General features: G+C 46.9%; 6 protein-coding genes across 6 annotated transcripts; 4 read left to right on the top strand and 2 right to left on the bottom strand.

Annotated features, from left to right (window-relative positions):
• Positions 1–8,108: 8,108 nt before the first annotated feature.
• Positions 8,109–14,613, top strand: LOC128723477 (UDP-N-acetylglucosamine--dolichyl-phosphate N-acetylglucosaminephosphotransferase). Its single transcript, XM_053817223.1, has 4 exons — positions 8,109–8,302; positions 8,373–8,493; positions 8,551–8,999; positions 14,077–14,613. The coding sequence occupies exons 1-4, from the start codon at positions 8,109–8,111 to the stop codon at positions 14,570–14,572; spliced, it is 1,260 nt and encodes a 419-aa protein (XP_053673198.1). The 3' UTR covers positions 14,573–14,613.
• Positions 10,364–12,849, bottom strand: LOC128723476 (beta-1,4-mannosyl-glycoprotein 4-beta-N-acetylglucosaminyltransferase). The gene is made up of 2 exons (XM_053817222.1): positions 12,374–12,849; positions 10,364–11,720 (listed from the first exon to the last, which is right to left on the bottom strand). The coding sequence occupies exons 1-2, from the start codon at positions 12,847–12,849 to the stop codon at positions 10,436–10,438; spliced, it is 1,761 nt and encodes a 586-aa protein (XP_053673197.1). The 3' UTR covers positions 10,364–10,435.
• A 5,287-nt stretch (positions 14,614–19,900) lies between the features above and the next one.
• LOC128726167 (menin) lies at positions 19,901–22,084 on the bottom strand. The gene is made up of 2 exons (XM_053819959.1): positions 21,003–22,084; positions 19,901–20,918 (listed from the first exon to the last, which is right to left on the bottom strand). Exons 1-2 carry the CDS (start codon positions 22,082–22,084, stop codon positions 19,901–19,903), a joined length of 2,100 nt encoding a protein of 699 aa, XP_053675934.1.
• Positions 22,085–23,702: 1,618 nt separating this feature from the next.
• LOC128726502 (WD repeat domain-containing protein 83) lies at positions 23,703–24,680 on the top strand. Its single transcript, XM_053820315.1, has 2 exons — positions 23,703–23,769; positions 23,836–24,680. The coding sequence occupies exons 1-2, from the start codon at positions 23,703–23,705 to the stop codon at positions 24,672–24,674; spliced, it is 906 nt and encodes a 301-aa protein (XP_053676290.1). The 3' UTR covers positions 24,675–24,680.
• A 4,717-nt stretch (positions 24,681–29,397) lies between these two features.
• On the top strand, positions 29,398–48,052 carry LOC128725364 (protein Star). Its single transcript, XM_053819105.1, has 5 exons — positions 29,398–29,414; positions 38,624–39,087; positions 46,316–46,749; positions 46,840–47,013; positions 47,137–48,052. Exons 1-5 carry the CDS (start codon positions 29,398–29,400, stop codon positions 47,935–47,937), a joined length of 1,890 nt encoding a protein of 629 aa, XP_053675080.1. The 3' UTR covers positions 47,938–48,052.
• A 4,172-nt stretch (positions 48,053–52,224) lies between these two features.
• Positions 52,225–69,927, top strand: LOC128727660 (receptor-type tyrosine-protein phosphatase-like N). The gene is made up of 6 exons (XM_053821595.1): positions 52,225–52,874; positions 57,544–57,808; positions 66,035–66,088; positions 66,622–67,927; positions 68,034–69,326; positions 69,420–69,927. Exons 2-6 carry the CDS (start codon positions 57,661–57,663, stop codon positions 69,724–69,726), a joined length of 3,108 nt encoding a protein of 1,035 aa, XP_053677570.1. The 5' UTR covers positions 52,225–52,874; positions 57,544–57,660; the 3' UTR covers positions 69,727–69,927.
• The last annotated feature ends 265 nt before the right edge of the window (positions 69,928–70,192 follow it).

Below are 70,192 nucleotides of genomic sequence, written 5' to 3'. Positions count from 1 at the left end.
GAACAGACGGTGTTTTCCACGCTTTTGCAACGTTATACATGTGATGCAACTCCTAACACGTCACCACGTGCATAGCCGGCTTGTTTAGTCACTCGTTTATCATTGTCGTCTGGGGTATTTTTTGTAGATAAACGGCGAGAAAAAAACGATAGAAAAGAAACCTCGAAATAGTTTCGCGCTAGAATCGATTGGCATCCCCGGCAGCGAGACGCAGATTGTGAAACGATCGCGCCAACGTGCGCTCATTTGTCGCCGGGAAATCACACTCGTAATTGAATCCCGCGTGCAGCCAAGGTGTAGTTTGCTGAGGTCGTCCTTGTAATTTAATATCGACTTTTGCTCCCCTTTCTGGCCAGCGCTCACTACACCGCAATCAATTATCACTCGCCCGGTTCGATCGACGCTGGAACCGGTTCCCGTGGAGTTCTCGGCCGGTGCCGGTAACGGCTTTTTAAAATGCGCTTCCCAGCCGAGCGGGTTGGAAATTATCGATGAAATAACAACAGCAACAACAAGAAGGAAAAAGTTGAACGACAAAAAGACGCCTGCCACCGGCGGACAACATAATAATCGCGACAAAAAGGGTGTCACGTACGGCGGCCATGATTTCTGTCTCCGTGGCCACGTCCGCCTGCAGGTGTTGCACCTGCTCCGTCTTCTAATCAAGATCAAGCCTCATCCTCCACCTGGGCCTCCCATTGGGCGGTTATGTTCTTTTTTTTGCATTCCCTCATGACAACTTTAAGAACCAGCTCGACAGTTGTTCTGGCACTGTTACTTCAGGTGTCACGATAGTGTACGGATCGGTATGCAAAGCAGCCAGCGTCTGGCGATCACCACGAGCGATCGTAACGTACGAAGCTGGTGAATGGTCTGAAGCAAAGGACGTGCTGCTGGAGGCTAGCTCGGTCAAGAAGCCCACACACGCACTCTGGCGGTTGTGGAATGCACGACAGACACCATGCATTAGTGCCAGTGCGTAGGAGCTCAGCCTGTCTCGTCCCGTCGACTAGGCGGCCATTAGACTTCACGGAGGCTCTGGAGGTGTAGCTCACAGACTGCGAGCACTTTAACACCTACGCCAAACGGGGACTGCTGGTTATGACATAAATTCCCGTGAAATTGCCAATGTGAAACGAATAAAAAAATACAGCCACGCACATTAACCGTAATAAGTCAAAATGAGAAACGGGTGTTTCAAATTTGGGATCAAATGGAGTTAATAACAGAAGGTCCAGTAGTGGTATAACAGTTTGGCAGCGCAAAGATCGTGAGACTTTGTACCGCTAGCGACCAAGAATTCAACCCATAAACGGATAGGTTATGCTACAGGTCTCACCAAACGCCGCAAACGTGCTTACTGCCTGGCGTCTGACCTTATGTGGACGGCCGGAGTACACTATCCCAGCTACCCTAAACGATCGTCACTTTCCCAGCTGACAGACGTCAGCTGGTATTGTTTGGATGCTGTGCGCCATTTTGAGATGCCGCTGGTTATTAGATGCGAATAGCTCGAGCAACACCGAAGGCCACCCACTGGCGGGGCTGGTTCGCAATAATGATGATTCATTGCGGCACGTTACGCCCGTGCGAGGTCAGTTAGATCTCGCGAGTGCAAAAGTGCACACAACGCTCTCATCTGGCACAAGGTTGCTATTTTTGTTTTTTTTTTCATTCGTTCGTAGAGTTATATTGCGCCCACTTTGTGTCGAGAACACAAAGAGGCATCCACGATCGTTCCGCGAGATGTGCAAAGTTCGACGCTATCGATCGGAGTTTGCCGCAAAATCGCACCTCACGTTCTCCACAAGGTTCCTCAACTTGCCGTGAAGGTAGCAGCACGGTACACGGCTCAAGAACTCACTCCCTGTCCGGTGCTCAGGGTGACAGATTTTCTTGCTGCGGTCGAAATCTCACCCGGTTTAGCGTGGGTCGGTTACATTGTCTCGCAGGATCAAGAAGCGAGATGAGAAACCCTACGATGCACCGAAGTCTGGTGACGGGTTGGAACGGCCATTATCGTACTGACAACGGGAGAAGGATGTCAACAGGTTAATGGACGACGGCTTTTAGACGTTGCGATCAAGGTCGGCAACGAAGAGAACGTAGATCTGGTGTTGGTTGCTTTTTAACGTGGGCTTTTTTTAACCTACACCATTTATCGCGTTGACCACTGGAACTATTCGCTGGACTCGAGCAGAATGACGTGCATGGGTGTAGCTTGATAATGAGTCTAAAGACTACCACGCTAGAGGGGTTATTAAACTGAAAACATCAAGCTAATTACAACACAACCACCTTAAGCCGGTCTTAACGTCCAGCCTATGAAACCAGCTCGAGAGATCACCGTGATCGATTGCATCGGGGATTTATCGGATCCTCGCGATCGATTGGTTCTCCGATTTCCCGAGGCAGAGATCGTAGGGAGTACGTTGGAATCGCGCAAGTCACCATGACCAAAACCGAGCCAGACCGCGGTCCGTTGGCTGTGGTTCTCACACGAGTATCAAATGGAGCCGTTCGGAAGTTCTTTGGCTTCGGATTGTCGGGTTGGGTCCTTACTTTAAGCCCTTCTGCATTTCGGCTGGAATTGGCCGCCGAGAGAGCATTAATTATTGCGCCGTTCCGGGTTTAGATCCGAATGTCTGATGGAGAACAAACCGGCGTGAAGATCAACAAACAGGCTTCCCTGTGGAAACTCGCCCTTGATGCTCAACCCGCTGCTTATTCACATGGAACACAGTCATCTACAGGCATTGGGGAGAGTTCCACACGGCGATCGGCACTCCGGGAGGGGTTGCATTTTATCAGATTGCACGTTTGCGTAACCCGCAACCAACCGGACCGGGGATGACCCAGTCAGTGAAGCATGTTGCACAAGCTGTGTGTTATTTCGATGTGCTTCCGTACGTGAACATGACGCGTGGAATTACGTCAGTGATCTCCACCAAAACGCCCTGTGATGTGATGCATGCGAGGCAATTTACCATGCAGGCTTATGGATTGCTCGAAAGAAGGAAAAAAAAATAACCAACAACCAGAGTTTGGCGTGCGAATGTCCGGTGATTTGAGCCCTCCCAAAGACAAGCAGCTGTAAAATAATGCGCTCTTGATGTCGACACGCTTGGCTACTCTCTGGGGTGGAGGCTGCATTAAGGTGACACCGAGAGCACCCTGAGAAGGTGGTTTTTGGTGGGAAATTTTCGGCATCACACAAAAGGCTAACCGCACAAGGTCAAGGTAAGCGACCATCCGGAAGGCTGGCATCGAGATTAAGGCAAGCTGGTTGAGAGAAGCCGAATGGAAGCTGAGTAGAGTGGCGCACCAACCGGAGGTAATTATTTCCGCGTGCGCGAAACGCAAAGATGAGATCTTGCCTTCAAGGTCATATTTAGCCGATTTGCAACACCGGCCGTTTAATGTCACGACTTTTTGAACCTTCGCCATCACTGACAAGCAGCACGAGGCGCAGGTTCTGGTGTCCCTAATTAATCTGATTACTCTATCCGCTTGGTTCTCCGGGTTGCTACCGGTTGCGCCATACGAAAGCTCTCATTACGAGCACAAGCGAGTCCTAATTAACGGCGTCCCTTGCGCGTTCCCTAATCGAGCCGTGCGTCGTTAATATGTAGATTGTGTGCCCTTTATCGGTAGGGCTAGGGCTGGGTGGAAAAATTAAATCACCCTCGTGCATGGTGGCAGTTTCTTCGCCGGGAATCCTCTTTCGCTTTCTCGCTCTCTCTCTCTCTCACTCACATCCTGCTGCCCTAATTCGCCTGGATGTAGGTTAAAAGGGACGCCCTAACCGTGTGAGCTAAGGAGGACAATCTTATGCGCCGGTGCTCGGAGGATGGGAGAAAAATTTTATAAATAATGTTGCACCAACGGAGCCAGCGAGCCGTGTACGTGTTTTCCCTGGCTAGCGGACACTATGCGCCCTGGCGGAGGACCTAAATGGACGCGACAAGTATGGCGCGTAATGTGAATCCTATGGAAATCCCGCAACGAGAAGGGTGCCAACGCACCCGGGACAGCTGGAATGTCGCCAGGATGGCGGTGGAAGCAAAAACACCCCGGGAAGGAGTCTATTTACACACATACACAAAGCGGTGCGTAAAAATAGCACCACCCGGGAGCCGTTTGTGCTTGTGAAAGGTGAGCAAACTGGCCATTAGCTCGCTTATAAAATAAAAAAAAAACAAGAAAAATGCGCACCTCCATGGTGTCCTTTGGCAGGATATGGTTCAGAAGCCTTTGTAGGCACGTGGGTGCCAAACACCGAGCAGCTTCCGATCGATTTATGTTCCTTTTTTTTCCTCCACTAGCATGCCGGTGGAACAAAAGCCAACGTACGAGTGTGTAGTTGGGGTCCTTCCAGATATTTCTTAGATGGTTGTTTGACGGGTGCTGTTTGCTGCAACACGATTCCACCCGGTTTACGAAAGTAATTATCATACATCGTCCTTGCGTTGTGGTTCAAAGCACTCCGTTCTGCTGATGTTTGAAAACAGCCCCTTCTGCGGCAGAACACGAACCAAATATTCTTTCTATTCACCCCCTCCTCCGGGTGGTAACGAAAAAGCCTAAACCTGTTTCTATTTGAGCGCCCCACAAAAAAAGAAAATGGGAGAAAAAAATAAAAACATCCCGACGGCCTAACGCGCACACAGTGGTGTCCGGAATGCGAAATGGAAAGCATCCCTCTGGCCAACGCCAGGAATGCAGCAATTTGGGCAAGAACCTTTCCCGAAGCGCCTGAAAAATGTGCGTCCGTTTCATCTGCACCGTCCTTCCGCCTGCCCGCCCGTTCGCCACTGGTGGTGCCTTCGAATATTCTGACGCCTGAGGGGTTGGAGCTTTTGAACGATCGTAGCGCTGCCATTTTACCCTTGTGTGTGGTGGAGCTTTTTCTTTACTTTTTTGCTTTTGTTTTTACTTGTCTCTCCCACCGGTGCTCCACCACCACACCGTTCCGTCCCTCCCGCACCCATTCGCTGGTTCAATTGCGCGGGTCCTCAATTAGAAATCGAGCCCCGAAACGAGTTCTCGCCCCGTCTCTGGCGTGTGAGTACGTGTGCGTGGGGGCTGCGTGATCATGCGCCGCCTGTTTCCGCGCGATCTTTTGTTCGCGATCACACCAACACAAAGCACAAAGCAGCCTGCAGCATCAGCACCATCGTCGGTACGATCGATCTCATGGGGCTTGTGTACGATCGTGTTTGAATAGGGGTGGTTTTTTTTTGTTTTTTTTTTTTAGATTTGGTAATCTCGTTCTCTTTCCCACCGTTCCCTGTGCGCGAAGGTCGAGGTCGTGTGTGCGTTCTTCCTTCTCCGGGGCGGGTTCGAATTTGATTTTTCCTGGAGAACCGTGTTTGGATTTACGCAGGGAAACATTCAAAACACCGAGCTAATCAGGTGCAGAATTTGGTTTCGAGCTCGATCGATCGAGGTTCTTAATCTTCCCACCAGGTGGAGGCTGATATTCGATCGGTTGGGAGGGCTGCAAGCATTAATTGCTTCATTGCTGCCCGCAATTATCCATTTCGATCGATTCCCCGGCCGTATGAAGCAATCACTCCTCTCTTTCGATGCAAGCTAACGATAAACATGGCGCGACGATTAAAATAACAGCGTAGAAATATGCGTAAAGCATTCCTACCCAACGTGTCATTCGAACTGTGACGAGTTCGATCACAGGACAGGACATTCGAACTGTGACGAGTTCGATCGATCACAGCTATAATGAGGGCTTAGTTGGTGGGAGTAGGGCTGATCGGGTGGAAGGGTTTAAGCTGTCTTTTTTATTGCACCGACAAGGAAGAGATTTCATAGTGCAATTGACGCAATGGTGGCATTCTTCGAAAGACAGCAGAGTGCTAAATAATTTGCATTTTTTACTAACACGACTGGTTGTGTGGTTTGTAGCTGTGTTGAATATTCTCTCCACAAACTCGAGTAACAACGCACGCTACTGTCCTTTTTGGGGCGTGTATCAAAGGTAAACAGTTTTTTCATTGCAGTTTTTATCTAGGGCCGTTTTCAATTCCACCCTCAACACACAGTGACATGGTCTGTTGGTTAATAGTAGCACCTGCTCATCGTAAACCGACTTACATCGCCCGAGTAGCAAGCATTCATTAAAACGGGAACGTAAACGTGTGGTAAATTTTCTGAAAAGGCAACATTTTCAGCGCGACTTGGCGTTGCATTCAAGCTCGTTTATCGTACCCGGCTCGGGTGAGGTGCAGTTTAGAGATAGGGGTAGAAATTAATTTTCCTTACACCACCTTTGGGGAAGGCGTTTCTATTTTAAGGGAAGAAAACGACACAACGGACGCAGAGGCGTTCTGGTGCTGTTGACGAAAAGCTTCAGGGTTTCTGCCACGTGCGCTTGTTTTTGGTTACAGCTTGGTAATTACCTAGTAGCGACCTGGCCGCTCCGTTTATGCAATCGCTGGGCACGATGTTTTCCGTTACTTTCCACGGCACAACATGTGCAGGCAACGTGCTCTGGTGGGTGAGGAGAAACGGGCTTTTCCTAGCACCCGAGCCGGCTTATGACGCAGGCGAGAACGTGTCACACTATTTTCCCGCGGTTTCACAACCACTACACATGCGCGTGGTGGCCTTTATTTGCGTATCGTGTATGTTGTTTTACTATGCACTGCGTAGGGAAATCGTTGTCAAGTTCGAGATATAGCGAACATACCGCATTCGGGGCTGGATCTATGATTGACACTTGGATCTATGATTGATTCCTATCTCTAGCCGTGTTTGCGCCACCGGTATAGACGGAGACGGGAATCTTCTATTGCGGAAGTAAACGTTGTTGTTTATGAAACATCACCATCTATTATTTATTCAACACCCGCCAACAATCATAACTGCGACACGTAGCACTGTTGCCTTATGCATTAGCAAACTCGTCGAGCACAATGCGGTTTGGAATCTTTTGAACCATTTATATTTTTGTCCACGTGAATCAGACAGGAGCAAACAAAACTTTTCCGACAGCAAATAAACAGTAAGTTTCGTTTACTATGTGTGTTTTCCGAGCAATTTAACGGAAACAACATCAAGGCGGTTTTCTCGCGTTATACACATAATTCAACGCTAGCACATAGATTTTTCAGGTAGAAGCGCGAAATCAGTTGGAGTGTTCATACTTAATTTTATTTCATAACACACCACAAAATTTCACTCCGTTATATCTTTACATCTACAAAATTCGTCGTCACGCGTGTTAACTCATAGCAAGTTTGCTCATAACATCCACTTCAACGATCATTCTACAACAGGCACACTAGACGCACTAGAAACGCACAAAACACACGGATTGCCGTTTAGATGGCGCAAAGCTTTAAAGCTGCTATGCACACACGTGCGTTGGAAGGTAATTGCATCAAAAGTGCATTATTGCACAATGACCACAGCAATACGGGTAGTTCCGATCAACGCAGCGCGAACGTCTCGCTTTGGCGGTCTGTTCTCTATTAAAAAGTCGCTCGGAAACGCCGTAAGGCCGAAACTTTTGAACATCTGTTTGTGTATCTTTGAACAAAACCTGAATGCCTGTTTGCATATAACATTTTTGAATAAAAAATTGATCATTTTTATTACTTAACATGATAAAATGGTTCATAAGAAGGCTTCATTTGAGTATAGCTTATCTATTTTTTTATTTTTTTTTTCCAAAATTAAACAAATAAAAAAATTTTGGTTCACTATAAAAAATCGGTTGCGCCAGGCTGACGGCAAAAAACAGACTGTATATTACAGGTTATTCTCTTTTATTTTGAGCAAAATATCATCAATTTATTGGAGGAGGCTCCCAAATTATTGTTTTTCTATAAAATATACTTTTGGTTGCATACACAGCTATAATTTAATAAAGATAATACATAAACCATATTCAACTACGATTCGATACGAACTTCAACCGGTTCAGAACCGTTTCAATTGACTTGCATTATTTTGACGTTGCATCGCCGCGTCAATTGCAGTTTGTTGACGTTATTTACATCATAACAAATTGAACGTTTAGTTGTTTTGTTCCAGAATATCGTGTAAAATAAGTTTAAATACAATTTGTTCGTTGTTTGTTAAAAATGGCTTCGTTTCACTGCTTCGATTTTGACGTGTTAGGTCAAACGGTTTCTCTCCCGGTGCCTTTGCTCGTAAATGTGGTCATTTCAGTCGGGGCTTACTTTGCCGGGGTCAGTTTGATTCCGAAGATGAAGCCAATGTTCATAAATGCAAACCTGTACGGAATTGATATGAATAAAAAAGCGAAGCCAAAGATGTAGGTTTTACGATGCACATTAACAAAAAAAGTCAACTTCTTTAATGACATAATTTTCAAATTATTACAGCCCTGAAGCGTTCGGTGTCGTGACGGGGTGCATATTTTTAGTGTCCCTATTTCTCTTTATACCAGTGCCATTTTTGAGGAATTTTTCCACCACCATCCAGGGTGATTTCCCGCACGATAAGGTATGGATGCATTAACTGTCGATGGTTTCAATCTTTGTTAATTTTACCTGATGATAGTTTGTAGAATTTATCGCCGCCATGCTCTCGATTTGCTGCATGATTTTGTTGGGGTTCGCCGACGACGTATTGAATTTGCGGTGGCGCGATAAGCTTTATCTTCCGACGATCGCCTCACTGCCTCTACTGATGGTGTACTACACCAACTTCAACTCGACCACGGTAATACTGCCGAAGCTTGTGCGTCCCCTGTTCGGCCCGTCGCTCGATATAGGCATGTTGTACTACGTGTTCATGGGAATGCTGGCCGTGTTCTGCACGAACGCAATCAACATTCTAGCCGGTATCAATGGGCTCGAGGTTTGCCAGTCACTCATCATTGCAACCTCGATAGTGGTGTTCAATGTCGTGGAAATGTTGAGTGGACATCACAGTGACACCCACGAATTTTCGTTGTACATAATGCTGCCTTACATCGGTGCTACATTAGCGTTGTGGCGATTCAACAGGTGAGCCTGAAGCACCATTCCTTGTATTAGTAGAAAAATAATCACATATTCATTCATCATAATTAATTTACTTTTCTGACACTACAACTGGTTAGCAACCTTCTGCAGAAGATTTCGGAAACATTTTTTAGCAAGTTCGTCGATGGTGGAACCATCATTTTGATCGTTTTCTTGTTAAAATTTAATCAAAAAAATGTTAACACTTGCCCAATTTTTCCATATGATTCTGCTAAGAAAAGAAAACAGACAAACCAATCCATCGTAAAGTAATTTGAAATATTTGAAGTTATTTTATTAAGCAAACGTTACCTAAGTTACAAAACAAACAACTAGCATTCGTATTAGACCACTAGTTTTCCCCAGTCTATCCATGTATGTGAGTGTGGATCTCCTCAGTACAATCGATTTGCAAAATTTTGCATAAGAGAAAAACATTTGATAAGATGTCATACAAATCGTTCATTTCGGTAGATTTTTACTACACATTTCTGCTGTATTTCTAGTTCCCATGCGCTTCGTCCTTACAACCCCAGAACTACACTGATCACATTTGTTTCATTGCCTTCTTTGGAGATTCTAATAACCCCAGCTCCTATGCGGAACCGATTTGCCGTGTTTCTTACTAATATGCTGTTACTAGATTCTTCTTTGCTAATAATCGATCGGAAGAGAATAACTCTTTGTTACGAAAAGAAAATTATACCAAGACCCTGTTAATGCCAATTAAGTCACAGTATCAAAATCTGATTGCAATACGAAATTGGTGTCTAGCTACAGGTAGTTCTCTTGTGTAGAGCTTCATTCTAGCGAACGAAGAAAAAGATGGTTCTCTCGTAAACAAATGTTCGTCCTACTGCTATCCGACTTATTGCTTGCCTGTCAAAACTAGTCCATTCCGTACATTAAACGTTCCCTGTAGAAAACGTAGAGAAAGGTGGTTTCTTCTGTGTAAATATCAGTGATATCAGTATTGCGCTTAGGTGCATGCACACGCGCGTTAGTCTTCCGATGAAAGAGAAGCGGGATTGCGATGTTTCGGTTTGCTTGAAAAGCGTTCAAGTTTATGGTGTTTTCAGCTTGAAAATCCTGCCTTGTTTTGTCTCGTATACGATGGACTAATCCATCATGAATTTATGTTAAATGTTTCCTAATCCCTTATGATTATTTTAAAGCGGTGCGAATACTTTGACTAGTTGATTAGATTTTTGTCTGTTTTTTTTTGGTTGCGTACATGGAGAGTGATTATGTGATGTGTTCATTGGCCTTGACATGTAGTGGTAATGGGATGGAAGAATTCGTTTAATTATCCTTGCGGGTCCGTATCTTGCCCTCTCCTTCGCCAAGTTTCGCTTATCATCGGACGCTTGACGGACTCAGGTACGACTCCCCTTACGGTAGAAGTCAACGGTTAGTAACACCGGTTCAAAACCTACGACCTAGCTAAAGTAGTCATCCTCTGCTAGGTTGTCCTCCCAGCGGGCAAACAAATTCAATACGATGTTGTCAAACTTCCAACCATTATCGCGCACATAGTCCGGCATGTAGTACTTGTCCGTTCGCCGGCTGAGCCGATCGAGAGGTCGCTCACGATCCTCGAAATCCTTGCCGGCCGCAATTAGCTGTTGCACGTACTCTTCGTTCAGCACCTTCGTGCGCTTCGGATCCGGTAGGTACACCGGATCGGCCGCCCGACCAGCTGCCGCTCGGTATTCAAAGTATTGCACGATCGAGCCCGGCTGGTAACACCGGCGGCAGTACCATCCACCGAAATGGTTAAGATCGCCTATCAGCATTACCGGTTTCTCGATCGCAAGCAACCGATCCGGGTCGGAACCGTACACCTCTCGCAGTGTGCCCACTTGCACAGCTGCACTACCGATTACGGTGTTGTTATCCGGGTGCTGCCAGAAGAAACCGTACACGTTGTGCTTTAGGCGAAACCGCACTGGTTGTGGCCAATTATCGTACCACCGGAGGTACGCTACTGCCTTGCGGTTCAGAATCTCATCCGTACTGCTGAGCAGAACAATATCATCCGCCTTGATGGCCCCTTTCGCTGTGTATTTTTGCAGCTTCCGGAACACGTTTCGTCCGCTGCACGTGGGATCCGTAACGACAAGCACACGGTCCCGAAGGGAACGTAGAAAATCTGTTTCCTCAACGTGGTGGCCGATCGAAGCTCCGTTCGTTTCGACTGCTTCCGTCGTTCGATCACACAGCACAAAAAGATTCACCTGGTCGGCAAGCTCCATTAGCTGAATCTCTAAAACCTCCACACTGACGAAGGTGCTCTGGACGATGTAGAAGATGTTGCGTGCGACAGCCCGTGCGGAAGCCGGTTGATCCCGTGGTGGAATTTTTGAGGTGATAAATGCACGCCACACCACCTCGGGCTGCCCACAGTCCGCACCGTGCCACTGTGGATTGCAGCGACAACGACCCGTGCCGTCCTCGCCGATCATTACCATGCTTTCGTCGCCTACCGCGTACACGGTTCCCAGCGCTGGTCCGTTTCCGTTATTAAGCTCTTTGGCTTTGCTGAGGGTGCCGATATCTACCGCTGGCACTCGCCCTTCCATTCCTGTATGTATAAGTTCAGTCTCATTGTTGCCGATGCTGTCGCTTTCTAGTTGCTTCTCTTTGGTAGCCACCACCTGCGTGCCTTCGATAAAACACAATTGTCGTTTGCGATTCCCCTGCCAGTCGCTGTAGAGAATAGTCCTGTTCAAACAGAAAAGTGCGGAAATTTAAAAAAAAAATCCTCGCAATTTCTTAGCGTTAATTAAACGTGCAGACGATTAAATTGAATTTGACGGTGTTGTATGCCGAAGATATCGGTCAATACTACAGCTGCGGAAGTATCGTATTCGCATAAACCTTTGCAGTTTCATGTCACTGGGTCAGGTCTCCACCCACCGGTACAAATGCTTAAGCCAATTAGTGAACGGCCGGCGACCCCTGGCGCGATTCATAAGCATCAACCGTGCGGACAGAAAGTGTGCCAATTTGGGATGTGATTTTTATGCTTGGCAAGCAAATTGCCGTGATAGCAACATATTCATTTTGCATCGTTAAGAATCGTGCTTTTGCAATCACAATATCGTTGATTACAGTGAATTAAATTTTATTTCCAGAAGCGAACGAACTACCCAATCTTGAAGGCAGGCGTAATATCAAGAGGATGGGAAGAATTTAACAACAGTCTATTTTACAAGTTGCTTGACAGCAAAGTTTGCCATGACCTTCAACATGAATTTGCATGGCGTAGGAAAAAGTTGCCCATTGCAAAAGCCGCACCCTTTGCGCCAGAAAGTGTGTTATGAAAAGTTATCAATTTTTAGAAGTTGTTAGACTGATTTAAGAAGGATACCTACTTGAAATATTTATCAGCCCGTTCTGGTTTGGCCACCTTGCGCTGAATCCATGGCTGATACTTGGGATGCCGTGGATGTAGCAATTTATTTTTTAACAGCTGACCACTAGCTCCGTAATGCTTCCCACGAACTGGTGCGTGATACGCAATTTCACCTTCAGGCGTGATGGAATTGGCCACATTGCTAATGGCAGCTGCCTGTCGGTGGCCACGAGCTGCCTCTGCCGTTCGATTGGGGATGAACCGTACGCCGAACGGTGACCAGGCGGACAGCGATGCCGCGATCCGATGCACCTCGCCTCCTGCGACCAGCTGCTGAGGCTCAGCTGTTTCTGGTTGGCCATCGATGACTTCCTCTGTCTCGGTCGCGGTCGATACCAGCAGCGAACCGAACAGGCAGATGAGCGATATCTGCAGCAGAAACAGACCCCATAGGAGCAACCGTACGTCTAGCTTGCGTTTGGCAACCGGAGACATTCGGAGATGTCCGTTTCCGCACTACCCCCTCAGGGGTGCACCGGAATTGATCCGATGTTTCCTCGGTTCTCCTGTTCGAGCGAACGGAGGTGCAGGAGGGCTGGGCAAAAATCTTTGCTCAGTTTGCCGGCAGCTATTTTCAGCAAACAAACGGGATAACTTTCACGACAGCCGCCCACTTTGAAAATGGCTGTCTCGTCGCCCACTAGGTTCAGGATACTACCATCTAATATCAGTAAGGGCGTTTACTCGATTCGTCCTTGCGTCACTGACACTGCTTCTACTACTACTGCTGGTGCTGTTGTTGTTCACATTTTTCCTTCGGCAAGACTAAGAAGCCGATGCAATGGAGCTGCCCTTGCGTTCCTACCGTTCACTTGCACCGACTGTGAGATGCAGCTCACTTGCACTATTACACAAACGCTGCAGCGAACCCAACCCGTTTTGCATCGCGAAATATGTGGTCGAAAACAAAAAAGAAGTGAGTCACCGTGCAGCAAGCAGATGTTTTGTAGGCAGCAACATTTGACAGCAGTGTTGCCAGTAGCACCGCTTTAATCTATATCCTGCAACGATTATCCTTAACGTGAAGCCACGTGGTTTATGCACTAAATATTTAAAAAAAGGTATGTTTAATTTTAAATTACATTCATTTATTTTTGCTAAACTTACGATGTTAAATACCTTAGGCAATGTTTGTTATAATTTCTAAGGCAGAAGGGGCGATGGGATTTGATTTGGTTAGAAACTGGCTTTCACTGGGATAGAAACCCGATTTTAACGAATGTCAACTCTTAGGTTAAAGTTTTAATTCCGTCGCAGGTCCAAATTAAATGATCGTCGACCCGTAAGGAGAGGAGATGCTCTTCCGTTGAAATGTTTAAGTATACGATCATCTACCTCCAGCAGATTGTTAACTGAATTGCGAATTTGCGAATAAGGATAAGATTGCGAAAGGATAAAATACAGATTGACTTGCGTTAAAGGACGACGAGTATGATGGCCTTCCAATAAGATTTGGAGCACGTTTAGATGGATATTGCCATTGTGGCTAAGATTTCATCTCTTTTTCAATGATAAAAGAGCACACTAATCTACACTTCTCACGCGACAGTGGGTTCTGATTTTGATTTGCAATTTTGCAGCGCATAACTTATTAATTGAACATATGCCATCATATGCTACCACATTCAATTACCCATTCAAATAATCCACTTCTCTCCACAGATATCCTTCGGAGGTGTTTGTTGGTGATACGTTCAACTACCTATCCGGCATGACATTCGCCGTGGTCGGCATTTTGGGTCACTTTAGCAAAACCGTACTGCTGTTCTTCATTCCGCAGGTGCTCAATTTTCTTTACTCGGTCCCGCAGCTGTTCCGGTTTATCCCTTGCCCACGCCATCGTATGCCAAAACACGATCCAACGACAGATCTGCTGCACTTTAGCCGCACGCAGTTCCGTGTGGATGAGCTAAACGTGATAGGTCGGCTTTGCTACCACCTGCTTCGCCAGCTACGGCTTATCCGATGCGAGATGGACGCAGACGGGCAGACAGTCACATGCAACAACTTCACGATCATCAACTTTTGCATCCTTCTGACCGGACCGATTCGGGAGGATCGCCTGAATCGATTGCTGATCGCTTTCCAGCTCACTTGTGCGGTATTCGCGTTCACAATACGCTATCCACTGGCGCATTACTTTTACGATGCCAACTGATGCTTCATTTCATTATGCTTCTTATGGCAAACAAAAAATGAAACACCAAAGTTTCCTAATCGAAATTCGGAAATCAATATCAATAAGGGAAAATGTGAAAAAGCTAGGCTTACAAAATTTTGCTCGAAATATTTTCCACCAGCTGAAGGGGGAAAAATAAACGAAATTGATTTAAACTATGTTCTCGGTTTTTCTTTCATCAATAATAACGTCCCGGCTATGATTTCGAGCGAAGAGTCTGTTCTCATATAAGGTATATATGTTTATTGTGTATGTATGTTCTGCTTTTCTTCCGAAGGTACACTATTCTGATGTATTCTTTGCAAACTTTTGCTACTTTCTAACATGAGATACGACTGCCAGATAATTTTCTTCAAATACGCGGTTCAACTTAAGTAATTTGTGTACGTGTGTTTTTTCACTTACTGACTAAGGCAAGAAAGTGAGATTTTCTTGTATGTTTAGTTTACATCATTTCTTTTACATTCTTAAGATTGGTGTGTGTGTCAAAGTAGCTTTTGTAGTCCCGGTTTATTAACCATAATAATAAATGGATTTGAGATAATTTGTCTATTGCAGAGGAGTTAATATTCTATTAATTGTTGCTTCATTTGCCAACGCAGAGCCAAACCGGTGCGATATTGTTTTCCCTTTAACAGCTATGTTTTATTTAATTGTTTCAGTAAAGTGAGAAAAGGTAATTCATTCGAAGGTAATGTATTTAATGAGCTAATACAGTTTGGATTTTGTAATGAAATGGTTCCCTTGTCCGTGTTTTCATATTTCATCTCAATCCTTCTATCGTTCGTGTATGCGTTTACTTTGATTTCTTATATGTATAAGTATATGAATATTTTCTCAAAAATATATAAATGTTTTTATATAAGATTTGCATTATTGTTTATGTTATTTCTTCAAATTTCATTTTGTGACACTTGATGTTATTTGATTTTGTTGTCTATTTGTTCTTCTTCAGTTATTTGTGACAATGAAAATTGTACACTATGATGTTCTGCAATGCATTCAATGACTTCCATCTTTCACTATACCATTATATATATGCAGAAAACCCATTTCCTCAAGCAAGGACATTTTACTCAAACAGTTCCCCGCGTGGGACTAGGACTGTTGGGGGCACACGATTGTGTACTTGTGGCTGATTAATTTTAAATATGTACTGCTTTCCACACCGTCACCATCACAGTCCTTTTACAGGCGTAAAATTAGTGTAACGCATTTTCGAAAACAATGGCTAGGAAAGCAAGCAATGCTCTGTTCACTTGTTTGTGCAGTAGTAAATAATTTAATCGAACGAACTTATTTAGGCATACATAAATATAAACATGATACCGATAGAGATGTCTATTTGCCAATATCTAGGCGAGCAAATCTTTTTTTTAAACAATAATCAATACATTTAACAAACATGCTCATTTTAATAAAGGAAGCGTCATTCAAATATATTCCCTTCTTTGCCCTAGTATACCCAAATTCAACGTAATTTTCGACCAGAGCGCTACAATATGAAACAAACAAGAACAGCCTCTAATACTCTAGATTGCTATACCTTCGCAACGTATGTCTAATGACTTGTTCCTTCCCATTATAACCCGGATCCGTGGTGTAGCTTAATTGCATGTATTTTCAATTGCATTTTTCCTATGTTTGCGATGCACGTTTTCGTGCGAATATGGTGCGAAAGTTAGCGTTTGCAATGCTCATGGGGTGCCTCGTGTACCTCGTGTGCCCTTCAATGTAACAGTTACACGTGTATCAATGGGACCAGCTGTGTCTCCTCTATAGAACAGGTAAATTAACAACATTGAATTGTACTGTTTCTCATAGCAAGCCGACTTCTTATTCAACGATAATTAGGTTGCTTATATCGCAATATAACATTATTCCAGTTCAAGACATTCTTCTTTTTCTTCTTTCTCTCACTTGGAAATGTCTCTAGCATCAAAATGTATCTAAAACTAAACAACGCCAAACATATATATATATAACCTATGCGCTGAAGTAATTAAATTTATTTGTGTGCAGGTGCTATTTGGACTGCTGTTGATTATTGATATTTTTTCATAGCTCTAGCAATGGACTAAACACGTAGCGAAAATAAAAATGGCTCCCAATTATTGTATTGTTATTTTATATAGTGAAGCTTAGCTAATACTACGCTCAACACAAATGGCACAGATTAATATTGTGTTAAATTTTACTCCAAACAATGAATGCCGGATTCTGTGCGTTGTCACTGTAGCAGTAGGAATGTGAATATCTTTTACAAAATATACAAAAACAACATGAATTAAACATTAGCTTTACCACTTTGTTCTATTTCTATCATGTAGGTTTAGCGTCTGCATTGAAATATTACTTGTATATTATTGGGTGTTCGTAAAGGTAAACTATTTTCCATTGATTGGAAAGTACAACAAACCATTTAAATTGTATGAGAGAAATGCTTAGTTTATTTCACGTCATCCATAACGTGTAAGTTGGAAAAGATTTTTTCATTTATGCTTGTGGCTTTCATTGGTGGATATATAATTACGTGAATTATAGCAAAAAAATCACTATGAGGAACTGAATTTTATCGCGTTCAAGTATGGCATAAATAATAGCTCGTATTATTCTATCGATCATGCAGTGACTTCACGACATATAATAACGTGTTAACTAATTTTTCTCTAGCTATTTGAACATTAAATCGGGACTGACTAAGGATATGACAAATACAAACAAATAACCAACAATAGAAGTAGGTAAAATTAAATGGAACAATGAGAAGGACTAACAGCACGATCGAATTTTACAATGTTTCCAAAAGACTTCCTGACTCTTTAGTCAAATAACTCCTCCACGTTTTTGATATATTTTGCTATAGTAGATATTGTTTGTATATATTGTATTTTTTTTCATCCCAGTTGCTTATCGCCAGGAGTCATGTTTCTTTGTCTCTCACTATCGCATTGATCTGCATTTCCACACTACGCACAGATTGTTCATGGTCAGTCATATTTTGATAGATCCTTTGCCGATTCAATGTGTTCCAATAAATTCACCATATCAAAAACGATGTGCTTCAGTCGTTCTGGCTCCATACCCCTCCACTAGATTAGATAGATTTGCCATGAAGTCATTCAAAATTATTTTTCATATATGGATATTATTATTACATTTCCAATGCGATTTCCATTCATGTTGTGTAGATCTTTCTTGCCATTGCTTATTCTATCGACTCAAAAAACCGACGCCAAAACCGAAGAAAAGGCATTCCAAAATGACTTGACTGTCTTCGTATTGAAATTTTGTTGTACCTTCTAATTACGATTTCCTGATTAGTAAATTTTGTTTATTTTGTTTTGGTTTTCGCTACAACTCTTAATTTATTTTAGATCTGATTCGATTTATACCCGCCACTTCCAAAGGTACTGGGATTTTATTTTGTTTCAATTTTGAAAGAAGATAATTTTGCTAAAGTTTCGTTATAAATTCTCCCTATTGAGCTTGGTTCGAATTGGTAATACATTGCGCTGGAAGGGAAGTGGATGCGTGAAAGTTACCTCTAATAAGAGTTTTGTTTTTGACAATGTTTGTACTTTCAATTTTCGATTGTATGCTTGTTTGATTGCGTTCTAATTTACCAGCGTGGAAATCGAAACATTTTTCCTACCTTTTTTTACTCGCTGAAATTATTGCTTTTTATTATACTGCAGTGAAATGCACTCTACGTTACGCTAAAGCCAAAAAGGGACACCTTTTCATCATTTTGGTAAGCATCGCTGGCAGAGAAAAGAAAAACGGCTCCATTCGTGGCGTATGTCAGAATACTCTAAATGATTTCCATTTCAAGAGTAGCATGTTGGAGAAATGTTAACATCATCATTGCCCACTCGTTCATGAGCACTCATGATTTTATACTTCATAATGTAACAGAATTATACACATTCGTTTACGCGCGCTAGTCGAAGCACCTACTATTTTTAATTTCGTCTTCAAATGCAATAGATAGCTTGTTTGTTGCTAATGCACCGTACTTCATAAGTGTTTATTTAAGTGTTTTTACTTGGCTTTGCCAAAGATTACTCACATCTCTTTTTTTTTGGATCTACGGCACAGCAAACGCGCTGGACGTTGCTGTTACAGCAAACGCCAACTTGGACGCCACCTTCCTAAGGAAGTAAAGGTTCTATTTTTTTGTTTTTGTTACGTGACTGATTTTGTATAGAAATTTCAAACAACAAAGCCGAAAACAAATTAAAACAAATAACATGCGGCAAACAAGCGTACAGTTAATGATGATTCGTTGGAGAATTCAAACTCCTCGTTGTGATAATAAGTTAAGTGAGTATCTAAAACAAAAAAAAACTATTTACAAACACATTTTTTGATTTCAATCTATTGCATAGCAAGTGACGAATTGTTTGATTGTTGATGCTCTCTTACTTTCTACATGTTTGTGATGATAAATGGGCCTCATAGGCTTTCAAAATCCATTATTCAAAGAAATGAAACATTAATATCTTTAATCATCTAACAATCTAGCTTTGAATAATTGAAATAAAAATCCATATTTTCAACGGACACAACAACGGAAAGTCTTGTAAAAATGATATTCTATATGGGATACTGTGGATTTATACCATTTACACACTGTGAATGCGCTAAACGGTCAAAGATAATACGTTTTATCATACGTTGTTAGTAAAAGATCACATACAAGCAATACTTGTCATCAGGTGCAATGGGTTAGATAGTATTTAAAAAAATTGAAACAGAAAAAGGTTTGTTTTGTTTAGGCGCCACTCGAATACATTCGTTGTTGCATTAAATGCATCAGAATTGATTTTTTTTTCGAGATATTTTTGAAGTGTCGCTTCGGAAAAGTAGTCATTAGCAGCAAAAAATGCACGTAAGTGCACTAGTATCGCTACTATAGACTGATATAAAAAAAAGTTATTTTCAATATTTAACAGATAAAACATAACCGAAAAGAAGCATAAATAGAATTAAAAAAAACTGTTGCATCCCGACTAGAATCGGTCGTTTTGTGTGTTGGAATGGATGTGCGATTAAATTAATATATGAAACATTCCGGCGAAAACGTATGCGTAACGCATCGTTTGCATGCTTTCGTCAATGGAGAACATAATCCTAAAAAAATGTGCAGTACAATTATGTAGTGCAGGTTGTTGCCGCTTGGGACATTTCATAAATAAATTAGGTTGCTTTTAACATTACCATATTTCACAGTCATCTGCGTTAGAAATAGGCATCGTACTTAGTTCCGTGCGCAGTAACTAAAGCGAATTTTACCAGTTAGACTTATTCTCGTCTAGCTCGCTTCGGGCGGGTATTTCCCTCGACGCCATCGCTTGTCAGCAATGTCCCACCGGTACTGCCTATCGATCCGACGCCCAACGAGGCCTGGGATCCCCGAAGCTTCTTCCCACCTACCTGCACCTGGCTTTGTGCCGTAATTTGCAGCGAAATCGCGTTCGTGTTCAGCTTCTCCGTTAATAGTAGATCCTTCAGGCCCTTCATTTTCTGACTGTACAGCACAATGACGGGACGCTTCGGTTCCAGATCGTCCGCATTCTTTTCTTCTGCTGGAGCATGTTTTTCTGGCACATCGCGTGTCTCGTGCGGCGACTCTTCCTCACGTTTCCCATTACGTTCTGGGATCGCATCCTTTGCTTCAACCGTTGCCGTAGGAGCAGTCTCACCGTCCGACGATGGCGTGCTTTCCTCCGAGGTGAATGGTTGCCCACCGCCTTGTAGGAGAAATTCCGGATTTAACAGCTTTTCGCCGCATTTCCCCACCAACGCTTCCAGTGATTTCGGTAGCGAAGTCGCGATCGTCGATCCATTGCTGCCCTTCGCAATACTAGTGCCATTATTGCGCCCACCATTGACGAAATTAGCGTCCGCTTTCGCGATATTATTATTGTTGTGCGCATGCAATCCTTTTTCTAGCGACGAATCGTCTCCTCCGTTCTTGCAACCATTCTCCAGGCCATTCTGTAGCGGGACGTGTTGGGCCTGCGGCTCCTGATCGGCACATTTGATGATCACCTGCGAGCGTATGTCATGATCGAACTTCGCGATCGTAGCCACCAGCGGTTTGGCCCAGCCGATGTGCAGGATGGGCGTTTGGCTGCCCTCCTCCCACTTACAGATCCCATCGTAGAAGCGCAACAGGTTGGCAAAGCAGGACGAATCGCGCAGGATGCTCTTTGCCGAGTGCCCCGAGCTCTCTAGCTTCATCACTTGCGGGATCAGCTCGTTCGCAATATCAAGGAACTCTTTGTATATTTCCTCGTCGTCGCGCGAATAATTGTACCTTTCGGGGGCGAATCGGAAATTGGAAAGGCATTACTAAAGGAAACTAAAAAAAGAGAGTCCTCGGTATGGGGTTAATACTTACAATCGAATAACGTCGCTGCTATCTGCCCAAGAAGCAAACGCATCCCGGTACATGTTCTTCCGGTAGTAATATCCGCCCTGGTACGTGTACGGATAAACGTGATGGTTCCGATAGAACGACTGCGCCGATCTCACGGACTCGTTGTATAGCTCCTCACAGCTTTTCCTACCAGCCGTAGGTTCCACCTCTTCCAGTTCACCTAAGCACCCTAGCGCCATCGGGTATTTCTTGAGATGACCCATATCGTACAGCAGCCACAGTAGCTGCTGCTGCAGATCAGCTACCTCCAGACATGCGCTGGTGGCCGTGAGCGAAGGATTGATGGCAGATACGATCGCTGCCACCTCCATATAGCGGTTGCACACGACCGGATTTCCCGCCACGTACAACCACGTCTGCGACTCGATGCCAGGAGCAACCGATTGGCCACGTTTATCTTCCGCACCCTTGCCATGCCACGTGACCTCGATTGTTTCCTCGCCCGTCTTGCCAAACACGACCCACACGTGGTCCTCGGATATAGCCAGATGAACGTCCCGGTAGCCCAGCATCTGGCAACCCGCAACGACGGCGAACGCGACACCAAAACAGTCCAGCTTATTCCCACATAGGTAGCTGTACAGGCTTTGCAGATGCGCCCGATCCTTGTACGAGCTGCGTAACAGCGAGTTCCAGATGATATCGGATACCTTCTTAATGATCTCGCGGCTCGCGAACTTGGAATCGGTCGTCGTTTTCACCAGTAGCTTCTCGATCGGAGCTAGCACGGTTTTGAATCGCTTGTACAAACCCTCGACGGCGTCGTACTTGATGATGGGGAAGTTGCCCGCCCCTTCGGCACCCGTTCCTGGTGGTGCCTTTCCACCTTCGACATTGTTGTTGTTGTTTGAGGACGATGACGCCGAGCTTGACTCGAGGACCTTCGTAGTGAGCGAGTGTTCGATCAGTCCGGTTACGATTGAGAGCAGCGTGAGGTCCGGTTCCTCCTCGCGGTTGTTCAGCTGCTGGCGAAACAGCTTTATTACGTCCGGAATCGCACGCAGCGGAAACAGCTTGATAACATCGTCACAAAACTCCGTCATCGTTCGGTCATTAGACTGACGGCACTGGGGAGGATCGATAGTTTAAATAACACTTCGGGACGGTCGACCAAAATCTCCCCAAAATGCGCTACTGTAGAAATATTTGTGGGTGATTTTTTTTCTATAACATGATGGGAATAGGAGTTTTATGCAAACACATTTTCTTCGGCCAGCACAACGCCATTCACCGCTTAATGGTAGCTGGCAGGACTTTTCCCCTCTTTCGCGTTGCCTCGCACCGCCTCCACCACCACCGCACGTGAAATGGAGTGGAGGTCCTCTTAGTGGCGTCGCATTTTTTTTGGCACTCAAAACTTAGCGATTGCAGAACGGGGACGCGCGCAAACGAGCACAACTTTCCCACTCGATTCGTTGTCCGGAGCACCGGTAGGGGCAAACACTACCCATTTTTCTACGACGCAGATGATTCGGAGACGGGGAACTAACTCCGTGTGACAGCTGGCGACCCGCTATCGATGGATAGAGCTGATATGCGCCACACGACACATTAAAGGGGCCACACGAGGCTGCATCAATACGGTGAATGGTCAATAAAAAAAACGCCAACAACACAGCACGTCGATGTTAGATAACAGCGTCACACCAAACTTACGAAATACTGCATCTGAACAAACGCTGCCGCAGCTGTCCGCTTTTCGCGGTATCGCTATTTTTTCAAGTGGTACACCACACTGCCTCGACGGCACCGCGCGTGTTTTCGCAACCCATCGAGAATGTCCAACACAGCAAACGCGCGTGCAGTCTTCTTTGTTTTAGCGTGAACGCGTCCGCGGGTTTTTTCGCCGTATGTCGTTAGCGTTATCGCGGATATCGTTATTTTCACATTGCGCTTTTGCACCGTGTTTCGAAGCGTCTTCTGTTGTTGTACATTTGCTAGTTGTCTTTTTATTTTTTTTTTTTCAAATTCTCTTTCCTCTCTGACAGCGCTGCCATTTTCGATGCATTTTGCATCACTGACGTTTATAGACTACCGTAGTTTCAAATTCAAATATTTCTCTAGAGTGTGTATCCGGCGCCCTTTGATGGTTTTTCAATATTAATACGCATAATATTGTTTGTAACTCATAATATTTTCTTAAAATGAGACAACAGTTTGCATCAAATCGTTTATTACAAGTCAGCTCTTATGTACAGCTCGTTCGATAGCTCGATCAGGTTGTACGACATTCGAGCCAGCTAGCTTAAGTACACGCTGGTAAACGCACGTGGCAGCATGTTACACTATTCATCGAAAATACTTATAATAAAAATAGTATACATATATTCATGATTGACCTAACCTATATTGATTATTGAGAAATACGATAACAGTTGATATGATTGAAATGGCATTTTAGATGCATAACTTCGAGTTTACTAGAAAAACTAAATTAATCATTTATGATAGATTGCTAAATTCATGTCATCAAAAATACAATTTACAACTGATTATTTTTATTTGTCGAAAATTTCGTTCTTTTATGACCGAATTTTACGATGATTTTTCCATAGTGATTTTCTGCAGTGGGGATTTGTTTACTAACAATAATGTAACTAGATGAATTAGACGAAGCTCAATGCCGGTGTGTTTTCGTCCATCGAACGTATAGTGATTACAATGGATATAGTGGCCAAAAGGTGCATAAATTGTGAGCAAGGAGCGGTCCGTGCTGTTCGTTACAATGGTATGTTGGTTTTATCTAATTGAGTATTTTACGGCTTGTTTTAATGAACGACAAATGTATTTGCAGTTGATGGTTCGTACTGTTTGTCATGCGGATCGGACAAAAAAATTAAGCTATGGAATCCACGAACGGGGCTTCTACTGAAGACGTACGGTGGCCACGCAGATGAAGTGATGGATGCAGCGGGGAGCTGTGAGAGTAGTTTCATCGTATCCGCCTCCCTTGATAAGAGTGTCATTTACTGGGATGTATCTACCGGTTTGCCTGTGCGACGGCTTCGCGGCCATGCAGGTGGAGTAACCTGTATACGGTTCAATGAGGAATCGTCGATTGCCGTTTCCGGTTCTAAGGACAATACGGTGGCTTGTTGGGATATTCGGACTCGTAAGCTGGACGCCGTTCAGACGATGCGAGAGGCGAAGGATTGTATTACGGCGCTGGTAGTGAGTGAGCACAAGATAATCTCCAGCTCTCTCGATGGCTCGATCAGACAATACGACATTCGTGCCGGAGAACTAGTATGTGATACAATCGGCGTTCCCATAACACATCTCGTTCAAACACGCGATGGCCAGTGCTTACTTGCAGCATGCTCCGATGGAACGATACGTTTGATTGATAACGATTCAGGTGAACTGTTGTCAGAATATAAAGGACACCGAGTGGATGACTACACTATTGAATGTGGTATCATTATGAAGGATACCAAAATTATATCGGGCTCCGCAGAAGGGGTCGCAGTCATATGGGATTTACTCGAAGGTACCGAAGTGCGGCGACTACGGATAGGCAACGAGGTCGTACATTCACTTGCACCCCATCCGACGGGTGGAGACATTTTATTCGCACGTAAACGTCATATAGAAGTGTGGGGAAATCCTGAAGAAGATGCTGACGACGATTAAACAATCGAGACCTTGGGGGATATTTATGTATTTGTAGGAAATAATAAATACAATTGTAATATTTTTAAACTACTTTTTTCGCATTTTACGAACGACTTTTAAATATGACGCAGGCGAAAATTTAAAGAAATTTGACGTTTTTCATCCTGACGTTTCTTTTTGTCATAGAGTGATGTGCATGTGTGCGCGGTTGTTTTTAGTCGAATTGTTGATGGAGTAGAAATTCGTAATTTTTCTTTTAATTGCGTATTTTATCTTATTTTTTCACTCAAGTACGTATTTATTACATTAAAGAAGTGCCTTTTTATGCATGCTGTAGTGAACTACTAGCTGTCCTGCCTCGAAAGTGTGCATCTAACGTCGTTTAGTGAAGAAGAACAATAACAAGAAAAAGAGCAAGAAATTCGCCGAGACGCTTCTCAACAAGGTAATCCAAGGTAGGCTAGGTGCATTCGTGTAAAAAAATCCAACGCTCTGAGAAAGCATTGACCGTAGCGTTTCGGGCAGGAGAATCGCCATAGCGTGTAACATTCAAAAGCGTCTAAATTCGTTCGATATTTCCATCATTCGATAAGGCGAAATTCTGGTAATCGTCTATGCATCGCTTTGGCCTTCGCACCGTGTGAAGGGAGTTTGGAGCGTTGGTTGGATTCTGTGTTTGATGGTTCGGTTTTGGACCCTACACCAAACGCATAAGGTGACGATCGTGGCATTTACTGCGCTTGGCAGATCGGACGATTTTTTTGCAAAAGAACTCGAATTAGTGAAAAAAGTGCTATCTCATTTAAATTTTCGATATGGCAGCTTAAATCTTAAGACTAATGATTTTAGTAGCTTGTTTAGCGGAAAAATCATTGTTTTACTTTTTTTATTTTCCGGCTCAGTGCAGTGATCCTTGTGTGAAATCGCGATTCGTGTGCTGCTGCAACCGAGCAATTCAACCTAGTTTCTCTCATCCCGAAAAGGCAGTGTGTGCAGTGCGGCCATCCCGCCAGGTGAGTAACGTAGCGCCATAGTGAGAAGCGTCCCTGTGAGTTCACTCTCTCCCTCTTTCGTTGTGTCCTTCACCGTGTACAACGCGATCGTACCAAAATTGTCTGCTTCAAAATTAAACGTTTTTTCCGGCATGGCTATTTTGTGCGAAGGCGATATTAGTTGATTTCACCGATAGTGTGATTTAATACTGATGGATTTTGTATTGTGGGGTCAATTGGGGTCGCAGGTTTTTACCAATAAGCTCTAAATAACATCACCATCACTAACGCTGTTGAGCATGTCAGATTATATGCATAATTATATTTTTTTCTAATTTGATTCACTGATTCCTTTAACTAAGTTCTTATTAAAAAAATATGTTGGGACTTTCCAAGCCTGAAAGGGCTCCTCAAAAAAAGGGCATGAAATTTGGCTTGTCTCATGATAAAGATCTGTTCAGACAACCTAACTATAAAAATATAATCATACTACGATAAAACTGTAAAAGCTTAATTTTAAAAGTCCTTCATCGAAGAATTTCTTGCGATATTAGTTTGGTTTCAGTTTGGATCAGCTCTCTTTCTGACATCACATGCATTTTCTAGGCCAGAGAACTATCAACGAAGATATGCGATCCTTACTTTATGGTGTAGTTTTAAAATAGACACCTTTAAACTATTTTATAGATATTTTTTCTTTATCCATAAATATCACTGAGTTGAAATAAATGACCTATTGTCATTCGTAGCTGTCAACAGTTGGTCTAGCTGGTTTGTGGGCAGTTCATTAACCAACAAACCTTCAGACGGGTTTCATTGCAAAGGGTTGCTGCCTTGAGTTGAGTTTCTGTCCAGTTCGAATCCATCGTAAGCTTTCCCACGCAAAGCCGCATTCCATCGTGCATCGATCTGAGCGCTTTTCTTTCTGCTTTTTATTATGACTGACCACGTGCCATTTCTCGTTCTATTAGTGCTGCAAAACCGGAAGACGTATTTTTCCTCCGCCCACCAGCCAACTATCCGGCTCTAATCGGCCGTTCCGCCCGCAGGAAGCTTTTTACGATAGCGGGAAATTTAAAATTGGTACCATCGGGGTGGTGTGCCTGAAACGATTGCTATGCAAAGGGGTGTGTATTTTTTGTGTTACGATTGCAATTGCACCATAGCATAACATGCACAACCTAGTATCGAGTGCGACGAAATGTTAGATTATAGCGTGGATTGTGGCGTATTTGCTTTATCTGTTCATGTTCGGAGCATTTATTTGCCATGATTTCCGTTACCCATGAAGCATGCATATTCATCGAGCCTATTTATCCAATTTTTAAGTATCATATTTTAAAAATGGAACACGTTCGGTTTAAGATAAGAAATCCTTGTTCAAATGCTATTCACATAACATATTTTTGTCTGATGTTGATTTACTGCAATAGAACTGTGAAGCCATTTCCAATTATAGGAGATGCATCAACGTTGATTGCAGCGAGCTAACACAAATATAATTTTACTTCCACAAGGGATAATGTGCAATATGCAGTGTATAGATGCATTCTGCTTGCTTTGTGCGTTTGTAATCCGCCATTTGCACCGCAGCAACAAAGCCAACGCGCCCGGCATTGTTTGTGCCGCCGCGAATTAGGGAAAAATAGGAAAAAAGTCATATTTGCTCACCAGCACAGAATCAATTCCCTTTGGCAGTGCCGCGGCTGAGCAGCTGACCAGCTCCGGGGTTCCGGCGTGCATCTTGGTTGCAATTCGTGTGCTCTGTCGCTCCAGTTCTCTGCTCCCCAATGGGAAGGGACTCTCTTTTGCTCGTTTTCTCACATGTTGTGCGGCTTCACCATACCGGGACGGGGGCCATGTGTCACTCCACCGAAGGCCGGTGGCCCTTTTGGCGGGTGCGCGCGATCCATCCCTTAGTGTGCCCCCTCTCCCCCCCCCTCATCCGCCCTTCCTCCTGCATGACCCTTGAGTGTTTCACCAAGCATCGTTGCGAGCCCTAGAACCGCATACAACAACAGCAACAGCAACGGCAGCTGCAGCGTAAAAACCCACTCATGAAAACCAGTTCGTGCTCGGTCGTGGACGGCTGGCAGGCGGCGGGTTGGTTGGGCCCAGCCGCGGGGCTTGGCTGGTGTGGCTTCATCGGGTCGGTCATGCTGCGGGTCTGCTCAGTTAAGTTTGAGCTTCGGCAAGGATCGGTCGTGTGTATGCGTTGTGTGGTTTTTGGTACGCGTGCCTTAGTCGCCGCAGTTTTTGTCCAATCTTATTTCACCGCGTGTGTGGTTGGTGCGTTCGTGCGTTGAGGTTGTGGGGGATCGAAAAGTGTGCGTTTGGGGCTGCGCGAGTTTGGCCAATATTTCGTTATCATTGTTTCCCGATGGGTGGTGGCTTTTTTTTAGCTACCTCCCAACCGATATGTCGATAAATTCCGCCGCAGCAAACCCACTAGACGTTGCGGTTACGTCAGTGTGTCACCCTGCTCTTGCCAGTGTGCAAGTGTAATCGAGCCGCGAGTGTGTCGCAGGCTCCGCGTGACTCTCGCACCCATTAGCGAGCCCCAAGTGTGTGCCGTCAATTGGGCTCGATCATCGACGATCGGTGTTCTCTTTCGCTCTTGTCTTTCTCTCTCTTTCTCGTGCTGCGATCATTCCGATCTAAGTCAACTACCGGAACACAAAACACGCGTTTTAGTCGCCGGGCAAACCGTCGAAGGACGCAGTAAATTGTGTGACGGTTTACTTTTGCTGTTGTAAACACGCCGCTCGCTTTTGGCCGGGAGGAGCGTGGGTGGCTTAAGTGGGCAATTTTCCCACCCGTTTTCCCACGCAGATCGGTTGGGTGTTAATCGTGTGCGTACACCAACGGAAAGCGCCGTGGAAAAGCAAGCGACCCGGTGAATGCCCGACCGGGCGGCATTAGTTGGTTCCGTTTCGTAATCTAGCGTAATAAACGAGAATCATCTCTGTTTTTTTTTCTTCTCGGGGAGTTTTTTTTTCACTTTCGCAACACGCGAGAACGATCGTAATAATCCTCGCCCCCATGGCCACAGCCCATGCAGCTCATTAAAAAGCGATCGACGGAGGATCAGTGTGTGAAACAAGAGAGCACGAGAGGGAAAGAGAAACGAGGCGAATGGCAAACGAGCAGCGAACACGATGAAACGAGATGGAATATGTAACGAAAGAAAAATCATTAGGGAACGGCGGGTGGAGCTGTGGTGGAAGCGGTGCTTTCAGTTCCGATGAAAACACGTGAAGAAAGTCTGATCTGATCAGTCAGTTTTCTCCACAGCATCTCTCACAGCAACGAGGCGTGTGTGTTTCAGTAGATTCGGTGATGACCATTAAATAATTTCAAATCTGTTCAAAAAGTGTGCGCACACTGTGCGGAAATAACGTGAAAATTTGAGGAAACGTTCTCGTTTTGCATCCATTGCACCCCGCTGCGTTTTTGCGTTCACGGTGGGTGAGTGTGTGAGTGTGCAGCTGCACCGTGGTGACAGTTTCGCTTACTGGTGCATTTTCCCATAAAAAGTGGCAAGAGCAGTAAATTGTGAAACGAAAAGCAGAAAAAACGGCAGCCATAATTCACGATAGCAGCTCGACGACGCTACTGTGGAAGTTTCCAGAACGAGCCTCGTCATCTTGATTGATTCCGATCTTCGTGTAAAAAGAAAAGAAGCACAGATAGTTGACGATAAGAAGCCCTTTTTGTTATCTTAACGGAGATCGCAACACAGCCTCACGATGACGATCTTCAGCTCGTAAGTTTTCCGGGGATTTGTTGGGCTTTATGGGTTGATTATGCAACTTAAGTGCAGTGTTACCGTTTTCGAGCTGGCTCGACATTTACATACTGATGATGATGATGATTATGATCATAAATTTTTGTAGCTCCGCCCAAATTAAAAGCTTAAACTCTAATTTATAACCAAAATCATCCTATTACGCTTTTTTAAATACACGTGTATCGTTCCATTTCTTACAAAAAGGGCTTGGAATTATACAGAACACCTCCGTTGCCCGCATTGTTCCTATTAATTGCGTCATAACTTTCCCATCGTAGGGGTGAAAGTGGATGCAAACTGTTTAGAACATATTTCTGTGTACACATTAGCCACCGCCGATCAAAACATCTCGCTCTCGTTTTGTGCCTACGCGTGTATTCCTCCCTCTACTGCTCGTGTTGAAACAAAGGTGTACACACACCTCCAGCGGCATCTCTTGTGGCCTTTTTTTGCTTCCTTAGATGTTTTATTTTTCTCCATCCCAAATGGTTTATTTGTGATTTATTTATTTAGCATTGCGGGGGCCACTCGGTCGGGTTGAAAGATGAAACAACCCCACGGTTTCGATGCTCTCTCACCCTGAACACACACACACACTAGCGGTGATGAAGGAAGCCACCTGTCGCACGGAATGTACGCCATCGTTGGCCCTTTTGGGGTCGGGCCGGGATCGATGGGGTTCGAAATCCGTTCGAAAAAACGGTAAGATATCGAGCCTCGCGATCGTCGATCACGAGAAGATCGAGCCAGGGGGCGAAATGATCGCACACACCGCTTCTGAGGGGTGATCAGGAGGGGCAGGCAATGGGGCACAAGCGGGGAGATAGGGGGGGGAGCAAACTTCTGGTCTAATTTATTTCAAACATGCCTTTTCCTGCCTGCCGATTGATGACGATGAAAATCTATTGCTTCCGTTCCGTGTGCGCGCCGCCTGCCTTTGGGTTCTGTCCCGTGCGGGGGGCTGCCTTCTGATGGGGAAGGGTGGGTGGTGGTCGAGCAGGGGCGCTGGATTCATAATTAATGAACGAATGTTGGAAATTTCGAAACCGAAGGGTTTTTCCTTCCCCGCCTCGCCACACCCGTGCCGTGTGAGTGTTTTTTTGGCATTTACGAGATTTGTTTTCCAATGTTTATTTGGTGCGTGCGTGCGATTGGTTGCGTTATGTTTCATCATCATTTTTCACCGACCGACGGCTGGTGTGAAAGGGCTGATACAAAAAAAAACATTTCCGAAAGCGCTGAAAACGAACCACCACCTCTCGACGCGAGTCATCAAAGGGTGATCGTTTTTTTCCCTTTTACTTCTGAAAGTGTAGAATTGAACTCAGGAGGGCCATTAAAAAGAGATAAATTTGGGGCTACTTTCTCGTAAGACGTAAGACTTCTTTTTCCCACCATGTGCTGTAACGATTGACGATTGATTGCCACGAGCTGTACATATTTGGGAAAACTATGCAAATTCAAAGCTACCCTCTTGTGAAGGGACGAAAGCTGTCTGTTTGCTTCTTTCTTGGCAGCTCCTGATCGACGGATGGCTCGCGGAAAGACAAATTAACGTTTGCTTTCTGCCGGAAGAAGCTTCCGGAAGGTCGTTGTCGGACAGCAAAAAAAATCACCGAGAGACAGACGGCACAGAAAAAAGAGAAAAAAATAGCGCCCATTCTGACAGGAAGAACGAAACGTACCGTAGAGAATGTGGTTGATTTCTGTTTCCTTTCTGTCACAACCACCCCTGGCGTCGTTAACGAGCGAGCAGCGAAGGCGACTGAATAAATCAAACGAACTGCTGCTTCACGGGGTGTGTTGGGTGACCAGAAGAGGGCCCAGAGGACGATGGGGGACAACAGCGGGGAAGCGAAAGAAAATAACACACACGCACACGGAAACCGGAAGAACGGAAGGAAGGAAAACGGTTCAATGAGCGAAAGATCATTACACACCACCAGGCCCAAAGCCCGGTCGATGCTGGTGATGCTGCGACGGTCGAGGAGACGCCTGGTGCGGGGTGCGGCGGGTGCGGGTGTCACGTACGGAAGTGGTCCCGGAAGGAAAAGAAAGGGCCCTGACGAACGGTGGGCATAAGCTGGAGGATGAAGGAAACACCGGGAGAGAGCAAAAAAAAAACCATACACATTTTTCCGGAAGCTCTTCTTTCCGGTCGTACTCTCGATGGCTTTGATGATCGTGAGGAAGATTAAATCGATCGCGTCTCGAACGGGATGGGGTGGCATCGCGGGGGGATGATAAAACTTTCCGGAAGCGTCAATGACGATGGCTTCTATTTTCTGCTTTTTTTTTTGCTCCTCTGGCTTCTATCCATCAGCGGTGGTTTTAGAGCTTCATTCTGTACGGAAAAATAAATGCGAAGATTTTTAGAAGCCAAAAGTCGGTCTGCTTTGAAGATCGGGTCGTAATCTTGCGTTCCGAAAAGCTATTAAGCTCGATTCTGAAGCACATAATTTTAAATGAGTCTGTTTAAAATCCCTGGTACGATCGTTGATCTGCTGCTCTGTTAAATAATTCCTCACCGGTGTCATTTAATAAATCTTTGAAGATGATAACTTGCTGCTACGGCACACAGGTATCGACGACGCCTACTTCCGGCCACGGAGAAGATGCTCTCCAGTGTATATATATATATTTTTTCAAACCACCGGACTTCGCCATGATGTGTAACGTCGTCGCCATCCCGGACCAGGGCTAGTCCCACGGCGTTAGCTCCAGACCCATTGCGACCGTTGCGCGATGTTGTCTGTAATTAAGGTGCGTGCCCACGGGAAAAAGCCGGGAGCGTGTCTCGACCCAGGGACGCCGACGTGCGTAGACGTGCTTCCGGTTTGGCCGAACGAAGGAGAAAAACACACACACACACACATGCACGCAGATATTTAATGGCACAGCATCCCATTAATGTTACGGAAACTGGCAGTTGATCATCAACGTTCCTGGGTGCTTTTTTTTCAGTACGCGTTTCTTTTTACAGAATCCCGTTCGAGAGCGACAGAGGGGAGCGCATGTTCGCGATTGATTTTCGCAGGAGTTGTTAAACCTTGCAATTTGTCGAATGAAGTGGAAATTTGTTGCTAATGCTCTCTCGTAAGTAGGGTTCACTTCCTTCCGGTGGATTAATTGCGGCGTGTCTTGGTCATATGTTCCGGATTGAAAGCATGCAACTGTACAGTGGCATAGTTGGTGTGTGAGATAAGTCCTCAAGACATGATAATCTAGATTTTATTAGCACTAATGCTAAGGTGCTCGATCGAAGCCACTTTGGACAGAGATGGCACAACCTTCTTCGGCTTTTTGTGCTCAATAAGTGACAAATTATATCCATTCCATTAGCCGGTCATTGAACAGTAGGATCATTGCATTGATTGCATTGAATGGATGTTCAATTACAGTTAAATAAATTATAATAAAGGATATCCAAGCGATCATTAAGCAGACCAGCTCTCCACGCATTTGCAACTTCCCACTGAGCATTCGACTGGAATGGAAATCATTTTCCTCAACCCTCCGGAGGCACTTCCGTTGCGGCGACTTTCGAAGGCGTTCCCATTCGGATCGTTTGCGTAATATTCCCGTACGAATACGCGTACTTCAGCTGCAGGGAAATCCCTGGGAATGAGGACAGATCCATTCCCTCTCCATCACCAGACCACCCTTACCTTCTCTCCCCTCCTCCTGGACGAACGGACGTGTGCCTGCAGGTGCTAATGCTTCTGCATCGGGTCAGCAGGAAACTGAATCGAAGAGAGCCTCTACGGTGCTGCGATAATGCAGCTCAACGAGCAAGGGAACGGGAACTTATCGCGACACACACGGCCACGTCTGGAAAAGCGTCAGCCCGAAGGGAGGGCAAACCCTGTAATCAGCCAGCAGAAGCTTGAGTGACGTGTCAGGTGCAGCAGGTGCACGGTACCCGCCGGAAGTACGCAATCAGTTCTGCTCGAATCTCGGGACGGAGCGCATTGCGGCAGAACTGGTCCCCGAGGAGGCGTTTCGCGTGTCTCGCCTTGATTCCAGTGACTTGATTTGATTCCATGCCAGGGAAACTCGCGAGGGGGTTGGCAATTTATAACGGGTCTCTTCGCTCATCGTCGTTGTCCTTCCGGAGGGCGAGCCGCCGGGTCTGCTGCAGGAAGATGTGGTGAAGCAAGACGAACGTGCGGGAAGGTATTTATCGATATTTAACGTCCTCGTGTGTGATGGCGCACATGGCCGAATGAAATACCACGTCGTCTCAAAAAAAAACCATGCTGGAAAACATATTTAAGGCCCCCCCCCCAAGGCAGAGTCCTGCGAAATTGCTATCCTTGCACGGCCGACGGGACCAACCATCCCGGCGGGCAAAAGTGGGCAAAATTTATGCTAATTGCTGCTGGGAAACGGCAGAAACAGGGAGAAGGTCCCTGGGCCGGGCTCCTGGGTGACGCGATATAAAATGATAATCGCCGAGTTCCTGCCCCGGATCGTGCGCGTCCCGTTAAGCGATATGGTGGGAAAATTTTCGATAGCCTCGGCTGGAATGGCGGGCCATATTTAATGCATGCATTTTTGTGTCGAAGAAAGAAAAAAAGCAACCAAGGACTTAATTACCTGGGAACTTTTGAAGACTTGTTCCTGTGTTATAATGGGGGGCTTTTTTTTAAGGAAGATAAACGGTATTTTGTCTCCTGTTGAAGGAGATCGTGTTAGGTTTTTGTACGCTTTCAGCAGATACTAGATTGCAACTATCGATAGAAAGTTCCGTGATTTAGATCAATCATTCCAGAGTGTCCTTAATTCTCAACAGCTCACCGTATGGTGCTCGAACATGTCAGTTCAACCCGCAATTAGTTCTGCCCCTCTCTTGCCACATGTGCACTGTTCCGATCCCCAATCCGTACAGCCTCCGAGTGCATTCGATGGCGTCGGGGAATGATGAAGTCATTGTGGCCCTCTAATTGTGCTGCGTACAGTACGCATCGCTCCGGGGTCTGCGCATCCTGCCTTTCAGGCGTGACCCTGAGCCCTTGCCCTTGCCCTGGCCTAGATCCGAGTGCCAGACGTCCCGTATCCGGTTTCTCATGCTCCCGCAGCGATGGCCTCGCGTGACACCGCTTGGCTTTTCCGGGCGTTTGCTTTGATTGTTTTTTTTTTCACCATTTCCGTTTTGCGCTGACGCTGCTCGCGCGTATCGTTTCCTAGGATTGCCACGAGGCATAACGACACGAGTGCTGTTGTTTCGCTGAATTGTTGTATCAAAATGAGTGGTCTTATTCTGTTCGAGCTTTGGAAGAAACTTCAACGAGTGTGTGTTAGTGCTTTGAAAATTGTATGAAGAGGTTTAGGAAAAAAAAGTACAAATTTCATCCTAGTTCTCCGGAGCAGATGTTTGTTCTATCCATAACGAATGCAGATGCATCAAACGGTGTCTGGCTCGTTTACATAGTTCCTTTACGGGATGAACCGAAAGCAAATATAAGAAGAAAGCGAAAAGTTTAATGGAAACCCTGGAGTAACACCACTCCGGCCACTAGGATGCTTCCTATTTTACAGCTCCATGAAGGCTAGATGGTGTCAGCTGTTGTATGTGCCCATGTGGTTCAGAATTAATAGGGTTTTTCTAAACCAACTCACACGAGAGATTTCCCACAATTAGATACACCCCCGTACCATTTGGAGAGGTTAAGAGTCTAGCGCACTAAAACTACGGGACGAGGAAATTTATTATATCTATGATTCCAAACGGAACGATGATGGTTAACTTTTCCAGGATTTACCAGGACATTAGACCTGCGATCGCTGACGTTTGAAAGAAATGTGGTTGGCTTCTAATTCGCTGGCTACGAAAAAAAAGCTTTGTAATTTTTTTCCTTGTTGCCTTAGGTTGTGTCTATCACAATCCGTCAGGTTGCTCTTTTTGTCGTACTTTTGCTTCCCTCTAGCGCTTCGTTATAGCGTATCGATATCATTATCCTTGCCCAGTGTTAGTTTGCTTTTCGAACTTTTTTTTCTTCACGCTCTTCATCTTTCCTTCGGTCGGGTTTTGCTTGACGGAACGCGCCAGTGTGTGATTTTGTGCTTCTCAGTATGTCCGTTCGCCTAGCTAGACCTCCAGCAACGAGCAGTGCATTCCTTCCACAGCTGTGCATCCAAACCGAAGGGCAAGGATAATGAAACACAGCATGTGCACCAGCATCAGCACGCAACAAAAGGAATCGTCCTTTCAGTTATACTCTGGTCCTTTTTTTGTGATGTTTACTTCTTCTTCGAAGCCGAGAGGGATTTATTCTGATACTTTTTCGTTCGATCCTTCCCGACAAGCCTGCAAGCCGTGCGCATATGGCCAACCGGTAAGGATACGGGACCGGTCAGGGACAGCAGCGTGCCTGAACGGAGGCGAAGAACAGCGTGGAAAGTGTCGAAGGATAACGAAACAACGAAAGTAAAGCACAACAAACACAATCTCTCCTCACCGTCGCGAGGCAGTCGAGTGGAGCGATCGTTGTTCTCGAGTGCTGGCGGTGCCCGAGGACGACTTTAAGGATGAAATGGGCGTATTGGAACAGGTGCGCAGGATGCAGGAGAGCAAGCAAGCGTTAGAAAGTGAAATTTCGTTACCCACTCTCATGCTGCAGCTGAGTATGTTTGAAACGTCGGTGTTGTTCGCATAGTTTCTCTCCGATTGCATGATACATTAATCATTATTAATCTGGATACTGCTCACCCACAGCAGAGTGATTTATAGTGCTTTCAATATGGCGGAGGCAATCGATCGATACCGGCGTGCTCTTGACACATAAAAGCGGCAGCTAATGATCGTATATTGATGAGACGTTCGCGCAAAGTGACCTCATTTGGGTGGAGGCCCTTCAAAAAAACCCCCTCAGTGAGTAACGTTCCAATGGCCCACGTGGAAGTGTGGGTGACTGGATTTATTCTATTGCGCGCGGGAAATGCCTACTTTTTCTTTCCCTTCCGCGGCGAATTATTGCACAAAGTGCCTGACCGGCTCTGCACGTACAAGTACAGGCACACATACACACGCACGGGGGTATACCACGTGCGTGCTTGTAACAAAGGGCAATAATTCGGTTGAATGACCTCGGCGAGCTCATAAATATGTTCCGAGCTCCTCGAGCGCATGAGGGTGGAGATGAACCCCGATGGGTAGAGGGGGGGCGAGAGGGTATGTGAGAGGAAGGAGCAAGACGAGGAGCAGCTGCCCCAACACCCCCGTACTGCCGTTTGTCGAGAGGTTATTTTTTTTTTATTCACTTTATTTGCCCGTTTGTCGAATCTCGTTCCCTTGATCCGATCTCCGATCCACAGAGGACGCAGACGACGGCTTCGTCGTGACATACAAAACAAAAAAAAGGGAAGGTGGATTGAACGAAAAATACGAACAAACAAGCGAACACGCAGTGGACGACAGAAAAAAAAGCGAATCATTAAAACAACTTAGCCAGCAGCATTACGGTTCTTTGTCCATCCAGTGACAGCTTCGGTGCATCCACCATTCATCACGCACCGCTTGGAGGATTCCTTTCTTTCTTTCTTTCTTCTTTTTTTGCTGCCTATTTAATGCCTTCTCGCACTGCCGCGTTTTCCTAAGCGTCGAAGGTACGCAATCGGCGGGAATGCAACGATGAGTGCAAATAAAGATAAATCCTGCTCCGTGCGCTCAACTGCAGCGATCCTTAGCTAGATATCCTGTGGTCGTGCCTATTTTGCTATCGAATTCGTGCTCTGTTAGTGTTTGTACGCTCTCGTTGCACGAACCGCCCGCATATGAGTTTATCGTGCCCGAAATCTCCTTCCACATGGAGGTGTGGTGCAGCTATGGCAAGGGTTGTTTTTTTTTGATAATGTTGAAATAATTATCCTTTCCTTATATCTCACAAAAAAAACCTCTATGCAGTGTAAAAAGAAATAGGCAAATGTTCGTGGGTTTAGTTTTTTTGATATACTTATTTTTTACCAGAAATCTGATGAGGTTCTGGTGCTTCCCACGCCCGCCACGTCATCAAGCACGTGTTCAGGAAATGCAGTGTACTTCATTGCCCGAATCACGAATGGTAAAGTGAGGCCGAAACGTCCTGAAAGGATCGTGATAAATTGAACCTGCGGGCCAAGCCGAGAGGGTTCCGTTTGGGTGCGCAATCGAGAAAATCAATGAAACGGTCGACGAGACGGTCGACGCGGGTGAGCTCCTGAAATATTGAGGTCCTGCCGTAGACGGATGTTGTCGTCGCCCGGGCAGGCATGTGGCAGGCTCTCCTTCCAGCTACAGCAGCAAGGCACTCCGGTGAAACGTGAGCTCGATTGCGAAGCCAACGGAAAAAGGGGTTGAGTTGCATCTAACACTTCAGCTATCGTAGCGCTATCTTCTCTTGTAAGGAGAAGTTTTTTGTTGCTTCATTTTTTTAACCTTTTTTATGTGTGTGCTTCTTCGGTGTTCATCGATTAAAAAAAAAGAGAATATTGAACACTAACCCCCAGTCCGGGATGGGTGTGGAAGAAGACCAAAGACCATTGTACCTTCTTCATTCCTTCACCCTTTCGTGTGTTATATTTGCCAACCGATGTGCCGGGTATAACAACAATCGGTTTCGATGGGTTTGGAGCACACACACACATACACCTACCTCCTGGGGTGTTTCCAAGCCGTCTCCCCGTGTTCGTCATCCTGTACAAATTGACCCGCGCCAGCTCTCCTGGCTTGCCCGTTGATATTCGATCATGCGTGAAAAGCGTTCCCATTTGTGCCCGTCGATGCTCCTTCCGGCGTTGCCGGGCTTCGGCACGGCCCAGGAATGGTGGCTCAGTGCGCACATCACCTCTTACATCGACTGTTCGAAGGGTTCGGAGGTCGATGGCTCGAAAAAGAAACGTTATTGCCCCGAAATGGGCCACCGAACCGGCGACGGTGTAACAGGACTTTGTCTTTCAAAAGGAGTTTTTCCTTCAAGGAAAATCGTATCGAATGGCATACAGGAGGGTGAGGAGAAGTGGACACAGAGCTGGTGCCGAACGAGTTCACCCTATCGGTTCCCAGGTTAACGGAAACGAAATGAATGTTTGATTGCGGTGTGTGAGCTTTTTATTTTTCTTTTTCAAAAATCGACCAGACTTCCCGTGCTTAATCGCTTCGTTTTTACTGATTTGTTTTCCCTCTGCTCGCCCATTTTTACTTTCAGTTATGGAATGAGGACGAAAGTCCAGGAAAAGAAAGCAAAAATGACAACCGATGAGCAGCAGCAGCAGCAGCAGCAGAGCCAAATTCCAAACATCGCCGGCACGATCCTGATCGGTGGTATCGGTGGCATCACCGGGCTCGATGGTGGCCAGCAGAAGCAATCGCATCCGCAACACGGCCAACAACACAATCAACACCAGCAGCAGCTGCAGCAGCAGCACCAGCGGCAACACCATCCGCTCAGCTACACCCATATACTACCTCATTTGCATCAGTTCAGCACGATGAGCGGCTCGAACCCGGCCAGCCTGTCGAGTGGAACGGGTGGTGGTGGCGTCTCGAAGCTGCCCTCGAAAAGCTCACCCCTCGGGCCATCCCCCTTCCGGCAGCTGCTTCCGGTGACGCTCTGCATCATATCGTTCGCGACCGTGCTTAGCATACTGATTATCTACATGGACACGACGGGTGAGTGCGAGAACTTCACGATTTCCTTTTTCTCGACGTCCCCAGCGCGCTTACCATGCTAATCGGGTGGGGTGTGAATGAGGAAAATCCACTAACAGGCTCTGTTATCGAATTGATGACATTCAAGCCGAAAGGGTTATCACTATTTTGCACGTCAAACCCCTTTTGGGTCACCACAAGTCACCAGCAATTGGTCGGGAATTAAGCAGTTAAATACATCGAGTGTGATTGGCTGTTTTACTTCTTTGGCGGTGGAAATAGTGTACCTTTTTTGGGAATGGCATTAGTTGGCCCTCCATTCGCGCTATTGCGGTCAAATTAGCCACTAATTTAGTGTTTGATCTGACCTCGCGACACGCAATCCGTCAGTAATCGATGGGCAACAAGTTTGCCCCCGAAATCAGGCATTCGTAAGTAACCTTTACGCACAATATCGTATCGCTAATGGTGGAGAGAACTCACCTTGTTTGGAGCATAATTTCGAACCAGAAGAACGTGGGTTTATGCTAATTCCTTATTTTTTTCTTCCCGTTTTTTATTTCTACACACTTTTTCCTGCCCACAAACCCTAAGCTCCCTGTCGCGATGAAGCGATAAAGTTTTCCGTTTTACGCTACAAGCTTGAGTCGGCGAAGGAAAAAGAAAGAAGAGCGGCGGGTGTGTTAATTAACGGCAGGTCGAAAACAAACTGCTCCTACCTGCGTAAAGGCAACTGCCGCTGGCTCCCCTCGGTGGTGTGATCTTCCTCTTGCTTCAGCTTTGGGGGAGGGTTTCCTTTCGTTTTTGTTAAAATTTCAAACCGACAAACGCGTCCGCTGGGGAGGTTTACTTTTTTTTTGTAAGCAACCAGGCGCTAGACCAACGTCTTGGCTCTCTCGAACAGATTGGCCCCCACCTGCCGAAAGTAATTTGTTGTGCCAAAAGGAAATGGACCATGCATGTGTGTGGAAAGAGGGTTTCGTTGTGTCGTGTGTGGTTGAATATTTGCCTCAATGAAATCCGACCCCCAAAGCGGGACTGGAGGAGCACCCAAGTAGAGAAGGAGACTCCCTTCATCCTTCCTTTCTTCCTCGCAAGCGTCCCTCTGAAACCTGCCACCACGCACGCAGGAAACGCACCAAAACCGTGGTTGCGTAAAAGATGCTGTTCACCTTGCGTTGCGCCACAACGTGCGTAAAGCTCGGGTCGGTTCCGCTCCCGTTTTTTTTTTGTTTCCTTTTTCTTCCATCTAATCGAAACGAAAATTTCCCCCAAATAGTGCACGGCGATGGGCAAATTTTGTGGCAATCTGGTAGATAGATAAATAAACAAATGGTCGCCTATCGTGTCACCCGTCGAATTGCGTCGAATTTTCGAAGCCCGTCGGCCACGAAATCCAATAAAACGCGCACCCAAAACCGGGCGAACCGAAGAAAAGTCCGTACGTGCGTAGCGGTGGGTGGGGCGTGGGCTGCAAGGAAGAAGAGGGAAAAGGCGGGTTTTACGCGCGTACCATTAAAGTATACGCAGAGAGCCCACGAGCCCAAGAACCACCCGGCGGCGGCGGTGGAACCTTTGCTTTCCCTACGTGGGGAGATTTCTCTTCATTTTCGATCCCGGGCTTACGTTGGCGTTGGGCGAGCTTTCGGCGTTGGTGTGTGCGCTGGGGGTCTAGGGGCCGCGGCTACGCAAAAGAAGGTCACTCAACTTCCGGCCAACGGTTGTTTGTTTGATTTTTCATCCTCTGCGCCCTGCGGGACCCGCCGGTCGTTACCTTTCAGGCCGGACAGTTTTGATTTTATGTTGCCTGGTTTTTTTGGAGCTTTGGATGGGTGTTTTGGTTTTGAAAATTTGTTGAAAAATTTCGTCCAAAGTCCAGTAACATACGTGTGTCAAATCTATTGATTGCAACCATATGTAAAGGGCATACTTTCCTAACTGATAGCGATCACCGCATTTTCCCCTCAAGTTTTCCATTTCCCTCGGGGTTGGATCCCAAATGCTAATAAGTTAGGCCCTTAAAATGCCTCTCTTTTTGTTTAAATGAATAAATACGGCAGGTGATCGCCTCTTACTTTGCGGCGGCACTGCTGAAAGACTCGACCATTTCTCTCGTCGCTCTTTGGCGGTACGATCGTGCACGGAATCGATTTCCGGTCGCCCTGCCCTGCTTAAGATACGGGTGCCTGTTCGACATTCCGACGACGCCTCCCTGGAAGCTAATCTTCCACGGTTCTCAAACTCGTCGGCGTGGCTTATGGTGGCGTGCCGAACATTCCCACCAAAGCGGCAGCCAAAAGCCTCGGGCTGATTTAACGTTCCTCCGATAAAGCAACCGCATCCGTGAATCGTTATTGCTTTCGTTTTATCGGTTTTAAGGTGTCGTTGTCGGGGGTTTTTTCATCCCCTTGAGGCTCTCTGTTTCGTCCGGGCCGCTAACGAATGAGATCGGTTCTGTTCAGGGTAAAACAAACGATCCATTGAAGTGGCGTGATTCATCAGCAACTATCTACTTTGTTTCCCGTAAGGTTCGTCAAATGTAATGGGTTTTCTTACTGATATCCACATTCAAGCTGTTTTTCGATGATAAAGAGAACTTCTACCGTAATGTGCTAGGTATTTTCGTAGAGCTGTCGAAACATTTCTACTACTTTAAAACTTTCTCTTTTTGGTCCAAAAAATGGTTCCAAAGTGCGTGGTTCCGATGCAGCCAACAGGCAAAGAAACTGACAGATAACAGTCGAATGTTTTTGTTTCTTCTTTTCAATTCAATGTAACTTTGGAAGCATCTAATTTAAAACGAAATTGTTTGCATAATTAAACGATAAATGGCATGCTTCACGCCGGTACCATATGCCATTCGTGCATCTATTGAACTTCATCGACCATATGCTAATTTTATGTCTTACTTCACCCAACCGCCTTAACCATGAATAGATGCCACGGCCTGTGTGCTGGTGGCAAATTAGCTCAATTTAGCTCCGCATTAAACAGCGCCAACCCTGTGCAGTTGCAGCCACGTTTGTTGCTTCCTTCCTACCTTGCATGCCCTTTTTCAGTGGGAAATATATTATTATCCTCATAATACCACACATCGAAAAGCGGTTTGGGCGTTATTTCGGCCTCACGGTTTTGCTTTCTCGGCCTTTTTCTTTTTCTTTCCGTTGTTGTTTTGTTTTTAAGGCAAACCGCAGGAACAAACCCCCCCCCCCAATGCGTGAAACAGGAGCAGTGTGGGGAGCATGAACGAAAACCAGCCTTTTTCCACCATTCGCGCTCTTTCTTTCTGCCGAGGCCTACGCCAATCATATGTTGGTGCGAAATTATGTGTTGTCGACACGATACACACGCAGCTGAAGGTCTAAAGTCGAGGCCAAACGATCGTATGATGATAGGGGCGGATGGTAGCGAATCGCCGAAGGGAAGCAAATTTAAAGTCTGGTCGAGTCTGGTGTCGAGAACTGTGAGAAAAAGGGGCTTCTGTCATAGGCATAGGCTCAATACAACGAGTGCTTTCTGGCAACGAAGAAGGCTTCCTGGCGTTGGGCTGGCCAGGACCCTCACGGCGATGGTGTAAAGGATAATGAATCCCTCTTTCAAAGAGAAGAGATGGAAACGCCCGGTAGCCGAACGCCGCCAGTAGCTGGCGTAGAGAAACAATTTAAACGATCCCCAGCCACGTTGATGATGATGATGATGATGATGGCGCTGGCAATGATGAGGATCGCCTTGTGCTGCTAATCAATTAGCGAAACATGGTCCCCCACTCGTGGGCCCGCCGTTTTAAGCGGTCGATGCGATCGGAATCTTAATGGGCTGTAAATTACACCGACGCTTGCGCTCACATTTTCCCAGCGTGTCATCGGCGCGAATAAATGATTCCCCGATTATGGGTTAGCGTTGGGAAAGGGTGTCTCTAAACGCGCATCACGTTTGCATGCGATCCGGCGCGAATATTGAGCGATTACCTTTACGCCCAATGATTGCGTTGTGTCAGGCCACACGGGTTTATTTCCTCAAAATATTAGAATGTAATATTTTATACATTTCGGCCCCCCAAAGGTAGTGGGCATTTGTTCGTCAATCGGACATTGGCTTTTCGAATATGCGTGTGTGTGTGTGTGTGCAGCCGTTGTGAAATTCAGACCCAAAATGACCCTCTAATAACAGTCTGTGAGTCTGATTATCGCTCCCCCGATCCTCGCACCGGCGTAATGATAGGGGATGCTAATGATGAAGAATTATGTTGCCTCCCTGCTCGGGCTTCGCGCTGAGCCGGGTGCTGATTTATGCTTACTCATTTGTTTATTTGCTTATTTCCGAGACACACGCAGCAAAATGAGCTGAGACGGGTATCACGACCGTCCGGTCCGGGGAAACAGCTTTTCCACGCTGATGGGCGGTTCGCACTCGATTTACGCAGGAGAAGCATATTATGTTGCGGCTCGCACCTCGTCACAGCCGGCTAGTTCGGGTTGGAGCGTATAAAAAAGGAATCAAAAAACTTGTGATAATTCTAGCCGCGATCGGTAATGATAGCGCCGAGGCTCCGGTTCTACTGAAATTAGGATCCGATTTGCTTCCGGAGCTCTAATTTAGATGATCTTCGTGGTGTACCTTTGAATTGGATGATCTCTAGTTTGTTGTATAAATGTGAAGAACTCAGAGAACGTTCCATGATGATCACTTTTTCACCCTTGACTTAAAGATATGCCCAATAAAATAGAGACAGGACTTTCACAAATAAAGAAAAAGCACCAATCCAGGTCGAAAGATTTCTGCTGAGTATGCTGAAATTCAGCCACCGCCCTTCGGCGGGTTGAATTATTTAATTTCTCATGTTCTTCCCCGGTTTGGCAGTTTTTGTATCTTCCTTCATGCTGGTAGAATAGACGCCCCATGCTTTTAGTTGGCCGCCAAATGTATTCGCTTAAACAATCACTTCCGGCTGGTGCCCTGTCTGGCCGATTCTTGCTGATTTATGTGGCGTTTTTTTTGGCTTTGGCAAGGCAGCAAAATTTAGGCTACTGAGGTCGGCTGACCACGCTCCGTGTTCTAGTTTTTGTATTGTTTGCATTGAACCCAAAAAAGGGCCCTCAACTGGCGTCCGCTCAGCCGTATCGGCGTCGGTGACGGAAGTGACACTTAAACGGCCGGAAATTTAGGCAAAAAATAACATACAATCGGAACAAAATATGGAAATTTTATTCGTTTTTTTATTTTAAAGGCGTGAACAAAAACGAAGCCTTTTTTTGACATGGAAAACATATTATCCTACTTTTTTGGTTTGGTTTGGTTTTGGTGGTTTATTTATTTATATTTATCAAGTAAATATCTTAAACATCCTAAAGGAATATGCGAAAAAAAAACTCCAAGAAAAAGAACTCCCATTAGCTTTTATCAATTTGATGAGCTTGCAATCGCTTGGACACGTGGCAAACCCCTCCAATGGTCTGCGTGGCACAACACATTCCTCCTGTCTTACAATTAGAAAACAATTTGCTGTTAAACGCTTTTAATGAAAGCGATTGTGGAGAAGATGAAGATTGCCGTGCCCGCGTTCCACCATGGCTCCGACAGGCACCGTGAACCAGCCACCTCACCCGCGGAAACAGTGAAGCAAATTGCTCAGATTGATGCATTTAATTTCACAGCAATCGAGCCCCCCCCCTCCCTTCCAACGCAACGGGCTGGAGTTTCCCCTCGTATTTGCCCCCGGTGTACGCACACACACACACGTGCGCTCGGGATGAGCATTCGGAGAGATGAAAACAAAAAAAATGGTAACCCTTTTCCATCAAAACGGGGCTCCGGTCAGCACGTTTCTCCAGCGGGTTCGTCGAGTCTGTGCACGCGCTCTCTGGCCCTTTCGGAGGCCCCCGTAGGGTGTGCGGGTGCGTAATACCTGAATCCAATCACCTGGAATCGGTTCCCGGCCCTCGAATGGTACGCAAATTGTGGCGCGTGCTTCGGCAAGAAGAGGCAGGCGTAGGCAGCCCTGTGGACGCATTATTTACGCTCGAGCGCGTTCCAAATCGCCTCACGGCACGTGCTCCTCTGGGGGGTGGGTTGGGTGATGCCCTAGAGTGGCCCTTCACCACCGCGACCACCTAATCAGTTGCCATCGCTGCCGATCGTAGGGTTTCGATTTGGATAGAGGCGCGGCTCACGGGCGCGCTGTCTATCATTAAACAATCACGGCCTCTCGCGGATATTTGGCCGGGTGGAGAACGATTCTCGCTGACTCACGGAACGGAATTCACTTGACTTCACTTTCCACTGGGTGTTTTTTTTTTCGTTAATTTTCGTTTTGAACCAAACCCAGCTTCCACGCGGGCGATCCAGCATAAAAGAGGCAGAGAATTGGGAAAAGCGTCTGTCGATGTTTCAGGTTAGGCATTGCAAGGGATAAGGCTAAGATAGATCAAACAATCAAACAGTAATACGAGCGGAAAAAATATATTTGAGATAAAATGGATGTGTATAAATGTAAGCCTAAATTATGCTTTTCTTGTCTTGAATAAATTCACTTTATATCTTCACTTTGCATGTGTTTCAGAAGCCTTTTTCAAAAGCAAATGTGGTTGATTTTTTGTCAATTCTTTTCGAATGTAACCGTGATATCGCTACAGTCGAGCTTCTTCGGAAGCACTTGTTGGATCGGATCATGTTAACCTTTCTGCGGTGACGTACGATCGCACGGATTATTTGACAGAATTTAACCTTCATTCCCATGCGATGATTATCTCGTCACCGCAATCCTTCCTGGGTGGTGATCATCCCTGGGAAATTTAAGCCGAATGTAACACAAGCGGTGACCCGCGACGTTATGCTTCATACAGCGAGGAGTAAAGTTTAATATTACGTGATTTTTTCTTCTATGGGACATCGTTGGAATGGTTTTTTGTTGGCTTCATTTGGTTTTCGGTAGCCTTTGGCATTTCTACGGGCGTCCACAATGCTTTTATGTGGTCATCGAATGCGCATATGCAACATCAAAACTCTGATGGTGTCAATTACCCTGCTGCGAGAATGTCGAAACGCTCCCGCACTTGATTATGGCCTCGATTCTGGCAGGGCGTTGTAGGACGTTATCGGGAAGTGGTTTTGTGGTTTCTAGTTTGTATCGGATTGTGGCGCTTTTTCTTGCGGTTTTAGCTGTTGCATGAGAACGCCGGATAATTTAATATACCTGTTTGATGGAGTATTACTCTAGGCTAATAATACTTTCTCCATTTCTACGTTACAGAGATTCGCCACCAACAGTTCCGGTTGAACATGTCGCGCGATTACGACCTCATGGGAGTCCCACAGGACAATCCGGCCCTCGTCAAATACGTGCGAGACATCCACATGAAGAAGTACCCCATGACGTTCATGCGGAACGCGAACGCACCCGTCGAACAGCTGAACTTCACCAACCGGCACGAGCTGACACCGGAGATGGCGCATCTGATATCGGACCTGCTCGGCCGGAAGCGCTTCGGGACGTTCTTTCAATCGCTGACAGGCAACAGTGACTCGATGATGACGGCCCCGTGGCTGGCGGAAACGATGAACTGGGGCGGTTACCTGGTGGAACCGGACCCGCGCAAATACTTTTCGCTGCGCAAACAGAACGCCTTCCGCTCGAACGTGCAGGTCATCCATGCGTGTCTATCGCCCAACACCTATCCGAAGGAGGTAAGCACGCGTTAGTCTGTTTTCTCTCTGCACCGTAGGGGGTGAATCGTTTCGCTATAATAACGTTTGTGTTTGGTTATCGATTCGTAGGTAACGCTGCATCATGACGACGACAGTGAGGTTCAGATCAACAGCGTGCTGGATGAGGAGACGGAATGGTTCCACCCGCGGGTTAAGTGCTTCCCGGTATACACGCTCATGCTGGCGGTCAATCGAACATCGATCGATTTGCTCAGTCTTGGCTGTCACGGACAGGAATTGCAGGTGAGTGAGCACCACGTTGCGAAACTGAAGACTCTTTCAGTGGAGCGAATGGTGCGATACAATATGAAAACAGAATGAAGGCCAAAGAATATAGTTGTATTTTCTTTCTTGCATACATTTTAGATCCTCCAAACCATCCCATTCGACCGTGTCCACATCAAAGTCATCTCGATCCATCTCGTACACTACTTCGAGGAAGATGAGATGATGATCGATGTGGATGAGTACGTCCAAAGCATCGGGCGATTCCTCATGAGCAAGTCGTACAAACTCGTCCGCAGCATGGATCGCAACTTCATTTACCAGCACCTGTCCGTCCTGTCGGCAGCTAAACAACGTCAGCGATTGCAGCAACAGCAGCAGCCGCTCTCTTCCGTAGTTGACCACATTGTGCAACCGCTGCCGCAGCCCATCCCGGCCCGTAGCAATTCCATCAGTTCCGGTGAGAAGGTTGATGCCACGATGGCCATCCGTAAGGGACAGGAAATGAGCATTGGTGGTAATGGAAAGATGCTGATTTCATCTGCATTGCCGTTGTCTCCGTCAACCAGCACGGTATCAACGACGACAGTGCAGACATCGACCACGACTACGACGCAATCAACGGCGGCGACTAGCACAGTCGGTAAAGATCCTGTTTTGAACTCAGAACGGTTCAACAAGTTGATGCTGCTTCGGGGCGAGGATACTGAACCCTTCGATGGGGGTGATTCCGACTTGGGAAATAGGTCTGAATTCAGCATGCCCGATTCGATGTCCGACAGCGAGGATGAGGAGGACGATCAACGGCGTTCGAAGGAGGACCAACAGCAAGAACAGAACGACGACCAAGAGCAGACGGTAATGGCGCTGCCATTTGAAGATGAAGATGGATCGGCGGTACGTACGGCTGGCTCGCCGCCACCAATGGTTACCTCTTTGTAGTAAGGCAGGCGAAGCATCTCAAGAGCCAGTACGCTTGGATCGCATTTTATGAACCTAAAGCTACCAGTCCATCATTCCACGTCTTATACTTACTTTTTAGCAATACTGAATAGTTCACCGGGTACAAGATCTGTTTTCTCAGTTCGCAACGTACCGTCGTCAGCTTCGTAACCCGGTTTGATTTTTTAAGAATTTGTATTAGAATTTTTGGGCTAAATTAATTTTGTTTGTTCTATCATAGCAACCAAATCTTTGATATGTGGAATAATATTTGAATTTGCATTTTATTATAAGAAGAAAAATCGTATTTGCTTTGCTCGGCAGAGAAGAATTGGAATCAATGGGCAACTTAAGATGCGTTTACATGGCTAGATTAATGGAAGACGTGATGTTCCGACAATAAGGACAACCGCCTGTTCCAAGAAATGCATTTATTTGCTGCTCTGGTGCGCGAGCTCCGAAAGCATTTTGACTGCAAACCGTGTTAAGGGGCACTGAGCTTTGCATGACATACTTATATTTTTATCATTTATTTAGCTATAGAATACCTTCGTGCTCGAGCGCAACCAAGCATTTCGTTTATACTTGTCCCTATATTCTTCACATCAGGGTAATATTTTATTTTATTCTTTACTTCAATTTGATCTGATATACGGAGATAAATGTAGCAAAATTGAACTGAGACAAACCATGTCGAATACCCACTAGAGATTAATGATACCGTAGCGCCAGGAAGCACGAGTTGGGGCAATTGTAAGAAAGTATTTAAAAATATCCGATTTTCCGTATTCGAGAAAATCAGTACTACCGATATCTGAAGAATGTGATGGTCAGAGCATTCTTTAGCGTTCTAATGTAAAGCTGCATTGCATACAATACGATTTTTGCAATGCTGCTGTATGAAAAAAATCGTCCTTACGAGAAGCCGTTCTAAAAGCCGAAATAGTTACTATCGAAAACAATTTAGACCTTTTGGGAGGTAAAATTTCATTAGAAGACACGTACTAAAGAAATTGGGACATTAGAACGCATTGCAGTTGAGCAAAGGACTCGGTGAAACCGAAAATATGGATATTTTTTCTCTTTTTTATTGCAAAACAGTGTTATTTCATTATCCAAGCACTAGTTTCAACCGTATTTACAAATAGGAATAACGAGGAAATTATAATTCTATCGTTGAGATAGTTGTGTTAACCTTTCGGCGCAGATTGAATTCGTAACGGAATAGAAAATTAACAAACTACGCTGGGTATCACTTTTTACTTTGGCTACATATACATATATTTATATACACAAAGATCGTGTTAACGTCGCTCTCTTATTACATTTCTCATGTTGTTGGATGTTGAACTACGGAACAACCGTTGCGTATATAGATAAAGTATTCAATTTATTATTATTTTGTACGTTCCATGTTTTGCTCGGCAAATGGTTGTAAACATTGAAAAGCTCAACATTAAGTGATTGACCATATCAGAACACTGAATGATTCCTATTTTAAATTATGCTCACAATCAACCTGTGAACAACTTTTCTACCATGAGAACGTGATCTGTATGTATGTGGGGAAGGAGAAGCAAACTAATCAAGAATACTAGTATACAAAAAAATGAAACGATCGAACAGTGCGGTTATCTTGAACAATCAACCGAATGCCGCAAGTGCTCGAATCGGCCAATCTCGCAGGAGCGAATAGACAGTGGTGCCTGACAGATAGGAAGTGTTTGTTGTGATTCGAGCCAAAACGAGAGGTGATGTAGTTTTATACATTCGAGACACGTTCCGGAACCTCCCGGCAGCCCGGGGCATCGTTTGTCTCTACTGAAATCCTTTATCATTAAGCAATAATCGTAAGAAACGCGCGGTGGAAGATTGGCTCCCGCATATCAATATTACTTTTGAACATGAAAAGTTTGCGTAAAGTAAATGTGACGAGATTGCACGAAAGAATGCGAACCATTTCGTGACAATGTAATAAAGACGAACGAACTATTTCTTTTATGCAACATGAAGCTTGTTTTGGTTTTTTATTGAGAAAATAATGTTATCCTATTTCATTGCAAGTGCGTCATATGCTGTCTGTTTAGGTACTGAATTTGAAACATGGATGTGTAGCGAACAACATCGAGAACGTAAAGGTTACTTCCCTCCTTGATGCCATTCGAACTCACGCACAGCGCACAGTGCCATGGTTGGTGGTAATGCTGTTGGAAAATGCTTTCTCACGCACACCTCCCCTCGAGCAACTGATGAGTTGAAGGGCATCACATATTGCTACCGCTTTCGACGGGAGTGAAGGCCGTATCCCGGTTATGTGTTACTCGGGAGCAGGATGCAAAGAAGCGCAAAAGAGATCGACGGATTCCAGGCAGCGGGACAGAGCGGGATGTTTCGATAGAAGCGGCGCAACATTTTTCCAAGGATGCAGGCACGACCGCGCGGAAAACATTACTTGGAATTGCCTTTGCTGCCACATCACCGTGCGTGTGTGCGCTTTTTCCTTATCATGCTTATCGAACCGCTAACAAGGTCGGGAAATGTGTTAATCTGAAACCGAGCAGGATGGGAAACGTTTGAATTGTGGATGCTGTGTGTCCTTCGGGGATACATTTTTAGGGGTTTCATTGAGATGTAAGTATCCCGGACGAATGGTTACAGGAGTCCTTGTGCGTAGTTTTGACGACTTGAAGCCGTTGTTTTCTGTACGCATAATTACAACGACACCATTTCTGGAATCCGAAATGTATAAGAAAGAATCGAGCTTGCAGTCAAATGGATTGATTAGTTGGCATTCTAATGACGAAAGCTAATTAGACAAAGAAAACTAACCTCCTAGTCTAGTCGCGCGGAACACTCTGACTCGTGCGGACGTATTTTAACAGTGCCATTCATCGTTGGAAATTGAAACATTTTAGCGTTTAAATACAAATTTTGCGAATGAAATAATACAAACCTAGTCTCGGTTTTAAGAGCCTTCGAGTGTGCAGTGAATTGAAACCCCGCTCAACGCATGTGAGTATGTTTTACACCTATTATACCGCTTTCAAATTAGTTTGCTAGATTTCAATGTGAAATGTGTTCCAAGTGTGCAGTTCAGGTTTAAAAGTGCAAACAAACACAAATCAGATGATGCTGATAGTGATCTGTTGTGAATTAGTTTCATGCATTTGGAAGCAAAGATCATTAAGGGATTGCTGGAGCTGATCGATGAATTGAAATATTTCAACAAGAAACATTTCAAAGCATGCTTAGCCCTACGCATTCAGTGAAATATATCAATGGGAAAGCTTTTTAATCTCTTTGACTTAGGGGTGGATTTGGTACAAATATGGGTGTAATTGTTTGGGCAGTAATGATAAGGACTGCGGTTGCTTATCAAAATACAACTGAAATGAGTTTCAAATATATAATAGAGTACCCAGCTCACAAAATCGTAAACAAAATTCAAAACTTTAGCAGAATATATTGAAGAAATCATCCAGGTTCACTAAAGGTTCCAGGTTCCGAATGTTTTGGACGTAATAAATGTAGAAACACGAATACATCCGCGACGATATACGCTGAAACTCGTGTCACCTTTAAGTTGGCATATCAATCAACGGTGTTTTTCAATGCTATGTAAATTGAAGGAATGGAAATAACCGTAAAAATAAACTGAGCCATATCATCATGCTGGCTATGACAAAAGAGACTTGTTAGCATTTTTTGTGATACTTTCCAATATAAGCGCAGTTTGTTTCTGGTGTATAACCAGTGATAACGAACTGTTATCTGTTCTGTGTTTGTGTCTGTTCGCACATGTGCACGGTTACCTCTGCGTAGGCGTCGAAGCACGATCCATTCGCGGAGCACAATTTTATCAATGAGCAGCGCATCTACGTCAAACAGCTCGGAAAAGCCGACCTGGTGGTGTGTGAGTGCGGCAACCAAATAGTGGAGGAAAAAAAACATTCAATTAACAACACAAACAAAAGCACACACCAACACGCCAACCCGGGACATCGGGGTCGACGCGTCAGAGGGTGTATTGAATTGAACTGTTTGCCATACAGCCTTCGGTGAGCCTGCGCTCGACGGTCGAAGTTTTCCACACCAAACAGACCGTTATTGATCGCATCGACCGGTGTGTATGTGTGTGCATGTGCTCCACATGGTTGGGGGTGTTTGTGCTCCCGAAGCGCAACAGTGTGCTGGTCACTCGCGCATTTTCCGACTGGAACCCACGCCGGAAATCGGGCCCGAAGCTTTCCTTACGAGCGCTTCTCCCCTGACAGTCGCGAACTGTCATTCGCCTGCAAAATACGCACCCGATCCGGGCCCGGAATTACGTACGGGGCTCGGAAGAGTCTGCAAAGCAAAAAAAGGTTCATCTGCTCATTTTTCACTACTTTAAGTTGAGGGAAAATGTGAACTAATCGATGAGAAATACAGCACACGCAAAGATCGTTAGACCTTTTTTTGGTGAATACATATAAGGTGAGAGCATAAAACAGAGAAAAAAGGCCATAAACGCTCGCTCCAAAAGCAAAAACAATCCTTGTAAACATCACGCAGCGATGCAGCGCGTATCATTAGCGTTTCACTCCGCACCCGATGGGATGCTAGAGAAAGTGCCCAGTGACGGTTCGTTTTGGAAAACATAAGAACTGAGAAGAAAGTTAAAGGAAAAAGAAGCAGAAGAAAAGGCAAACATAAAGAAAAAAAAACACTCGTTCACATCCCAAATATCCGGGAATCGTTGCACGCAAACGTGTCATATCAGATAGCGTGTGTATGTGGAAAAGTGACAGCTGCGACGACAGCCAAACAGCCCACGGTGTCCAGCGAGAGGACAAGATTGTACAGTTAGATTAGAGGCGGTACACGGAAGGATCCGTAGGGGAGAATCCAAACCGTGCGGAGCCAACGTTTCGTCGTACGGATCAGCGAGATTAATGGTATGTTTGATGGAAACAAAATGATAACCTATCACGTCCGCCCTGACGTGGGGTTGTGTGCGTATTTGGGGTTGTATTTAATTTGAGATTTTTGGAAGTGTTAAGGGAGCTTTTATACACAAACACATATACGCACACACATACTATGCCATGCCTTGAGGCGAGAAATAAGAGAGAAAAATAAAGGAAACTGAAGGACAAAATAATTTACAACCGAGCGGAATCGTGACGTTTGCCTCCAAACGTACGATTGATCCATCTTGTGGTGATGCTTCCGTCCCAGTCCTACGACTCCCAGCCGAGCGTGAGTGTCTCCGGAGCTTTTTCTAAAGCGCACTCACCTGCGGAAAACTCGAACCGGGGACCGTGAACCGGGACGAAGCGAAGGTCTCTATGCTGCCTCTAGGTTTCGTGCTCAAGCCGTGTTTGTGTGTGTGCGACGAGCACCCATACGATCGTACATCGATCGGCAAATGCCTTAGTGCGGTGGCACTCAGCAGCTGGGACCTGCCGCGGGCGAGCATTCCCAGCTCGTGCCATATTGTGCCGTTAGTTCGGCTGGTGGAAGGTTGCGTTTTTCGTCGCTCATAGCAAGGCGGCGCGAGCAGGGCGCACCTTGGCTTGCCAGCACACCAGTCAGTGGTTGCTGGATCGCAAGGATAATTACCAGCAGGGGATAGTGGCCGTGTTCTTGGTCCGTTCACAGCCAACCGCGCAAGGCAGGGGTGACAGCGGGCAGAAGGACCTCCCGGTGGTAGTGATAGTCGTTTTTTTTTCGTTTGATTCATTTCGTTCCGTTTCGTCGGTTTGTGTTCGCAGTTCCGTTGCTCTGGCCTCGGTTAGTAGCCAAATCGTTTTCCCTTCGTTCTAGTTTCGGGCAGGCACGTCGCCGCCTAGTTGTCTAGTTTGCGGTGCGAAAAAGTCACACACGCACAACGTGTTTGTTTCCATTCTCTTCGATTGTTTCGTGCTGTTTCCATCACGATCTAGTGTGCGTTGAAAGGAGCCCGTTCTTGTGAACAGGACGAAACGAGCATCCATATTGAATCGAAGTAACCACAGCGTGACCGTAAAGCTAAGCCAGCTGGGATCCGCTCCACTGAGAGGTAAATGATTGCATGCTAGCTGAAAGGGAAAATCCATCTCAAGATAACTAGCAGGTGCAAATGGAGCAGAAAAAAATGTCTAACATTGAATCCGCGTTAGTGTAGCAGAGGACGAGCATCTGCTAGAATTGTGTTTTGTTTTTTTTTTCGCTCGTTCAGTGACCCACTTTAGAGCTTTTTTTAGAAAACAACCAAATATAAACCACAGTTTGCTAAAAGGCTCCCGTTTGTGTGTGGGTTTTTTTTCCTCAAAACATCTTTTCGGCCGCCCACGCAGTTTGCAAACTGTTTGCGAAATAGCTCGAAGATCCTTTTCGGTTCGCAGTGACGTTCAATGTCAGAGAGAGAGAGAGAGAGAGATAACGCGCTCCTTATCACTCACACCAACGCCTGCACGAGCGCCATCTATCTTGTCCGTACGGTGGTCACCCGTACGCTGGGGTGAGTGGGGAAGCTTTTCTCTTAATTTTTCCGCCAAAGCTCTCCAAGCCTCCCGCGTTGATGGAGGCGCCTGGTATCTGTTGCAAATCTCGCCTCCATGAGACTCGTGAGTGGGTTTGCTGAGTAGGGCGGGTGAGAGCATGCCTGGTTGTAGTTGATTGTAGTTGAGCTCGAGAACTCGCTACTATATACGTGCGCAGCGCCATTCCTGCCGTACGATGTTGGCAATGCAACTCGAGCGTTCGTTCCGCGTGGCCACTCTCGCGGAGATGGGAAATGTTTTCGGTGTTTGTGCACTGTTCAGTTTGTGCACGGGATGTGAACCGATTGCTCGAAGACTCACTCACTCATGCAGAAAACGTGCTGTAACGTGAGAAAACGTGAGAGAGCCCCTGCGAACTGCGCGAGAAAATGTCTTCCGAAGGAAGGAAGCATTCGATAAGACATAAACGGAACTTTCCGAGCACAAACACAAATAAACCCCCTTTTCTGGTCGTGGTCGATGGGTGAGTGGGTGAAGCGCACGATCCCTGGTGCGTGCTCGTGCACCGGAATGTCCTGCCACCGATGGCGTAGCACAAGAAGGACACTTAGCTCGGCTCGGAGCGCTATCCTTGGGACGACCTGTTGACTGGAGACCGTAAGTCCGGCGTAAATATGCAAAAGCGCTGTGTGCGGTTTCGAAATGGGGCTTATCAGAGATCGGGACCAATCGGAACGTGCCCAACCCCTCCCCGGAAGCCATGGGGGTGGTTTTTTTTGCTGCTCTCCTTTTCTTTCCGTTGTACATGTAGCCTGCCCTGCGTGCGAGCATTCGATAACGGTGCTGAGTCGGGGTGTGGGGAAGGTTTTCCACCATTCCTACCCATTCGATGCTGGTTCCAGGTGTGCTTATGTATCCATTTAATAAATGGCCATTTTGCGTGGCATTCCGCAGGTGAGCGAGAGAGCGCGTGCAAGAAAGAGAGAGAGAGCGAGAATAGTTGAATAAAAAAACCGAACACCACCAACGGTGTGACGTCTTTCGATCGGTCACGCTAAGGGTGGTCTATAGTGGCCCTCTTTTTCATGCTGTTTTACGGGAGGTTCCACCACCCACTGTAGGTGGAAGTGAAATAACTTGCATGCCGCTTCGGTATGTTGTTAAATAAGTTTTAACGACTTGCGACCAGCGCGGTTAGCGGCATTCATTGTTGACTCCTGGTCCTGGTGGCGTGTTTGCTCCGTTGACCTTTTCCTGGCTGCGGTCGCGTCCGGGTTGGATGCAAAGAAAATCTCGCCCATTCTGTCACCTGTAAGCGGTTGCACACAATGTACACCGGCATCATGGACGTGTCAGCGATGCAAGCTGTACCGGAAGTGGCCATTGGTGATAAGCAAACACACGAACGTGCTGTCTTTGAAGGTGCGTATGATTGTCTTTGGAATGGTTCCAGTGAGAAAAATTACACCTACTGGAAAAGGAATGGGTAAATAAGCAGGTACACCGGTGCGGAGATGCATTGCTCGCCTCTGCTAAAGCAGCTTTCTCCCACGGTTCGGTAAGTTAATTTACCTGCACGCGCTGAAAACTTTCCCATTGCCATGCGCATCCGGTTCGGGCGTAGGGTGGCTAGATATAACATAATAATACACCCCCGGTGGAAAGCAGAATAAACGGGGCTAGCTAGACAACTTTCCTGCCGTAGCGCAACTTTGTTGCCGCGCATCGATGGAGAAGCGCTCCTCCTGAGGCTCTAAAAATCTATCACCAGGGGGTTTTATTAGCAGGTGGAAATTTTCATCCACCTCCGAACCCCCCACCGCCTTGCTGCACGTGATAAATTGGCTTGGCATTAACAGCGCGGCAGACTGTGTTGCGCATTGTCTTCTGGCGTGGAGCCGCGTTTTGAAACGACCGAGGGAAACGGCTAGCGCTCGAAAAACGATGAGAAATTAAATTAAAACTCTCCCCTGGGATGCTAGCTTGGAGCCAATGATGACGCTCGTGCCCATGGAAATGGTGTGACCTTCGGTTCGGACTTTTGGTCCAACTGAAACCCACCACAATTCACGGTGGCGAGTTCGGTAGCGATTTTATGTACACCGTTTCGCGATTTCTTTGTCAGGTTTTGTTAGCTTCCTCGCAATAGGTAATCAATTTCACACCGAGCAACCGGTAAATTTGCTTAATCTACATTTTTATCCAATTATGCCAGTCCCGTTGGACGGTTTTATGCTGTAGCCGGTTGAATGGTGGCTCAATGGATTGGAGATTTTTTTCCCTTTGGTTACTTTTTTTTACACGTAAGATTAACTGCTAAGCGTTTGGTAGCCATCTGGCAGCAAATTTTGAGCTGCACACAACCATTCACGGTCGATGGAGACGCCTGGTCGTTGGAAACGCCTGGTTGATGGAGGCGCCTGGTTGTTTTCTTCTGTGAACCCTTCCAGCAACCCTTCTCATCGGTATGAGCCATCGTTTTATTGGCAGATGCTGTCCAAAAGTGCTGCGATTATCGCCCACGCAGGATATGGAATCGCCCCACAGTGGCGCTGAAAAGTTTTCCAATATTGGAGCGCTCGTTCAACAGCTCAATCTGTTTCGTCGTCCTTCGCCCGCTCGTCGTTTTTGCCCTGCACTCGGGGAGCAGCAGGAACTCAGGCATTCCGCATACGCCTACGGTTCCAGTTCATCGAGCGACGTGTTTCGAAGGGGGTTAAAATTTCCACACCAACGACATCGTTGTGCCTTGAGCTTGAATGATCTCTCGGGTATTGCGGGAACTTTCAGCCGAACCTTTTCGAATCGGGGAAATTGTAGTGGGCCTGGTTGCTTCCAAAGGGCGGCTCAAATCGAGTTTGAGCTATCAAACAAAGGTCGAGTGAAGAAAGTCAAACTCAGGTCAACTCGACCAGCAATCCTTGAAACCAGACTCACTTTGCAGCTCGTCAAAGCTTCATCACAGCTGGCCAACGGGCCATTTGGGAGTACGAACTTTTTCTGTCCGATAAAATCCTTCGTAGGCGTTCGTTAATCCGGTGCCATTTTTCTACCTTTTCCCGACCGAATGCAATTAATCAATCCACCACCATTCTTAATGCGATACGTTCGTGGTTTTTCTTCTTTTCTCCCCTTGCAGCCGTGGTACTCCTCCACAGTTATCGCACCCCACGACATCAACGGATCACAGGCCGCATCGGTACAACCGGGGATACGCCAAACCGCAACACTTTAAAGTGATGATCTAAACCGCACGATGTCAAATACTGACACATCGACGACAGTGGCAGCATGGACAAACACTTGGCAACACTTGATGCTGGCTGCCGCTCTGCTGACGCTGCTGTCCGGCGTCGCTCCTCTAGGTGGCCCTAGTTTCCTCGTCTCGGCCGAGGGCAACATCGGTGAGTGTGCTTTTGATTTTTCTCTCTTTCCTTGTTTCCGTCCATCCTTCCGTTGAACAAAAAAAGCCTGCAATCCTTCACTCCCGTCGGGGATTTGCTAGGCTCAGGAACGATGCCAGGATGTTGTTACCTCAGATCGATGGAAAAGCAAAGTCCCGACGGGGAGGGTTGTTGTTTCCGGGGAACCTCCGTATGCCCCCAAGCATTCCCGAGCGAGTTCGAGCACGCACACGACAAAATGGGGTCAAAGCGGAGGAATGTGTGTTCGAATGTGAGATGAATTTTAGATGTAATTTTACCTCCACCCATCCGGTATGAATTCTGCTCGCTCATTCCGTTGCCCAAGCATCCTTAATTTCTCAACCCTGAGGGGAGGTCTTATCTGCCGGGTGACTGTGTGATGGGTGCTTATATAATCGATGGTTTTGTTTCCGAGGCTGCGGCAGATCATTCTCCGTCGAAATATGTCAGGCTTCTTGGGGTTACTTCTTTTCTGTTTCCATCGACAGAGTTCGTCCTTCTTTTCTGTTTTTTTTCTACCCATGCTGTTGATTTGGTTGCGCAACGCACCAACGAAGCCACCCGAAGTTGGGCACGAGTTTTGCTGAACTAGAGAAAGCTTATCTCGGTTTCAGCTTCAATGCACACGGTGCTTACGTTGGTGTTTTAGAGATATTTGCAAACTGCTTCTCATGAGGAGTAAACTTTTAGAACGACAGAAAATTGGTCAGATCTGGTGGGTTATTTATCTTCCACTCACATTACGAAGCTGCATTTTCTAACATCTCGTCTTGCGTCACACATTCGAAGGGCAATGGAATTTGCCGGCCTACGGCTGTTGCACGTTGCAAACTCACCCCTTCGATGGCAACCGTCAAACGCATCTGGTTTTGGTTGCCTGCCTTGCCGAGATCATCGCATCGCGTGTGTGGGAGTTTTCCCAAGCGCTTGCCAGAGTCCATCCCTTTGCTCAGTGCACCTGCTGTGCATGGAAAACTCCCACGCATCGCCGGCTGTTTCCGTGACCTTGAGTGCTCGCAGTGCGAGTACCGACCCGGCCCGGGTGCTATCGTTTGCACGGCTTATTTGCGAGGCAAATGAAATTTTCCTCCCCGACGAACATCCGGGCGGCTGCAGGAATTAAGGAGTTAATTGGATTTTTATGCCGGTTCGGATTGGAAACATTTCGCTTTTTTGTTGCTGCCGGTTTTTTGTTGCTTCTTTCCTTTCCTGTTAATGACGGCCGGCAAAAGGTTTGCCGTACTGGTTGGAAAGCGTGACACGTGATACGCAGGTGGGATTTATTCGATTCGATTTCACGACATAACCGGCTAGCGCGAAACGTCATTAACGTCCGTGACGCTTGCTCGTGAAAGCCACCAAGTGGACGCTCATTTGTAATGAAATCATTCCTGAGGCATGATTCAATTCCAGCAGCAGAATACTGATCAACCGGTGACGAATACGGCGCACGTCGTCTGGAGTTTAATTTACTCGGTTCCGGTCCGGTTGTGGACAGCCTGACATACCAGACCGATGTCAAACGCAAGCCCCTCGTTATCGCTCTGCATGTGAGCGGCAGCGATTGGTAATGCTTTCGCTATGCTGCACTCACCCTTGCAGTGGTATGCCACTGACATCGGCATCGGGCAGCATCCTTTATCTCGGCTGGACGATGAAACAATCCTGCCCACCACTGCGTGCCAAATGGCGAGTTCATGCGAATGGGATGTTTTTTGCATCGAAGGCCACAGAAAGCACTGAGCCTTGACGAGGCGTGTGTATGTGCTTTATTATTGGCCATATTGCAACGGCTCATTGTGGGAGCCGTTTGTGTGCGCGGGCACTTGTGATGCACAGCAGCTTAGAGAAAGAGGAGGAGATAAAAAGACCATCTCATGCAGATAAAGTGAGACAAACTGGGCGCACAACCCCATCCAGTTGTAAGCTGGTCGGATTGGATTAAAATCGATTGGGTATAGGGATGGTATGAGACCAGGCAGCGTTACCTGGAAGAGCTCAAGATTGAAATAATTCTATGGAAGGGTTTTGCTTGCGAGTGGCTTTTCTCTCGTTTTCCCCTAACACTTGAGAGGATGGTAAACGATGCTGCAAATTTATTGCTTTACCAGCACATTCGCTTCAGCTTATTGTGGGGGAATGTTGCTGGTACGAGATGTGATGGTATTTTTAATAACGTGACGGTCTGTTAAGTGTGCAATTTAGCAGTTGCATTACATATTATGCATTGACAACGTGCTTTTTTTAGACTAAAAACACCCGATAGAAATTGAGTGCCTTTTCGTACGAGCCTAAATGTAGGCAACCCGTTGAGCACCCGAAGGATATAAAGGACGATAAAGTCTATAGACATAGGCTATAGAAGGCAACTATCTAAAGCGTGTTTGCAGGGTCAGCTCATAATCTATAATATTACAGTAAATAATTTAGCCACACGGCCTATCGGCGCCCTTGTACCGCAATTAAACACAATAGACGGTCGGGATGGTGATTAAATAATTGTGTGTTCCCACCTGTCGAGGCCGCCTGTTGATAAATGTCTACCTTTCCCATCGTCCTGTCGACGTCATGCCGTTGAGGTGCGACATTTGATGACATCCCCAGCACGTAGCCAGGGCACGTAAATGGAGGTGGTATTAATTTGTAACATAATGCTATCCCTCCAACCACCAGCACCAGCGGTGCTTTATTGCGCGCTGCGCAGAGAACGAATAAAATTATGTGTGTTAGTAGTTTGCGAGCAAAATCCATCCTCAGACTGCAGGATCTTGCGGAGGCGTAATCGCTTTTGTGTGTTCCGAGGTGAACATTAACAATGCCCGGACGAAGCACCGACGATGCCATCCATTTGCAAACGGATAAGCTCGTCTGCGTGTGTGTGCGCATGGCAGTAATACGATACGAGATAGCATTGGGGGCCATTTTCCCTCCTGAAACCGGGGCGTATCGGTTTTTATGGCAAGGACATCATCCATCTCAAGCACCGCGAAATGGATGTCGAAACGCCGAGCGATGAGCGATGGAAGTCAGTTCAAGCATTCAACCGAGACGTAGCTAGTTGTGCGAGCAATGATGGTGGTGGTGCACTGTAACTGCATCGTCCTGATAGTTCTCGAGACGCCAGGTATAGAGATAAACCTAGCGAGGTGAATGGCTGAAAAAAGGGTTCACGAAAGTGCTTTGTTGGGGCAGGAAACATACTCTAAACCACACAACTAGAAACGAAGCCAGCAATCGGTTGCGTGGTTGAGGTTCTCGTGTCTGTCGGTGTAATAATACGTTTTATGTTTCAAAGGATTTTTTCTGTTGCTGTGAGTTTACAGCAGATGGAATAGAGCACACAAACATTATGACCTTTGGCAGCTTTTCAAGTGCAAATTGTCTGTGTCTGCTGAGCCCGTAAGCATGAGCGTTTGATTTATGCCTTATACAGGGCGCGAAAAAAGGACTTTCGTCCTCGTCTGTCGGGTATGAGAACGACCGTTCAACGTCAAAAGTACATCGGTTAAACTCAACTTTGCCGTGTTGGCTCGTAAGCCGCTTATGATGGAAGTTTTGCACGAGTTAAGCCTCTACCCTTTGAGCAAATGCTGCCCACTCCCTCGAGTGGAGTTTCACCCGACTGCTAATTGACATTCCTCGCGTGTGGTGGAGCCTGTTTTAATTTCATAATACGTTGCTACGTACTCGTGCTTGTATGTTCTTTCTTTGAGCCCACTTCGTTTGCCTTTGACGGTTTGTTTCAACGCATTCTCAAACCAGCGGTACTGTTGCTTGCCAACCCTCAAACCTTCATAATGGCTGCGAGTGATCAAAATATGCTGTGTGGTGATATGTTTCAAGTGGTTCCCACGAGGCCCCTTATCCTTCCGGCACTCTGCAAAACCGCACTCGCATCACTCGAGGGGATGGGAAAATGATAATTTACGTCGCGTGGCTTTACGAGCATGCGGGATCCTTTGCCCACCGTAATCACACACCCGAGCGGCAGGTGATTAAAGGCATAAATAAAATGTCGTCCCAGGGAGGACACATTTCACCAGTTATTAGGCGATGGAGGCGGCCTTCCACTAGCACAGGTGTCGTTACGCGCACTAAAAATAGAGCGGAAATCTATGTTTCCACCGTTTTCGAGTTCGTACTCGTAGAAAACCATTTTGAATGGCGTCTGTTTTCAAAAGCTACACCGGAGGCTTCGGTATGCAACGTAAGCTAAAATTAGACCACGAATTGCTAGCTTTCCACCCACAATCGATACCGATTACTTGCGGGCGGGAATAAACTCCGTATCGGACGCCGAAGGGGGAACATTTACTGATTCGACAGCATTTAAATTTAGCATTCCTACCTGGGGGGCTTCCTACCACCGGTCACCCTTCGAAAGTGGCACATTAAAATGGTAACCCACCTCCGCTTAGGTAACGGATGCCCCATAAGGAACGTGCCGGTGGGAACGCTTCTTCTTGCGTGCAGACCGTAATGCTCTTGAGCCTTAGCCTGTAAGGCGAAAAAAAAAACGTCGGCGAAAAACAAAACAAAAAGGAGCGTTCGAGAATGTTACCCACGCGACCGTCCTTTTTCGACTCGCTTGGTAGACGAAGGTTCTCTAAAAGTGTAGTGTGTTCTTGCGAAAAGTTCGCCTTTTTCTGATCGTCAGGGAGCAAAACAAACCAGATGAAAGCGGCCGTTGGATGGCCTCCCACCTCGATGCGAATCGTGTCGCATCAAAAGCTCGTTCTTCTTTCGACGCGTTGGTTTGACGTCATTCAGCCCGCGTCAGGAGGTCCCCGGCGATAGGGGGGGGTGGTTTGACGCGGGAAAACTCACTCGAAGGAACTCACCGGTGTTCCGGGGCCGGAACCAGGGGCTCTCACGGACTTTGCTGAACTGCGCCAGTTTGACATTTCGTCGCTCGTCGCGTGCGTCTCGCGTTACGGCGTTCGGTTTCAAGTTGCGAGAAAATGCGCAAAATAATGCAAAAAAGCCCCTGCCGGAGCGGGGAATAGGCGGTCTAGCGGCACGCGAAGACTCCATTGTGTGGCCGATCCGGTAGGCCGATGCTTATCGTTTTTGGAATGGCGCAATGTGGGACGTATTGTTGCCCGCGGCTACAAATAGGAATGAAAGGAGCTCACGAAGGTAAAAAAAATATGCCTTTTGATTGGCGATGGCGCGGTAAGGATTCACGGCTGAAAATTGCGAAACGACCGCTGGTGCGTTCCGACGAACCGGAATACCGCTTCGAAGCCAATTAACAATGACAACGCAACATGGTTAGCGTTTTACGGGCGATCGAATTCAAACGCCAACATTATTGGCTGAAAGTGGCCATTTTGCTATTTGCCTACGGGGCATTGAGCTACATTTACCTTTTTTTCCACCTTCTTGCGCCTCCATCTTGAAAGGCTTTCTCTCTCTTCCTTAATCTTTCTTACTCTTTGCCGTGGTTACCGGCATTATGCCTCCGAAGTGGCCCCGGTGGTAAATTACATTCCACCGTCAAAACGCTTTGACGTCAGTTTGTAACGAAATTTCACCGTTAATTATTTTTTCTCACGCCACCGAGCCCAGACCCAGAGTGTCACAAGCAGGTGAGCATCGTGAGGCATGCCGGAGCTTTTTTACTCCCCGAAATATGCTCTCGTGACGCGTTTGGTGCCGGTTCAGTGGCAGGTTCAAGCCGGGGGATAAAACACACGGACGAACGGACGAGAAACTTTTGTACCATGTCAGCGAGGTCATGTTCAATGAGATGCACGTGCACGCATGCCAAGAAGGACAAGCTAGCTACCAAGCACGCCACGTCTCGAGCAGATCGGTATGTCGCTTGAGAGGAAAAGCGAACAAAAAGTGAGCAAGTAGCAGATGCAAACAACAGGGACGACAAGGACCTGAGTTGTTCCGAATTCGACGAGAAGCTATTTTTAGCTGCACATACACACACACGCGCGTACTCCTGCCACCTGTACGGTCACCGGATAGGGTGGCAACAGGTATTTCGTTTCAGGATGTTACTCCATCGTGACAGCTCGCCGGCGCAGAACCGACAGCGTAATGGTGTTTTCGGACTCATGTATCTCATGCGCCTCCATCAGGACACTGACGGCAGGTTCGAGCGAACGCGGCAACATGATATCCTTATGTCGATTTGTGAAGCCACTGGTTGATAGTAAATCAACCGGGTCGAGGGTGGCATTCTGGATCATTCCAGACGGTGTCACACGTCGCCTGTCTCTGCCGGGTCGTTCTACTGACGTTTCGTTCCTGCGACGCCGTTTGGATTTGTTTCCGAACCAACGGCATGAAGCATATACTTACGCACCGGGTGGGAGGTCCTGAAGGTCGCTGGGAGCGAGTCGACAATGCGACTGAGTTAAAAATAGACAGCCTACGATGGCTCGAGCTCGAACAACGGTATGTAATCAATCGAGAATCGCTGCTATCGATCGGATGCTAAGCGATGGCGCTGTAGAATGCGTCCAGGCTGGCAGAGTGAGAGTGTGCTGCTACAGCGCAAGCAAGCCATGACGAGAAAGGACACAGAAGGCCACTCAAAACGAATGGGGAATGAATTTCCAACAACAGGGCTGCATCAAAGCACGCCGTTGGCTGTGTAAACACGATTGACGTTTGTCGGAATTTGCTGCGTTGTCGCAAACCTTTGACATTCAACCATGATGAGGCACAAATGTACGCTCGAGCTTTCGTTTCCCTGTGGAAATACCCTACCCTGGATCGTTTTCCTTGAAGCAAATCAATGCCACGGCGCAAAAACGACGCTGTTCCAAAGAATCCATCACTCAAAGAAGCTTCAAGCCACGGTTTTCCGGATACAAACGATCAGTGTCGCAAATAATCACAGCATAATCGCTGCAAAGCATCGATTTTTCTCCCCTTCCAGTTGCTCATTTTTCCCGGGGATGGAAGCCATCTTGGGAAACATACGCAACAAATAAGCGTTCGCAAATCAGCGCCGCACTGGGGCGTTAGAGCAATTCGCAACCACTCGGGAGCGTTTTCTGCGTCAGGCTTCGGGGAAGAAATAAACCACTCGCCCACAACTGTCAGATGATTCTGTAACGTCTCACTCCGGTTTTGGTGGGGATGGGCTGCAGGGTGAGTTGGGCTGGGAAGCAAAGCTCTACCACCAGTTGTTTGGACTGTCCTAATGAGGTTGGCAGGCAGGATGATGAGCTTGCAGCAACCTCACAAGAACCGCTGGTCGCTATTTCTAGCAAAAAGAGCTGCCTCCAAGGACCACGGGTTGGCACGGGTGGCAACAACAACCGACACAAAACACTACGATGAAAGAAGAAAAAAAAGCGCACTCAAGACGAAATAATGGCACGGGTCACCATCGTGTCTCATCTTGGGCGATGAATGTTCTTTGGCGTCTGTCGAGTGGTTGTATTTATTTTGCTTCACATGCCCGCTGCCAGAATCGGGGGCCTTTTTTTTGTTCTTTTGTTCCCCATCGCTATTTTTTTTTTTCGTTCATCCTGAAGCCGTTCGTCCTTGAAGCCGTTCATTGTGCGTTGTTTGCTGGTGCTGGTGGGAAAAACTCCCCCACACTCAGCAGAAAGCAGCTTCCACTAACGCCCTCAAAGATTGAATCTTCGATTGTATTTCCAACTCGCTTAATCTTTTGCATAAATTTCGCTAACGCAACCAAGCACGCTTACTCAGCTTATCGAAATCTCGAGCCCGGGTGCTTTCATGTCTTATTTTCTCCTTCCCACGCATATTTTTCGCGTTCGAAAGGTCCCACGTTTGGCTGACTGATTACCGGCCATATCCGGCCGGAGCACTTTTCCATCACGTACTTCCGATAAAGCTGATGGCTCTCTTCCCGCTCAGGGGTTTTCTTTTTTTTTTTTACACCATCACTGAGCCACGGAGCTTTCGTCCTCGTGGGTCTTTTGTGGGCGGGTTTCGAGTGGCGTCGAGGACGAACGCCTTCAGATGTGCTTCACGATGGGAAACTACCCCTTTAATCCACCGAGTCCGCAGATGCTCGCGGTGGCTTATCCGACCCCACTTCCGGAAACTGTTCTTCCCTCCTGTCGTGCCGGCGTGCTATTGACGTGGCGTAATTATTTGCGGAGACGAACCATTGTTCGCGCTCAAGGAGCGCTCTTTAGCTGTAGCTCTCCTTAGCCGTATCTCTCACCCGTATCGTATTATATCTGCCTGTTTCAATTGCAGGATGCCTCTTCGCGGAAACACTTTGCCTGGAACACCTGGAATGGTGCTACGATGGTAAGTAGAAGCGTATCGGATGGAATGAACGTTATAATCGTTAACGCGAGGCTACTACACTACTTGAGCGCGTACCAGCTGCATTTGCGTTCGAATGTCCTTTAAACGCCACACGTTTGAACCACGTGAAGCCAGAAGAAAAGAAACGATTTATTTGCAAGAGTGGTTATAGTGGTTAGGGCAACATTTTTAATCAGATTAACGATTCGTGATAAATCTCTTGCACTTCTTGCAAGCGAGATAATCGCTTTACCGCCAACCGAGCAGACGTGGTTAGGGAATTAAGCTATCAGGTACGGTCACGGTTGGATGAAAAACTTTTTCTAATTATCCCTCCCATTGCGGAATTGTCGCACGAACCGTACCATCCGTCATTCGAACCGGAAGGATACTCCTTCGCGGCTTACCTTAGCCCTCGCAGGATAGGAATAATTATCACAGGGGGACCAGGGTTTCATTCCCGGAGAAGTAATTGATAGCCGTGCGCGCGCGCTAATTGTTCGTTTTCTCGTCAAAAAAAAACACGCACACAGACTTCGCCTTCGGAAAGTGTCTACCGCAGTACGGGCTGGAACCGGAGGAGTTGTTCCGGAAGCCGCTCGAAGAGGACCAGAGCCGCATCCTGGCGCGCATGCTCGAGGAGCTGCAGGGAGCCGGTCTCGGTTGGGAGCACCCATTCACGCAGTGCCGCATCCAGGGAGCGTTGTTCGCCATTCGCACCAACTCCGAGATCCCGCAGACGCTGTGCGCTAATCTAGCACCCGATCCGGAGATCCTTGGTCCGCAGAGTCCGCTTGCGTTCGTGCGCTTCACACCCCCGAATGAGGAGTACGCGGATGAGGTGTACTATCCACCTCCGAAGAAGGTGTTAGCGAGGTTGCCACTAGGAGGCGGTGCACCCGACGATCTGGACGTGCTGCCTGAGGTGGTTCCGGTTGCGATGCCAACCGAGCTTGATCGGGCTCGGTTGCGCGAATTGCAGCGTCGGCTTCTGCTGGAGGCGGAACAGCAACACCCACCGGATGTGACGGATTACCTGGAGTTGGGAGCTGAACCGAATGAGATCCGGGTGCCACCGTACCGGCCTACCAAGGGCGAGTTTGGTCCGTACGGAGCGAACAAGCGTGGTGCCGGGTCGGCCATATTTCGCGAACAACAACAACATCAGCAACCTGGAGGAATCGACGAGGAACGTGCATTGAGGGAGCTGGTTGAGCGATTGACCCCAGCCGACGTTGATCCGGAGTTTGAGTACATCTACCCGAAGACGTCCTCGTTCCGGGAGTACGCCAAGGAACACCACATCCCAAAGATCTCGAACTTTGCACCGGAGAACGTAAACCGGCAGCTGAATCCAACCGGTGGCAACGCGAATGGCCCAAACGCGGACAAGTTCTACACGCGACCGCATAAGACCGGTCTTCGAGAAGGCGCTCGGAATGAAATTCCAGGCCCAGCGGCTGGAAACGTGCGCGAATCGGTGGCTGCGTACGCACCGGATCCGGAAGCGGGTGGGCTATACACCGAGGGTGGGTTCGTGTACGTACCGAAGGCGAGTGGGCGACCACGCAAGGACGAAGCGCGCACGCTGCTGGATAACATCCTTGGGTTTACGAGGCGCGAGCGGTTGGACGTGAAAAAGCCAGGTCCACCGGCGGCACCGCCACCATCCGGCCAAAGCCCAAGTGACCCACCGAAGGAGACGGCACCGAAACACGAGACACACTCGGACGAGGATAAGCGACCGATCGCGAAGAAGGAACTGTTCCCGCACGCGGACGATGACCATGCACCGCACTCGGTGGACACGGAGTATGCGCATGTCATCTTGAAGAATCCGTAAGTATCTGGTAGGGATGGCTGGTGACAATCGAGACCGCAAGGTCAAAAAGGTCACACACCTTTGGGCACCTTTGGCTGATGGCGTTTTTCCTTCATCTTGCAGGATTGACAACTGGAAGGATGGTTCACGGATCGTGACCGCTCTGGCGGAGCTGCTTAATATGCAGGGATATTTCACGCATTCACGCGTCGATCGACACGAGGTGTCTTTCCGTGTGGAACCAAATCCGGACCGCAAGACAGCCGCTGACGTGGCGAAGCAGATCAACGACAGCCGCTTCAAGAACAACCTCTCTCGGCGATTGGGCGTGCTCGTGTTGCAAGCGGGCGTTGGAGACAAAACGAAGGAACTGGACGCAGTGTCTGCGCACCGGATGAAGCGCGATGAGGACGGTCCGAACGTAACGCACGTAATGGCGTACATGTTCGCCGGAGCGGGTGCTGCGGCCGTCATCGTCGTCGCAATGACACTGTTCCTGATCCGCAAGCACGATCGTAAGAAGGATAAGCTGGGTGGGCTGCAGTCGGGTCTGGCCGGAGGTGACAGCTCAAGCAAGGACTATCAGGATCTGTGCCGGGCACGTATGGCAGGTGGAAAACCCGGCCCAACTGGGACGGATTCACCCGGAGGACGTATAACGGCCCTGACGAAGGAGGCCGAAGCACGTCCACCATCGTCTCGGTCGAGCACGTCGTCCTGGAGTGAGGAACCAGCGCTGACAAACATGGACATCTCAACGGGACATATGGTGCTGTCGTACATGGAGGATCACCTGCGTAATAAGGGTCGACTGCAACGCGAATGGGAAGCCCTGTGTCGGTACGAGGCGGAACCGAGTGCTAGGGATGCGGCTTTACAGGCACCCTGTGCGCCACTGAACCGACCTGGAGCACCTCTGCCGTATGATCACTCGCGCGTCGTCTTGAACCATCTGGCGAACGCCGAGGGCATGGACTACATCAACGCGTCCACCATCACCGATCATGATCCGCGAGCACCTGCGTACGTAGCCGCCCAAGGCCCAATGGCGTCGACATTGGCGCACTTCTGGCAGATGGTATGGGAACAGGGAGCAGTTGTGTTGGTGGCGCTCTGTCGCTTGCAGGAGAACGGCGATTCAGCTTGTGCCCGGTACTGGCCGGAAGAGGGTGCCGAGGTGTACCACATCTACGAGGTGCATCTGGTCAGCGAACACATCTGGTGCGACGATTATCTGGTGCGTTCGTTCTACCTGAAGAATCTGCGCACTGGCGAGACGCGCACGGTGACACAGTTCCACTTCCTATCCTGGCCGCAGGGAGGAGTGCCGACGTCCGCGAAGGCACTGCTTGACTTCCGGCGCAAGGTGAACAAGTCGTACCGCGGCCGATCGTGCCCGATCGTCGTCCACAGCAGGTATGTCGACTGAGGTTAACGTTGACGCCTAAATGTAGGCATCACGCGCGTCAAACTCATCATGATCGCTCTGTTTTCTGTTTGGTTTTGCAGTAACGGCTCCGGACGCACGGGTGCGTACATCCTGCTCGATCTGGTGCTGGGCCGCATGAACAAGGGCGCCCGAGAGATCGACATTGCGGCGACGTTGGAGCATCTGCGCGATCAGCGGGCAGGACTCGTGGCCACTAGGCAGCAGTTTGAATTCGTGCTGATGGCCGTCGCTGAGGAGGTGCACGCGATCCTCAAGGCCCTGCCGCAGTCGACCAGTGGTAACAAGGGTTCGCAGGATCAGGAAAAAGACGGCAACGCAGCATCGGATGCTCCGAAAGCCGGTGGCGAGAAGTCGGTGGAGAAGTAATTCCACAAGTAACCGACTGTAGGCGAGCGATTTGATCATGTTTAGTTAAGCTAGGAGATGTTATGTCGACGTGTTTTGTTCCGTTATTCAGCAGCCGGCTCGAGTTGTTGCTTTGAAGAAGAGATTAGTTTAAGATGGGTTAAATGAGAGGTGAATTGTTCTTCTGACGTCTTAAGTTACAACAGTACAAAGAAAGGGCATAGCTCTTGCCATGTTATGGTTCCGTTGAGAGTTAGCATTTTTGGTTCCGAAGCAGTCAGCAGTGAACCGTTTGTGAGGAGTTGGGTGTGAGCTCTTAGGGCTACCGAAGTTCCCCACCGAGAGCCACCACTAGTGACTGACAGGAAGCCGCGGCACCGAGACAGAAAAGGACATACGACAAACAGGCAATCGGAGTTATCGGACGAATCGATTTATGCAGACCTACGCGAAGCGAAACCGGACACATGCACCCAAACGGACGATG

Source organism: Anopheles nili, chromosome 3, assembly GCF_943737925.1.
Source record: "Anopheles nili chromosome 3, idAnoNiliSN_F5_01, whole genome shotgun sequence".
Taxonomy (NCBI): domain Eukaryota; kingdom Metazoa; phylum Arthropoda; class Insecta; order Diptera; family Culicidae; genus Anopheles; species Anopheles nili.
Note: the sequence above shows the minus strand (reverse complement) of the source record. Positions and strands in the feature narration are given on the sequence as shown.

Coding starts and splice junctions, on each gene's coding strand:
- LOC128723476 (XM_053817222.1), bottom strand. CDS start 12,849: ATGTCTCCGGTTGCCAAACGCAAGCTAGACGTACGGTTGCTCCTATGG. Junction 11,721..12,373: donor CGGGCTGATAAATATTTCAA/GTAGGTATCCTT, acceptor CTGTTTGAACAG/GACTATTCTCTACAGCGACT.
- LOC128723477 (XM_053817223.1), top strand. CDS start 8,109: ATGGCTTCGTTTCACTGCTTCGATTTTGACGTGTTAGGTCAAACGGTT. Junction 8,303..8,372: donor AAAAAAGCGAAGCCAAAGAT/GTAGGTTTTACG, acceptor AAATTATTACAG/CCCTGAAGCGTTCGGTGTCG. Junction 8,494..8,550: donor GTGATTTCCCGCACGATAAG/GTATGGATGCAT, acceptor ACCTGATGATAG/TTTGTAGAATTTATCGCCGC.
- LOC128726502 (XM_053820315.1), top strand. CDS start 23,703: ATGGATATAGTGGCCAAAAGGTGCATAAATTGTGAGCAAGGAGCGGTC. Junction 23,770..23,835: donor CCGTGCTGTTCGTTACAATG/GTATGTTGGTTT, acceptor ATGTATTTGCAG/TTGATGGTTCGTACTGTTTG.
- LOC128727660 (XM_053821595.1), top strand. CDS start 57,661: ATGTCAAATACTGACACATCGACGACAGTGGCAGCATGGACAAACACT. Junction 66,089..66,621: donor CCTGGAATGGTGCTACGATG/GTAAGTAGAAGC, acceptor ACACGCACACAG/ACTTCGCCTTCGGAAAGTGT. Junction 67,928..68,033: donor CATGTCATCTTGAAGAATCC/GTAAGTATCTGG, acceptor TTCATCTTGCAG/GATTGACAACTGGAAGGATG.
- LOC128725364 (XM_053819105.1), top strand. Junction 46,750..46,839: donor CCAACACCTATCCGAAGGAG/GTAAGCACGCGT, acceptor ATCGATTCGTAG/GTAACGCTGCATCATGACGA. Junction 47,014..47,136: donor GTCACGGACAGGAATTGCAG/GTGAGTGAGCAC, acceptor CATACATTTTAG/ATCCTCCAAACCATCCCATT.
- LOC128726167 (XM_053819959.1), bottom strand. CDS start 22,084: ATGACGGAGTTTTGTGACGATGTTATCAAGCTGTTTCCGCTGCGTGCG. Junction 20,919..21,002: donor AGCAGCGACGTTATTCGATT/GTAAGTATTAAC, acceptor CGCCCCCGAAAG/GTACAATTATTCGCGCGACG.